General features: G+C 32.9%; 2 protein-coding genes and 1 non-coding gene across 4 annotated transcripts; 2 read left to right on the forward strand and 1 right to left on the reverse strand.

Moving 5' to 3' along the window:
• Positions 1-1,310: 1,310 nt before the first annotated feature.
• On the reverse strand, positions 1,311-4,813 carry LOC133205533 (linear primary-alkylsulfatase-like). Its single transcript, XM_061341365.1, is given in 5 exon segments — positions 1,311-2,555; positions 2,963-3,224; positions 4,159-4,315; positions 4,317-4,360; positions 4,615-4,813. Coding segments are annotated over 5 exon segments (1,764 nt in total). The 5' UTR covers positions 4,795-4,813; the 3' UTR covers positions 1,311-1,434.
• A 22,399-nt stretch (positions 4,814-27,212) lies between these two features.
• On the forward strand, positions 27,213-27,284 carry Trnap-ugg (transfer RNA proline (anticodon UGG)). The gene has a single exon. It is a non-coding gene; the product is annotated as a tRNA-Pro (tRNA).
• Positions 27,285-36,038: 8,754 nt separating this feature from the next.
• Positions 36,039-53,309, forward strand: LOC133172702 (epithelial splicing regulatory protein 1-like). 2 transcript variants are annotated; one of them, XM_061307650.1, is made up of 13 exons: positions 36,039-36,326; positions 36,947-37,090; positions 38,927-39,152; positions 43,568-43,657; positions 45,390-45,444; positions 45,798-45,908; positions 46,001-46,176; positions 46,479-46,573; positions 47,856-48,068; positions 48,212-48,466; positions 48,580-48,811; positions 48,907-49,229; positions 50,144-53,309. In XM_061307650.1, the coding sequence occupies exons 1-13, from the start codon at positions 36,201-36,203 to the stop codon at positions 50,300-50,302; spliced, it is 2,205 nt and encodes a 734-aa protein (XP_061163634.1). In that variant the 5' UTR covers positions 36,039-36,200; the 3' UTR covers positions 50,303-53,309. The 2 variants fall into 2 exon arrangements, with proteins under 2 accessions (XP_061163634.1, XP_061163635.1); XM_061307651.1 differs by having other exon boundaries at positions 36,042-36,326; positions 48,907-49,096; positions 50,144-50,283.
• The last annotated feature ends 18,780 nt before the right edge of the window (positions 53,310-72,089 follow it).

Here is a 72,089-nt window from a genome sequence, read left to right on the forward strand (position 1 = left end):
TTCTTCTCGAGAAACAATGGGCCAATTTTAACCAAAGTTGGTACAAAGCATTCCTGGGTAATGGGGATTCTAAATCAAGAAAAGGCAAAAATAGGGTGGAGTCCAAAAAATCTTATCAAGAACCACTGCGGGGCCAGAAAAGCTGAAACTTATGTGAAAGCTTTCTGAGGTACTGTAGATTCTAAATTGTTCAAAACATGGCCCTCAGCGATAAGGTGGGGCCACAATAGATAATCAAGGTTTTACATTGAAATATATAGGAAAAATCTTTAATATTCTTCTTCTCAAGAACCACTGTGTCAGAAAAGCTGAAACTTATGTGAAAGCATCCTGATGTAGTGTGGATTCTAAATTGTTCAAAACATGGCCCCCGGGTATTGGGTGGGGCCACAATACGGAATAAATTTAAAGTTTTACATTGATATGTAAAGAAAAAAATCTTTAAAAATATTCTTCTCAAGAACCACTGAGACAGAAAAGATGAACCTTATCTGAAGGCTTTCTGATGTAATGAAGATTCTAAATTGTTCAAATCATGGCCACCAGGGGTAGGGTGGGGCCACAATAGGGAATCAAAATTTAACCTTAAAACATAAAGGTAAAAAATCTTTAAATATCTTCTTCTCAAGAACCACTGAGCCAGAAAAGTTGAAACTTATCTCGAAGCTTCTTGAGGTAGGGTAGATTCTAAATTATTTAAATCATGTCCCTTGAGGTAGGGTGGGGCCACAAGAGAAATTAAAGTTTACCTTGAAATGTATATGAAAAATGTTTAAAAATCATTTTCTCAAGAACCACTAGACCAAAAAAGGTTTAATTTAGGTTGAAGCTTCCTGGGGTAGTATAGATTGTAAATTATTCAGACCATGATCCCCTGGGGAAAGGTAGGTGCCGTAGTAGGGAGACAGTGTTTTACGAAGAAATATATAGGAAAAATCTTTAACAACCTTCTTTTCAAGTACCGTTGAACCAGAAAAGCTGAAACTTAAGTGGAAGCTTCCCGAGGTAGTGTAGATTGTTAATTGTTCAGATCATGGTCCCTGTGAGGGTACATATTATTGTTTTGTACATATTGTCGTCGTCGACAATATGTACATACCCTCAAGGCACGTATTGTCGTCCATCGGTACATATTGTTGCCGGCTAAAAACCGAGCATTAACTAGCTGATCTGCACTTTGCCACCCCACATGTGTATATTGCTGGACATTTATTACACTTGGCTACAAAAAAATTATTAAAAATCAATGCTCATATCCTGCATTTATAATGCAACTAATACATGTAATATGCTATAAGTTATTCCACACAAATGCAGAAGTGAAAACTGAAAAAGTATACAACTATACAGACTGTAGAACATTTTACAAAAAACAATTAAGTGATGTGCATCTAACAAAAATATTTCAACAGTAACCACATGTAGATTCAAGATTCACTTATTCCAATCAGATTCAAAACAGGCCATAAAACTTCTAAACTTTTCCTCATTACCTTCAAGACTGAAATCACCCAAGTCTTTCAACTGTACATTTACAATTTTTTCTATCATCATTTTCTTCAAGGCTTTCTCGGACGCAATCACTTTTATGTCGTATTTCTTAGGTGTAATGTCACTTCTGACAATAGCAACATAGTTACGAAGCTGTATTGTATATTGTTGGTTTAAATCCTTGATTACAAATACCACAATATCGGAACGACCTCCGCATTCATCGTATTTGTACATAGAAGATACAAGTTCAAACAGTTCCCGAGGTCCTAGTGCTGTGATGATCTCCTGACGATGTTTGTTTTCCAGTTTTATTTGAACGTTTCCTGATGTTTCAAGAGCACTCGTCAAGTAGTAGTTACTGGCAATGGCATTGATGTTTCTAATTCCAAGAAGAGTGAGACAATCCACTTTGATTTTTCTTGCCTCAACATTTCGATCGTCAACAACTAGGATGTACGAGGCAAGCTCCAAGGCCCATTGGATATCATTATCATTCCACGCTTTGATTGCCGAGTTCAAGGTCTCTGACACACCACCAGCAAGCGCCACCACACGGCTTGCTTTGTCAGTATTGGATAGAGGAAAGAGGTCCACTGGATCACCACTAAACCAACCAAGATAAAGTTGAAACACCCCTTTTACTGACCAAGGTACTGTGCCGTAAAATTCTCTTAAGTGAGGATGCAAACGAAGTTTTTCAGGCATGACCACGTGCTTGACAACATCATCAGGTGAAAAACCCTTGTTGATGAACCTAACTGCTTGATCGTGGACAAATTGAATGCCATCTCTGTATACTTCCAGGACTCCTCGGACATTTTCCTTGCCTATTATTGGTTGTGTATGGCTTGGAACAAGATATTCTGGTTCTAAATCTAGCATTCTTTGCACTGAAGTATACCAGTCCACTGGATCTCTCGCAGGGGCTCCTCGTATGGTGTATATGTTCGGAAATGCCCTGTATACGTCATCTGCACACATAAAGGCCTGAAAAGATGGGATCCAAAGACCGATTTGATCACTTGTTTCTCCTGGTATTTTCAAAAGACGAACGTCTAATCCTGTAAAGAAATATACATGTACATGTATGTATTCTTTAAAATTTCATAATTTATTTATTTGTGAGATCTTTTTTGTTCACTAAAAAAAAGCCAACAATTTTAAAAATAGATGGTTTATATTTATTTCTATTTGTACTATTATAATTATTCATACAAAAATGTTTATTTACCTTTTCAGAGAGAAAAAACCTGGAGCTTTCCAATTTAAAGCGAATTTGCAAGAAAATTATACAGGAAATATTATTATAAATCTATTAGGCATTTACGCTAGAATTCAAAGCCCTGGGTTTTTTGTGACCCCCCCCCCCCCTCGTGTGACCTACATCCTATCTAAAAGAAAATCTTGAATCCGGCCGATTTATTTTTCGTTTACACAATTAATGTACATGTTATAGTCAATTTGATACCTGCAATATTAATGTCCATTTCCATATCCCTTAAAAGTTTATTTGGGAGGATAAGCCCCATGGAATCTTTGTCTTTCCCATAATTCAACTGGATTCCTATACCAGCATTCTGAAACTTGTCTTTGGTGACAAATGTTCCAAATTGACGCATGGATCGCTTGAACTTAGCTCCGTAAGCGGTAGTGTGGAACTTCCTAATCTCTTGCGGTAACTGTTCGTGTGCCCAAATGTCTGGCAAGTTGGAAGGATCCTCAATAAAACCCTGTGAAAATAGCAAGTTTTGACTGAAATTTTTCATCCTTGATTTTATTTCAAATATTTATATACATGTATATGTAGCATGAAGAAAGTTTGTGCGTAAAATTTTTTTTTTTTAAAATTAAAAAAAAAAAATCATTGGAGCTACTGACTAGATGCATGTTTATTGTCGGTTATGACCGGTAGTGAAGTTTCGCTGAAGACAGTCTTATACTATGCTTTTTAATTAACCCAAAAAGGAATAAGCCAACTTGCTTATCTAAATGAATGATTGAATTCGCAACACTTACTTGTTTAGTGTATACATGTAATAAAAAATTTTAAAATGCGTTCTAATTAGCTCTTATACCACAGATAATATTAAAACTAACTTTCGAACAATTACGACATACGAACAATGAAACAGAGAATGATATCCATATTGGAAAGGGGGGGGGGGCTTAATTTGATGAGTAAGCTCAAACATTTGAAAAGTGTACCTTATTAAAACCCCCCTTTTTTTTAATATCAAATCAAATAAAACACTTTTTAGATGCTTTAACAGCTTTGTATTGTTTCTACGAATCTGGAATGTTTAACGGAGAATAAATGGTAAAACAATTCAAAATATTTTTTTCTTTTTCAAATCACCTCTCTCCATCTTTTTAGTACGTAATACTTCTGCTTATTCCTTGTTCTGCTCAAAATTTGTAGTTTTTAGTATTTCGTTTATTACTATATAATAATAATAATAACTCACATATGCAGCTGTTTTTAAATGAATGTGTCCGGGAGTATTTCACAAAATCAAGATTATTAATTTTCTTTTCAGTCTCTGGGATATACAGAGTAAAAAGAATGCACGCACGGATATATAATTGAAAAATTATTTTCAAAAAGGATTTATTATTGAACAGAATAGGAAAATAAAAAGTAAGAATGCTAAAATGAGAACGTACCCCTACACCACCAATATGATCGGTGTGATGATGTGTGTAAATAATTGCTTTTATGGGCTTCTTTGTGATTTTTCGAAACTCCGTTAAAATCTCTTTGGCAGCTAGGCTACTTTCAGTGACGTCAACAATGATAAGTCCATCAGGGGCAATCACCATTATTGCCTAAGGCATACCCAATCCCCATGTAAATATTGTCCATAACCTGCCATAAACCAAGAGCTCAGTAACATAATACAATTTCTAGTATCTCAATCTTGCACACAAATACACATAATAGAGCCAAACATAAAACAGACAAGACTCCCCCCCCCTCCCAATAAAACAAGTTACATGTAGTTTTAAAGTCTTCAAAAGTATCAATATTAAAATCAAATGTTTCAAAATAACTTCTGTTGTGAAAAACAAACAAACAAAAAGAAACAACAAACAAACAATGAATAGAATCAGACGAAAAACCTTTTTAATTTCCTTTTTCTGAAATTCTTTGGAGTGTTTAACCAATTCCTGGTCTGGAGACATGTCACGGATAATTCTTGAGGTCATGTCTGGTTTGATAGTGGACAGACGGACCTGGTACCCTAGAAACGCAGCAAACGCCGCTACCACGACCACAAACACGAACTGAAGAGCGCTCATACTTGAAAGTGAGAATTACTGATGAAAACCTGAAAAAGGAGATATATGCGAATTGCATCATGATGGGTTGTTAAATCATTAAATGTAAAATCGGGATTTGTATAAACTGAAATTAAATATTTTAGCAATCATGAATCAATAGATTTTCTCCGTTTAAATTCTCTTCTATTACATGTACATATACATGTATACCGGTGACACAAAGGGGCTTTGTTACACTGAACGGACAGCAGGATCTATCGGAATCATGCTTAGATGCAAAAAGACATTTTGAATTCCATATAATGACTTTAACAGATTTTAAATAATCCATTATGGCCAAAGCACAGAAACATGTAGCAAATCAAAACTTTTTTGCATTTGAAAAAAAAACAACTGCCAGCCAAATGGTTTTCACAATTTCACTTTTCCATAAAAGTATACATAACCTCTTAAATAAATTGAATAGTGAACAGGTAAACAAATATGCATTGTTCAAAACTGACCGGTAATACCTCCAATGGTTTGCAGAGAAGGTAAATTTTATCCAGCATTAATTTATCTGTTATTGCTTATCAGTTATCATTTCAACTTACCTAATGACTGTACCTCTCGCACCTGCTGCACGTGCTCCAGCTACCTTGATTTCGGAGACTTCGGCCTTTAATAAAAACTGCCGGACGCGGTCAGTGACACAACATGAATATGGAAAGAAGAATCTGACATAAATAGTTATTTACGAAAATATATTTACATTTCCAAAGATTTTTCTTTAAGATTCTTTGCAAATTAGAAAAAAGTTCATGTTGTCATGAACTACCGTGGGATGAGTAAGAATATTTCCATTGTGATGTAATTGAAGTCAAACAATAGTGCAACTTTTTTTTCAAAAATGATCATTGAATGAAAAAAATATGTGGCAAGTCATCAGAAAAATAATGTAAGTATAAGATATGAATTTAATTTTTGAGAATTCATGAGGTACATGAACTACATGTACAACCCTTCAAGCCTGCATATTTATCATGAAGCGCTAAAGCACTTCATGAAATATACCGGCGTGAAGCGTCGTCGTTCATGTCCTCATGAATCTTCAAAAATTAAATTATTTAGTGTACTGAGTAACTTGAGTAATATCAAGGAGGGTTAAAGAGAGTCTTCATATGACATAAATGTATGACAAAAGAATGCACTATTACATACGAGAAAAGAATACATGTATAAGAAAACTTTCTGTTAACTTCAGCATATTATTTAGACAGTGTTAGCACAGGCACTTGGGGTATGGACCCCCCCCCCCTTTTCCATTGTTTTTTTTTTCTTTTTAAATATGGGGTCGAGTCACCTTTTTCCTATTTTTGTATTCTATTATGCACTATATGTTATCAATAATGTAACTCATTTGTTTCTATAATCTGTTTTTAAATATATCGTTTTCGACTGATACATAAAAAGAGTTTATCAGTCGAAAACGATATTTTAAGAACAGCTTTTAGAAACGATGCTATAATGCTATGAAGCCAGAAAAACTGGTTATCTTTGTTCTGAAAAAAAAATATCATTGAACACTAAATTATATCATTTCAAAGAGAGAGAGAGAGAGAGAGAGTGAGTGAGTGACGCATGTTTTCTAGAATAGATATTTTTACGTCCAGTACCTTTTGAATATAAACGCACATGTAGTTCAAAACAGCTTGATCGGCCTCAATCTTTGCTCATATTCCACTTGCTACAGACAGAGTCTCAAATATTTTCTTTACCTTCAGCAGCCCTGCTTTTCAGCCTTTCTATTTTTAAGTGAATGATAGAAAATAATTATTCTTATTTTAATATACGGTAAGTACATTGTAACATTTGATGTTCAATTTGATATCAGATTCCGGCGATCTTTAGCTATAAGTACTTAAAGGGGCACAGACACAATCGCATTGATATTTTGTTTAAAATTTTGAATTTCTAATTTTTATTTGAAAAATAGCTTCAGTTTAATGATTTAAACTTACACGAAAAATGTTACTTTGAAGGCAAAGTAACAATGTGTTTTGAGATATAATGCAAAAAAGAGATGACCTTCGTACTGAAGTTACTTTTAATCCTACGATCATGATAAAACGTTATATGAACTATTAAAGTGAAGGTTTCACCGAGTGCAGGCCATAGAAGCCCAAGAGACTGTGACTAATTGATAAACGTAAATTTGCACAACATATATCACACAATTTTGCCTGATTTTGTCTTTTCTGATCGGAATAACTTCCATGTGAAGAGGGTTTAAAAAGTTTAATTTGTACCTGTTACTGGAAGCCCGAGTTTTTATCATAATTAACTTTATGTACAACCTTTTATCAAGCTTAAACCTATTGAAATAGAATAAAGGTTAATTAACACGTCTCAAACTTGATGACGATTTTGAAAAAAGAGTGATAATTATAGACATATTTTTATGATTATTATGTAATAGTAAAAGACTCCGACTCACGTGTAATTTGCGACAAAAAGTATGCCAGACTTACCTCAATTTCGTGATAATATTTTACATTTCTTAATATTAAAGTGTTTTTAATGACAGAGAAAATTAAGAGGAAAATGGAATTTACCATAAATAATTTCTTATTTCTAAATTAAAGAATATTAATGTTTTATCTGTTCTTTCAGAACACACCTTTAAAAATCTCCAAGTGAAAATCACTTCGACATTTTATTAAATACCCCCTAAAAATAGCTAGTTTCTATATGATTGACCACTGAAAATGTCCTTTGCGAAAAGCTGAAATGCTTGTATTGGCACCTTCTCTAACTGTTTAATTCTCACTGCATCAATGTCAGACTCCTTCGGTCATGATATAATCACCAGCTTCCATAAGGCCAACTACACCAGAATTTTGAATAATGGATTTTTTTTTTTGCTGCAGCTCTTACATACATCTAATGCTTTGAATGCGTTTCGATGTTTAATGACTTCATGTTTCTGTTAAGATTTTAGAGCTGAAGGTATCTAGATAAAGGGGTATTTCAGAACATTCCAGTATTATTTGGGTGTGCTAAAAGATTCTGGCATTTAACCCTGTAGCAAAAAAAAAAAACAAAAAAAAAAAAAAAAAAAAAAACACACAAAAAAAACCCATGTTCTAATTCGAGGTATATAGAAAGCGTATCTCAACTTATGAAGATAAAGAAATATAAAAGTCCCAATTTTAAACGAAAATTGAAAATAATTCATTTTTAAGTCTTAATTTCCTTGACAAGGCTTTGTTTTTGTAAGTTGAAACAGAAGTTTCATTTCCCTTTCAGAAGGTTTTTCTCATGCTTTTGGTTCAAAATATGCAAATAAGGCGTTAAAAGTTCTTACATTTGGCCAACCTTTCATTATACATGTAAGTCCATGTTTTCAACACAAAACAGTTATTGTTGAAATATAATTTTTTTTAGAGAGGTATTTTACTTCTTCTTTAGTACGCTATTTTTAAAGCTTTTAATGTTTAAGCTAAACATTGATCAGATTTGGGTATGTGTATCTGCCCTTTAAATGTGTCCATTTGAATAGGTTGTGCCTGCAAATTTTGAATAAAATCTAAAAAATTATGCAAAAATAAGGCATTCTTTTATGAATAATCTACTGTCATTTAATGATACGTTATATGCATATAAGTGCATTTAATATTATGATTTTTCAAATTTAAGGAAGATTTTAATTCCCTTTAAATACTAATATGTACCCCGTTATATATAGTATACCATATACATATATATTACATGTATTTTAGTTTGGCAATTTACAAAATGTTGTATAAGGAGAAGACTATCTAAGTTTCAAAACTTGTGTCTGATTTTTTGTTTTTGTTTTACTTTTTGTCAATAAAATATGTTCAATACATAATTTATAAATACGCTCATCTTCATTCAAAGTTAACTTAGTACATGTAAGGTGATGATAAATTAAACATACGGCTCTCTCTTTAATTCAATGAAAAATAAGTGGGTTTTTTTACGCAATGAGAAAGAAATCAACAGGTAAAATCTTTTGAAAGTGAATTTATATTATTTTATGTAAAAAATAAGTAAATACTGTCTGCAAAATGTTTGCAAACCATTATATATCGTTACGTTATTCGTAATCCTAAATGCTTTGTTTGTATATGTTCAAATATATAAGAAAAATATCAATTCACTGCAGAATCATGTACTATATAATGTAATTAAAGCTTAATCATTCAAACCGAACACTGTATAAAGCGCAAAGTGTAATACACAACATTACCATAAGTCATAAGAAAGAGATATTCACCGTATTCTTTTTTTTCCCAATGATTTATAATTTCATTTGTATCTGATAGAACTACACAAAACATAACATTATCTGTCAATGTAATATATATAGTCGGGGAAAAAAACTCGGGGCTGGTAACTTTTGACGCTTTAGACGGAGAAGTCTGAATCTTGTCGAGAGATTTTTTTTCATACATATAATGCACAATAAATATACGTTTATAGGTTTTTATGTTATGCCTGTAAATTCAGTTAAATCAAAAAAGAAAAATTAAAAAAAAAAAAAAAAAAAGCAATCGTTAGTAAGCCGAGCACCCGATCGTGTGCTTCGTCAACTCGTTACTGACGACAAACAACAAAAAATCGCCAACAGTTTTCGGAACGCTAAATCTCTGAAGACTTTGAAATTGCTACTCTATCAATAAATTACCCGGATTCGATGAAATGTTTCAAAGCAGAAAGTTTGGGAAAAAATACTTCATTGAATAAAAATGTTTCTTAGAAGGCCAGGGATATAATGCAAAAAGAGATTACCTTGGTACCGCGGTCTGTAACTTTTAATACTACGATGATGATACTAAAATGGTATGTGAAATATATATATATATTTTTTCTTTTAAAGAAGTGAAGGTAGTGTTCGCAGAGACTCTGAATAAAAGATTAACGTAAAGCACAACATATATCACACATTTTTGCCTGGTTTCCTCTTCTCTGATCAGAATAGTTTTTATACATTTTGTTTTAAGTGAAGGTAATATAGTTTTGAAAGTTGAATATGTACTTCTTTACTGGAAGCCCAAGTATTTTTCATAATTAACTTTATGTAAAACCTTTTATCGAGCTTTAACCTATTTAAATAGAATAAAGGTTAATTAACACGTCTCAAACTTGATGAGGATTTTGAAAAAGAGTGATAATTATTGAAAAAGACTCAACTCACGTGTCATGCGCGACCAAAAAAAATATTCATGACAGATTTACGTAAATTTCTTGATAATCCCTTTACATCCCTTAAGGAGGCTAGGATCATTACACCAACAGTTTATTTCAGATTTCATTACTGCACCACTTATTATGAAGATTTCAAATATCCAAATGGAGGTTATGATACGATAAATACATTTTTTTAAAAATTAAATCTTTTTTCTGATTTTGGTTAAATGTTTTATTTCAAGTTTCTGATTGACAGTATTGCAGGAATATCAGTGTCAAGTGATGGATATCTTCTTCAGATATGTAAGCAATATAATAACACTTTAGAATATTCAATATCATTTTCATTAGAAAAAATAATTTTTTCCCAAAAAAGAATTAATGAATTAATGTGATTTTCTTCTTAATCTTTGCATGAATAATTAAGAAAATCAGTTATAAATAGACAAGGAATGTATATTAATGAATAACAAGTGAAAATTTTTTCACACGTCTTTCAGAACAAACCTGTATAAAATGTCCAAGTGAAAAATCACTTCGACGTTTAATTAAATATCCCCTAAAAATAGCTAGTTTTTATATGATTGACCACTGAAAATGTTCTTTGGGAAATGCTGGAATGTTTGTATTGGCATCTTCTCTAGCTGTTTAATACATGGGGACCTAACGAGCCGCCATTAATTCCTCGGTGCCTCTCTTCAAACTCTAACAAAATACCCATGAAAAAGTTTTGCCAGTCGAAAGGCAGAATGTTGTCCTTTATTGTCATAAATTGATCATTTACCTTACTTCATTAAAACTTTTAAAAAAATATTCGATCTGCCGAGAATTAGGTCGCCGTCGTTAACCCTACACCATTTTATCCATGCAATTTTCGTGCATTACCTTAATTTTTCCGCACTTGTCATCTGTTGCACTCTATCTTAGAGCAACGTTTAAAAATATAACTGCTTTTGGTCATCCTCACAATATTTGAGGGACCGTTGGTCGTCCGTCTCGAGAGATCAGCTCCATTTTCACCTTCGATTAGCCTCTGGGTTCAATCGGGTCAACCATATTGAATGAAATCCGCACTGAATGACTAAAGTTTAAACGGTGAAAGACGATTGGATAATATTACTAGTTGTTTACGGAATCAAATATGGCTGAACCGATTGAACTCTGAGGCTAATCGAAGTTGAATATGGAGCTAATCTCTCGAGAAAAATGATTTGTATGATCTTTCAACATGGAATTTCAATGATTCAGAAAGCATGAGTTTTAATTTTTTACATCACTTTCATTTTTAAGAAAAACACAGGGCAAGATTTGTATTGAAACCGTACCTTGTTCTTATATCATTTCAAATGAATATTTAGACAGAATGGGATCATTAAATTTGAAACAAACCAGTGCAACACAATTTATCCCAACTCATTTATGACAATATAGCAAAAAAATGTTTATCTATGTCATTGGCGGATCCAAAGGGGGGTGGTGGTTCCCGGGGTTGGAACACTCTTTATTTTTGCAGAGAGAGAGAGAGAGAGTTTGTGTGTGTGTGTGTGTGAGAGAGAGAGAGAATGACGCATGTTTTCTGGAATATATATTTTTACGTCCAGTACCTTTTGAATATAAACGTAGTTCAAAACAGCTTGATCGGCCTCAATCTCTGCTCATATTCCACTTGCTACAGATAGAGTCTCACATATTAAGTTTACCTTCACTATCACTCCATTTCAGCCTTTTTATGCCCCCGTATTGAAGATTCTGGGGTATATAGTTTTTGCCCTGTCCGTCCGTCTGTTTGTCTGTTTAACTGTTTGTCTGCAAAAACTTTACCCTTGCCCATAACTTTTGATTGGTTGGAGCTATGGCTTTCATATTTCACATGTGTATTCCTTGTGACAAGACCTTTGTTTGGGTACCACCATATTTAACCTTTTGACCTTGACCTTGGGGTTTGACCCAGTTTTGTAAAATTTTACCAATCATTAACTTTGGCCATAACTTTTGAACAATTGGTGCTAGGGCTTCTATATTTCACATGTGTAATCCTTGTGACAAGGCCTTCCTTTGGATACCAAAAACTTTGACCCTTTGACCTTGACCTTGGAGTTTGACTTACTTTTGGAAAACTTTATTCTTGGTCATAACTTTTGAACGATTGGTGCTTCGGCTTTCATATTTCACCTGTGTATTTCTTGGGAGAAGGCCTCTCCTAGGGCACCATTGATTTTGACCATTTGACCTTGACCTTGATGTTTGACATACTTTTGAAAAAACTTTAACCTTTTCCATATCTATTTAATAGTTGCTGCTAGGGCTTTCATATTTCACATGTTTATTCCTCGAGACAAGACCTTCCTTTGGGTACCAACATATTGGATTTGCATTTGATAAAGTTTAACCTTTGCTATAAGTTGCCATACGGGGGCATCAGTGTTTCACAAACACATCTTGTTATTTTGAAGTGAATTGTAGAAATTATTCTTCTTATTTTAATATACGATAAGTACATGTAACATGTTAAATTTGATATCAGATCTTTAGCTATACGTCATTAAAGGGGCACAGACACATTCGCATTGATATTTTGTTTACAATTTTGAGTTTTTAATTTTTATTTGAAAATAGCTTCAGTTTAATGATTTAAACTTACATGAAAAATGTTACTTTGAAGGCGAAGAAATAATGTGTTTTGAGATACATGTATAATGCAAAAAGAGATAACCTTCGAACTGAAGTCAGTATACAGTTAAAGTATATCATTGATGGAGTTAGCAAGATTGCAGTTCCCCAAGGCCAGGACTATTTCCCGAGGCGAAGCCGAGGGAAATAGTCCTGGTCGAGGGGAACTGCAATCTTGCTAACTCCATCAATGATATGCTTTTAAATGTTTTATTATACCGATAAAAACGTAAAATTTAGAGGATTCAGATAGCGTGATTTCGTAGCAGGGATTAGCTCACTGAACTAAAACATGGGGATTAGTCCATTCACATATCATACTAATGTAAAAGTAAAATCTAGAGGATTATGGATAACCGAGAATTAGCTTTTGATGCAGGGATTAACTCACTTGACTAACGCACGGGTATTAGTCCAGTCATAACGATTTCTAGGGAAATAATCACATTTATTATACCTCTACTGATTTTTCCCCTATATAACATTAGATCGTTAGATGTGACTAATTCCCTAGAAATTGTTATGAATTGACTAATCCCCGTGCGTTAGTCAAGTGAACTTATCCCTGCATCAGAAGCTAATTCCCGGTTATCCGTAATCCTCTAGATTTTACGTTTACATTGGTATGATATGTGAATGGACTAATCCCCTTGTTTTAGTTCAGTGAGCTCATCCCTCTATGAAATCACGCTATCGGAATCCTCTAGATTTTACGTTTGTATCGGTATAATAAAACATTTAAAAGTATATCATTGCGGGAGTTAGCAAGATTCCAGTTCCCCTAGACAAGGACTATATCCCTCGGCTTCGCCTCGGGAAATAGTCCTGGCCTTGGGGAACTGGAATCTTGCTAACTCCATCAATGATATACTTTAACTGTATAATATGAAATATTGAAGTGAAGGTTTCATTGACTGCGGGCCATAGAAGCCCTAGAGACTGTGACTATAATTGATAAACGTAAATTTGCACAACATATATCACACATTTTTGCCTGATTTTGTCTTTTCTGATCAGAATAGTTTTTGTACATTTTCTTCCATGTGAAGATAACATAGTTTTTAAAAGTTTAACTTGTACTTGTTACTGGAAGCCCGAGTTTTTTTTCATAATTAAGTTTATGTACAACCTTTTATCGAGCTTAAATCTATTAACACGTCTCAAACTTGATGAGGATTTTAAAAAAGAGTGATAATTAAAGAAATATTTTTATAATTATTATATTAATAGAAAAAGACTCCGACTCACGTGTAATGTACGACGAAAGGTATGACAGATTTACCTAAATTTCGTGAAATATTTTTACATCCCTAAATATTAAAGTGCTTTTAATGGCAGAAAAATTAAGGAGAAAATGGAATTTACCATAAATAATTTCTGTAAATTAAAAAATATTAATGTTTTATCTGTTCTTTCAGAACACACTTTTAAAAATGTCAAAGTGAAAATCACTTCGACATTTAATTAAATACCCCCTAAAAATAGCTAGTTTCTATATGTTTGACCACTGAAAATGTCCTTTGCAATATGCTGGAATGTTTGTACTGGCACCTCATCTAGCTGATTAATTCTCACTGCATCAATGTCAGACTCTTTCGGTCATGATATAATCACCAGCTTCCAAAAGGCCAACTACACCAGAATTTTGAATAATGGATTTTTTTTTGCTGCAGCTCTTACATACATCTAATGCTTTGTATGCGTTTCGATGTTTAATGACTTCATGTTTCTGTTAAGATTTTAGAGTTGAAGGTACAGTGTATCTAGATAAAAGGGTATTTCAGAACAGTCCAGTATTATTTGGGTGTGCTAAAAGAATCTGGCATTTAACTCTGTAACAAAAAACCATGTTCTAATTCGAGGTATATAAAAAGCGAATCTCAAATTATGGAGATAAAGAAATATAAAAGTCCTAATTTTAAACGAAAATGGAAAATAATTCATTTTTAAGTCTTAATATCCTAGACAAGAATTTGTTTTTGTGAGTTGAAACAGAAGTTTCATTTCCTTTTCAGAAGGTTTTTCTCATGCTTTTGGTTCAAAATATGCAAATAAGGCGTTAAAAATTCCTACATTTGCCCGACCTTTATCGAATTTATCGAACTGAACATCATTATAAGTCCATGTTTTCAACACAAAACATTTATTGTTGAAGTATAAATTTTCTTAAGAGAGGTATTTTACTTGTTCTTTAGTACCCTATTTTTAAAGCTTTTAAGGTTAAAGCTGAGCATTGATCATATTTAGGTATATGTATATGTCCTTTAAATGTGTCCATTTGAATAGGTTGTGCCTGCAAATTTTGAACAAAATCTAAAAATTATGCAAAAAGAAGGCATTTTTTATGAATAATCTACTGTCATTTAATGATACGTTATATGCATATAAGTGCATTTAATTCTCACGCTTAATGAACATTTCAAGATTATTCGAACTGTTCTAAATGAATGTGTTCGTTTTTCTAAAAAAAAAAAAATAATGAAAATTTAATTATTTTTTTTTTTTCAAATTTAAGGAAGATTTTAATTCCCTTTAAGTACTACTATGTACCCCGCTATATGTAGTAGACCATGTACATGTATATACATGTATTTTAGTTTGGCAATTTACAAAATGTTGTATAAGGAGAAGACTATCTTAGTTTCAAAACTTGTGTCTGATTTTGATTTTACTTCTTGTCAATAAAATATGTTCAATATACATAAATATGCCCATCTTCATTCAAAGTTAGTACATGCAATGTTATGATAAATTAAACTACGGCTTTTTCTTTAATTCAATGAAAAATGAGTGTTTTTTACGCCATGAGAAAGAAATCAACAGGTAAAATGTTTTAAATTTGAATTTATATAATTTCAGTTAAAAAATAAGTAAATATTGTCTGCAAAATGTTTGCAAACCGTTATATATCGTTACGTTATTCGTAATCCTAAATGTTTTGTTTGTATATGTTCAAATATATAAGAAAAATATCAATTCACTGCAGAATCACGCACTATATAATGTAATTAAAGCTTAATTATTCAAACAGAACACCGTATAAGGCGCAAAGTGTAATATACAATATTGCCATAAGTCATAAGAAAGAGATATTCACCGTATTTTTTTTTCAATGATTTATAATTTCATTTGTATCTGATATAACTACACAAAACGTAACATTATCTGTCAATGTAATATATAGTCGGGGAAAAAAAAAAAACTCGGAGCTGGTAACTTTTGACGCTTTAGACGGAGAAGTCTGAATCTTGTCGAGAGAATTTTTTTTCATACATATAATGCACAATAAATATACGTTTATGATGGTGTGCTTCGTCAACTCGTTACTGACGACAAACAACAAAAAATCACCAACAGAAAGATGGATCCCTTAGTAAAGTGTTGGTCATTTTCGTAACGCTATTTAAATCTCTGAAGACTTCGAAATTGCTACTCTATCAATAAATTACCCGGACTCGATGAAATGTTTCCATGCAGAAAGTTTGGGAAAAAATACTTCATTGAATAAAAATGTTTCTTAGAAAGCCAGGGATATAATGCAAAAAGAGATTACCTTGGTACCGCGGTCTGTAACTTTTAATACTACGATGATAAAATGTTATGTGAAATACATGTATATATATATATATTTTTCTTTTAAAGAAGTGAAGGTAGTGGTCCCAGAGATTCTGAATAAATGATTAACGTAAAGCACAACATATATCACACATTTTTGCCTGATTTCATCTTATCTGATCAGAATAGTTTTTATACATTTTGTTTTAAGTGAAGGTAATATAGTTTCGAAAGTTGAATATGTACTTCTTTACTGGAAACCCAAGTTTTTTCATAATTAACTTTATGTAAAACCTTTTATCGAGCTTTAACCTATTTAAATAGAATAAAGGTTAATTAACGCGTCTCAAACTTGATGAAGAGTTTGAAAAAGAGTGATAATTATTGAAAAAGACTCGACTCACGTGTCATGCGCGACCAAAAAAAAGTATGACAGATTTACGTAAATTTCGTGATAATCCTTTTACATCCCTTAAGGTGGCTAGGATCATTACACCAACAGTTTATTTTAGATTTCATTACAGCAACACTTATTATGAAGATTTCAAATATCCAAATGGAGGTTATGATACGATAAATATTTTTTTTTTTTTAAATGAAATCTTTTTTTCTGATTTTGGTTAAATGTTTTATTTCAAGTTTCTGATTGATAGTATTGCAGGAATATCAGTGTCAAGTGATGGATTTCTTCAAATATGTAAGCAATATAATAACACTTCATGATATTCAATATCATTTTCATTAGAAAAAATAATTTTCTCCCAAAAAAGAATTAATGAATTAATGTGATTTTCTTCTTAATCTTTGCATGAATAATTAAGAAAATCAGTTATAAATAGACAAGGAATGTATATTAATGAATAACAAGTGAAAATTTTTTCAGACGTCTTTCAGAACAAACCTTTATAAAATGTCCAAGTGAAAAACCACTTCGACATTTAATTAAATATTCCCTAAAAATAGCTAGCTTTTATATGATTGACCACTGAAAATGTCCTTTGGGAAATGCTGGAATGTTTGTATTGGCATCTTCTCTAGCTGTTTAATACATAGGGACTTGAGACAATCTTAGCTAAATCGGGTATATAGTATAAAAGTGGAGAAGGGACCTAACGAGCCGCCATTAATTCCTCGGTACCTCGCTTCAAACTCTAAATAGTTCAATTATTATTCAAAATACCCATGGAAAAAGTTTTGCCAGTCGAAAGGCAGAATGTTGTCCTTTATTGTCATGAATTGATCATTTACCTTACTTCATTAAAACATAGAAAAAAATATTCGATCTGCCGAGAATTAGGTCGCCGTCGTTAACCCTACACCATTTTATCCATGCAATTTTCGTGCATTACCTTGATTTTTCCGCACTTGTCATCTGTTGCACTCTATCTTAGAGCAACGTTTAAAAATATAACTGCTTTTGGTCATCCTCGCAATATTTGATGGACCGTTGATCGTCCGTCTCGAGAGATCAGCTCCATTTTCACCTTCGATTAGCCTCTGGGTTCAATCGGGTCAACCATATTGAATGAAATCCGCACTGAATGACTAAAGTTTAAACGGTGAAAGACGATTGGATAAATTATACTAGTTGTTTACGGAATCAAATATGGCTGAACCGATTGAACTCTGAGGCTAATCGAAGTTGAAAATGAAGCTGATCTCTCGAGAAAAATGATTTGTATGTTCTTTCAACATGGAATTTCAATGATTCAGAAAGCATGAGTTTTAATTTTTCACATCACTTTCATTTTTAAGGAAAACACAGGGCAAGATTTGTACTGAAACCGTTCCTTGTTCTTATATCATTTCAAATGCATATTAGACAGAATGGGATCATTAAATTTGAAACAAACCAGTGCAACACAATTTATCCCAACTCATTTATGACAATATAGCAAAAAAATGTTTATCTATGTCATTGGCGGATCCAAAAGAGGGGGTGGTGGTTCCCGGGGTTGGAACACGCTTTATTTTTGGAGAGAGAGAGAGAGTGTGTGTGTGTGAGAGAGAGAGAATGAAGCATGTTTTCTGGAATAGATATTTTTACGTCCAGTACCTTTTGAATATAAACGTAGTTCAAAACAGCTTGATCCGCCTCAATCTCTGCTCATATTCCACTTGCTACAGATAGAGTCTCACATATTAAGTTTACCTTCACTATCACTCCATTTCAGCCTTTTTATGCCCCCGTATTGAAGATTCTGGGGTATATAGTTTTTGCCCTGTCCGTCCGTCTGTTTGTCTGTTTAACAGTCTGTCTGCTTGTCCGCAAAAACTTTACCCTTGCCCATAACTTTTGATTGGTTGGAGCTATGGCTTTCATATTTCACATGTGTATTCCTTGTGACAAGACCTTTGTTTGGGTACCACCATATTTAACCTTTTGACCTTGACCTTGGAGTTTGACCCAGTTTTGCAAAATTTTACCAAACATTAACTTTGGCCATAACTTTTGAACAATTGGGGCTAGGGCTTCTATACCTCACATGTGTAATCCTTGTGACAAGGCCTTCCTTTGGATACCAAAAACTTTGACCCTTTGACCTTGACCTTGGAGTTTGACTTACTTTTGGAAAACTTTAACCTTGGTCATAACTTTTGAACGATTGGTGCTTCGGCTTTCATATTTCACCTGTGTATTTCTTGGGAGAAGGCCTTTCCTAGGGCACCATTAATTTTGACCATTTGACCTTGACTTTGATGTTTGACATACTTTTGAAAAAACTTTAACCTTTTCCATATCTATTTAATAGTTGCTGCTAGGGCTTTCATATTTCACATGTTTATTCCTCGAGACAAGACCTTCCTTTGGGTACCAACATATTGGATTTGCATTTGATAAAGTTTAACCTTTGCTATAAGTTGCCATACGGGGGCATCAGTGTTTCACAAACACTTGTTATTTTGAAGTGAATTGTAGAAAATATTCTTCTTATTTTAATATACGATAAGTACATGTAACGTGTTAAATTTGATATCAGATCTTTAGCTATACGTCATTAAAGGGGCACAGACACATTCGCATTGATATTTTGTTTACAATTTTGAGTTTTTAATTTTTATTTGAAAATAGCTTCAGTTTAATGATTTAGACTTACATGAAAAATGTTACTTTGAAGGCGAAGAAATAATGTGTTTTGAGATACATGTATAATGCAAAAAGAGATAACCTTCGAACTGAAGTCAGTATACAGTTAAAGTATATCATTGAGGGAGTTAGCAAGATTCCAGTTTCCCAAGGCCAGGACTATTTCCCGAGGCGAAGCCGAGGGAAATAGTCCTGGTCGAGGGGAACTGGAATCTTGCTAACTCCCGCAATGATATACTTTTAAATGTTTTATTATACCGATACAAACGTAAAATTTAGAGGATTCAGAAAGCGTGATTTGTAGTAGGGATTAGCTCACTGAACTAACACCTGGGGATTAGTCCATTCACATATCATACCAATGTAAAAGTAAAATCTAGAGGATTACGGATAACCGAGAATTAGCTTTTAATGCAGGGATTAGCTCACTTGACTAACGCAAGGGTATTAGTCCAGTCATAACGATTTCTAGGGAATTAATCACATTTATTATACCTCTACTGATTTTTCCCCTATATAACATTAGATCGTTAGATGTGACTTATTCCCTAGAAATTGTTATGAATTGACTAATCCCCGTGCGTTAGTCAAGTGAGCTAATCCCTGCATCAGAAGCTAATTCCCGGTTATCCGTAATCCTCTATATTTTACGTTTACATTTGTATGATATGTGAATGGACTAATCCCCTTGTTTTAGTTCAGTGAGCTCATCCCTCTATGAAATCACGCTATCTGAATCCTCTAGATTTTACGTTTGTATCGGTAAAATAAAACATTTAAAAGTATAACATTGCGGGAATTAGCAATATTCCAGTTCCCCTCGACAAGGACTATATCCCTCGGCTTCGCCTCGGGAAATAGTCCTGGCCTTGGGGAACTGGAATCTTGTTAACTCCCTCAATGATATAAACTTTAACTGTATAATATGAAATATTGAAGTAAGGTTTCACTGAGTGCGGGCCATAGAAGCCCTAGAGACTGTGACTATAATTGATAAACGTAAATTTGCACAACATATATCACACATTTTTGCCTGATTTTGTCTTTTCTGATCAGAATAGTTTTTGAACATTTTCTTCCATGTGAAGATAACATAGTTTTAAAAGTTTAACTTGTACTTGTTACTGGAAGCCCGAGTTTTTTTTTTCATAATTAACTTTATGTACAAACTTTTATCGAGCTTAAATCTATTAACACGTCTCAAACTTGACGAGGATTTTGAAAAAGAGTGATAATTAAAGAAATATTTCTATAATTATTATATTAATAGAAAAAGACTCCGACTCACGTGTAATGTACGACGAAAAGTATGACAGATTTACCTAAATTTCGTGATAATATTTTTAAATCCCTTAATATTAAAGTGCTTTTAATGGCAGAAAAATTAAGGGAGAAATGGAATTTACCATAAATAATTTCTGTAAATTAAAGAATATTAATGTTTTATCTGTTCTTTCAGAAGACACCTTTAAAATGTCCAAGTGAAAATCACTTCGACATTGAATTAAATACCCCCTAAAAATGACTAGTTTCTATATGTTTTGACCACTGAAAATGTCCTTTGCTCATCTAGCTGGTTAATTCTCACTGCATCAATGTCAGACTCTTTCGGTCATGATATAATCACCAGCTTCCATAAGGCCAACTACACAAGAATTTTGAATAATTGATTTTTTTTTGCTGCAGCTCTTACATACATCTAATGCTTTGTATGCGTGTATGCTGTGTATCGTTACGTTATTCGTAATCCTAATGTTTTGTTTGTATATGTTCAAATATATAAGAAAAATATCAGTTCACTGCAGAATCACGCGCTATATAATGTAATTAAAGCTTAATCATTCAAACCGAACACTGTATAAGCCGCAAAGTGTAATATACAATATTACCATAAGTCATAAGAAAGAGATATTCACTGTATTCTTTTTTCAATGATTTATAATTAAATTTGTATATAATATAACTACACAAAACATAACATTATCTGTCAATGTAATATATTGTCGGGAAAAAAACTCGGGGCTGGTAACTTTTGACGCTTTAGACGGAGAAGTCTGAACCTTGTCGAGAGAATTTTTTTTCATACATAAAATGCACAATAAATAGAGATCTATACGTTTATTTTCCATTGACACAGGGAATTCAAAATGTCTGCACATTCAGTTAAATCAAAAATTAAAGGTTTAAATCAAAAAACAATCGTTAGTAAGCCGAGTATCCGATCGTGTGCTTTGTCAACTCGTTACTGACGACAAACAAAAAAAAAATCACCAACAGGAACATGGATCCCTTAGTAAAGTCTCGGTCATTTTTGTAACGCTAAATCTCTGAAGACTTTGAAATTGCTACTCTATCAATTTACCCGGACTCGATGAAATCAAAGCAGAAAGTTTGGGGGAAAATACTTCATTGAATAAAAATGTTTCTAAGAAGGCCAGGGATATAATGCAAAAAGAGATTACCTTGGTACTGCGGTTTTAACTTTTAATACTACGATGATAAAATGGTATGTGAAAAATATATTATTTCTTATAAAAAAGTGAAGTAAGTGTTCCCAGAGACTCTGACTAAATGATTAACGTAAAGCACAACATATATCACAATTTTTTGCCTGATTTCGTCTTTTCTGATCAGAATAGTTTTTATACATTTTGTTTCAAGTGAAGGTAACAAGCTTTTGAAAGTTGAATATGTACTTCTTTACTGGAAACCCAAGTTTTTTTCATGATTAACTTTTTGTACAATCTATTATCGAGCTTTAACCAATTTAAATAGAATAAAGGTTAATTAACACGTATCATACTTGATGAGGATTTTGAAAAAGAGTGATAATTATTGAAAAAGACTCGACTCACGTGTCATGCGCGACCAAAAAAGTATGACAGATTTACGTAGATTTAGTGACAATCCTTTTACATCCCTTAAGGGGGCTCATTACACCAACAGTTTATTTTAGATTTCATTACAGCACCACTTATTATGAAGATTTCAAATATCCAAATGGAGGTTATGATACGATAAATTATATTAAAAAAAAATTAAATCTTTTTTTTCTGATTTTGGTTAAATGTTTTATTTCAAGTTTCTGATTGATAGTATTGCAGGAATATCGGTGTCAAGTGATGGATATCTTCTTCAGATATGTAAGCAATATAATAACACTTCAGAATATTCAATATTATTTTTATTAGAAAAAATAATTTTCTCTCAAAAAAGAATTAATGTGATTTTATTCTTAATCTTTGCATGAATAATTTGGAAAATCAGTTATGAATAGACAAGGAATGTATATTAATGAATAACAAGTGACAAATTGAATGAAAAATGTTTTAAGGAAATCAAAATTACAATTAATTGGAATAAAAAATCCACTTGCAAGAGTTATCTTTCCCCTGACTCAAAACACTCAGGAACGGTAATCTTGGTGGAGATTCGGCTGGGATAGATATTTGGGCTGACGCCCACCGAATCTTGGGACAGTCCTTCATAATTCACGTCTGGAGATTCAGTCCCAACTTCGGCCGGCTATATCAAGAATTATTCACATAGGCGACACTGTCGTTCGCTTCAATTAAGTCATTTAGTTGTTTAATTAACTCTCTGTCACTATTATTTTCACATTGCTTACCGTCTAGGCATGTAAATCCCAACATAAAAACATTCACTAAAATCTCAGTTCAAAATATGGCTCCCCTGACGTTATTATTTATCTCCTCGCACTAAAGAGTTCCTCTATGGTCTGTTTTCATTTCTATGAAAAATACTTAAAAGCCACAGTAGAGGTTCAGTATCACATAAAAGAGAACAGACTGTAGGAACTCTTAAGTGCAAATAGATAAACAATTACTGTACGTCAGGGGGGCCATATTTTTCATCGGGTGCCTGTGATATATTTTCCCTATAATTTGTTCTTATTTACTCAAATATGCTATGAAATACGGCTAGAAAAATCATTTGGTACAAAATGTAACATTTTTAATCATTTTTTTAAATATAGAACTATATCTGGGTCATCTCTCCACAAATGTAAAACGATGTTATTTTGTGCATTTTAAATCAACAAGACGAACAGCAATTGAGAGAAGAGCCAGAGTCCATGAAAATTAATTTTAAAACAAGATGTGTTTGTGAAACACTAATGCCCCGGTATGGCAACTTATAGCGAAGGTTAAACTTTCTCAAATGCAAATCAAATACGATGGTACCGCACCCAAAGTGTACTTGTACCGAGGAATATACCTGTGTAATATGAGCAACCATTGAAAAGATATGGAAAAGGTTAAAGTTTTTTTTTTCCAAAAGTAGTTCAAACTCCAAGGTCAAAGGGTCAAAGTTGTTGGTATCCAAAGGAAGGTCTTGTCACAAGGATTACACATGTGAAGTTTGAAAGCCCTAGCACCAACCGTTCAAAAGTTATATATAGCCAATGTAAAAAGTTTTCAAAAGTAGGTCAAACTCCAAGGTCAAGGTCAAAGGGTCAAAGTTGTTGGTATCCAAAGAAAGGTCCTGTCACAAGGATTAAACATGTGAAGTATAAAAACCCTTCAAAACCGTTCAAAAGTTATAGCCAATGTTAAAGTTTTTCAAAAGTAGGTCAAACTCCAAGGTCAAGATCAAAGGGTCAAAGTTGTTGGTATCCAAAGGAAGGACTTGTCACAAGAATTACTCTAACTATAACTATACTATAAACCTCCGAATCTTCGATACGGGGGCATAAAATATCATTGCGTAAAGGCACTGCACATAGAGTTTAAAACTTACGTTATTCATATGATGGTACAGTGGTTTGTTTCCAGTCTCTGTCGGTGATGAATGGATAATTTTGAGTTTGTTCATCACAAGGAGCTTTTTTATGCCCCTGTATCGAAGAATCGGGGGTATATAGTTCTTGACCTGTCTGTCCGTCTGTCTGTCTGTTTGTCCGCAAAAACTTTAACATTGCCCATAACTTTTGATTGGTTGGAACTATGGCTTTCATATTTTACATGTGTATTTCTTGTGACAAGCCCTTTCTTTGGGTACCACCATATTTGACCTTTTGACCTTGACCTTGGAGTTTGACCCAGTTTTGCAAAAATTTACCCAACTTTAACCTTGGCCATAACTTTTGAACAATTAGAGCTAGGGCTTTCATAGTTCACATGTGTAATCCTTGTGACAAGACCTTCCTTGGGATACCAACAACTTTGACCCTTTGACCTTGACCTTGGAGATTGGCCTACTTTTGAAAAAACTTTAACATTGGCCATAACTATTTAACCTTTGATGCTAGGGATTTTATACATCACATATGTATGCAATTCCTGTGACAAGAACTTTCTCTGGATACCATCAACTTTGACCATTTGACCTTGACCTTGGAGTTAGACCTACTTTTGAAAAACTTAAACCTTGGCCGTAACTATTGAACCGTTGGTGCTAGGGCTTTCATACTTCATATATGTAATACTTGTGACAAGACCTTCCTTTGGATACCCACTACTTTGACCTTTTGACCTTGACCTTGGAATTTGACCTACTTTTGGAAAACATTGGTAATAACTTTTGAACCGTTGGTGCTAGGGCTTTCATACTTCACATATGTAATCCTTGTGACAAGACCTTCCTTTGGATACCAACAATTGTAATCCATTGACCTTGACCTTGGAGTTTGACCTACTTTTGAAAAACTTAAACCTTGGTCATAACTTTCGAACGATTGGTGCTTCAGCTTTCATATTTCACCAGTATATTTCTTGTGAGAAGGCCTTTCCTTAGACACAATTCATTTCGACCATTTGACCTTGACCTAAATATATATATATATATATATATATATATATATATATATATATATATATATATATATATATATATATATATATATATATAATTTTGGAAAGTAATGACTTTATTAATATTAATAAAATAAAGTTGCTGGCATCTTGACTGGCAAAGAAAAGATAATTCACATTGTAATTGTAATTAAATCACTTAGAGATTATTTTAAAACTCTAAGATTTATGCAAATTACTGTTAAGGAGGGATTCTTGTCTGGTTTCTGACTAGATGAAAAGTTCAAAGTATATTTGTTTATATGTTTTATATAGTTAGATGTAAGATATTTAAAAGATAATATTTTTCTTTCCTCATCACGATTGTACAACTTTAAATAGAAATGGTAATGTGAGTTTGAAATCTAGCAGGGACTATATTTTTGGCGGAATGGCGGTGTATGAAAATATCTTCTTTTCTGCCTCTCGAAATAATTATAGAACAATGAATTTAGTTATAATTTTTACACAATCAAAGACTTGGAGAAATTTTTTTTTAGTTTTAAAATATATCAAATAAATATGATTTTCCAAACAAACTACAATTATGTTAGCTTTTAAAAGCTTCCAATCTAAGTTCAGATTTGAGCCAAAAATCCGTAAAAAGTGTTTTTTTCTCTCTTAGTAAACGGTCAAAACTTTTTGTTTTTATATCATTTTATATGACAACTTTACCATATGTGAAAATAAGAAAAATTTAATTATATGAAGCATATAAAAATAACTTAAATATCTTAAAATTTTAGGAAAGATAGAGAAAATTCGGATTAGCCAATATCCATTTTAGTTAAATTATTTATGTCAATTTGGTAATATCATCTTATAGACCCTTTATGTTAATATCTCTTTATGCAAAAAGAAAAACATTTAATTCATTGAAATAGAGGTAGGCATCGCATAATTGGCAACAGCAACAGTAATTTTTTATGCTTAATGTCCAGGGAAAAGGTAATGACCTTGACCTGACCTTGCCTCTAATATAAAACGGTCAAATTTAATCTAAATGATACCATCACTTAGTGATATTGTCTTCTTGATTCTGTGAAAATTTCATTGATTTTTAAATATAAGAAATAAGTGTTCTTATGAGAAGAATCCCTCCTTAACGTAATATACATTCTCTATTTAGAGTTGTCGTTCCTGCTACACTCTCGCAGATTATAAAGATTTCTGGACAAGTTGTAAACGGTGAAATTTGCATTTAAAATTTCATTCTCTGACTATCCAGGAAAAAGCATCAGAAGCCCCCAAGTTTTAAGCTTTTAAAAACAGTTTTATGAGTTATTTTAGTTATGTTTTATGTGTTTAAAAGCAAAAGGATTTATATTCATCTTTACTATATTTTGGACCAAAAAATAATAATAATAGTAATAAATAAATATTTTTTTTAAAATCAAAATTAAAAAAAGGCAGTAATACAATATATTACATGTATATGTGTAACATTTATCATGTAATTATTCATGTTTTGTATCTACATGTATCACTGACTCTTTAATTAAAACATTTATTATGCAAAGTTTTTGAGAACTACTGAGTATTATGCGAATGACACAAAAAATATAAACTTCGAATAAATTGTTTGGCCAATTTTACACAATCGGTCGGGAGAGGGGAAACAAACAAGCTTTTAAAGATGACCTTGAATAAGAAAAGAAAATATAAGCACTGTACTGTGTACATACACTGTACATTGTCATTTTCTCAAGACCTAGAGTTTGTTATCCCTTTTCCCACGATGATAGAAATAAAAATAAATTAAAAAAAACAAAGCAAAATAAAACCCAGAGAATCAGATATCATGAATTAATATTTGCTCTATCCAAGAAACTTCTGAAACATGTATCTTGCTTCATCTTCTTGCAACCCGACTATATATTTCAAACACAAGTTGTCTCTCTTTCTTCAATTACATGTATTGTTGATTGTAATCAAGATAGAAAAAAACCCAGTCACATTACGATAAATAGTTAAATGAAGTTAAATAAACAAGTAATCATGAAAAATAAGCTAACAGCGTAATGCACATGATAAAATTACATGTAATGAAAAACTTCGAAATGTACATGTATATCAAAGTTCTTAAATGTTATTATTTTAATCTTTGTAACAGCGGCTCGTTGGTCTAGGGGTATGATTCTCGCTTTGGGTGCGAGAGGTCCCGGGTTCAAATCCCGGACGAGCCCGTAACTTTTTTCTTTTCTTTTTCTTTTTTTTTTTTTTACTTTCTTTTACTTATTTAAAAAATAATTTGTTGAACTGCAAAAGGAACATACTATGCATTTAACTTTATGATCAAATGTATATAATGTAGATGTATCTTTTGAAATAATTTAGCGTAAAGCAAATGCAAATGGAAGAGTAAAACTTATAAAATATATACATTTTACAATGTAGCATTTACAAAGGATATCACTCCGATCTTACATAACATGTTTATGAATAGTTTTAATCTCGGTATACATGTACTTTCACCCCTTCCCTTTTTTTTTAATGATTTTGTCGATTTATCAGTGTCGCTTTTTTTTCGAGAAGTTTATGAATCAGCTGATTCGTCTTTTGAAAAATCCCTGCAGACAACAGCTATGTACCTTATATAGGACGGTGATATATATTTTCCCCATGCAGTTACAGTACGAGTTATTGAGCAAATTAAATAACACTTGAGTCACGGCCGCTTCCCGTTACTTTTTCTCTGTTATATCGAAAATTGCTTAAAATTCTGTTTTAAGTTTTAAAATTTTTCATAAGAAAAAAAATTTATTCTTGGTGCAAAATTAAATATCCCTGCAATCAATTTTCTATATATTGATCATGAAAAAAATGATTAATTTCTGTGGTTATTTCTTTTCATTTACCTTTTACGAGTACCAATTCTTGGATACTAGTATAAAGGTGGATTTATGATTACTTGGTCAGTTTGGTATATTGGGTATTAAAAAAATTCTCATTTATAGACGATTTGCCAAAAAAGGAAGACAAAAAGCTAACTAATTTAAAGAAATGTCAGAATACTTCCTTTCTTAAGTTTGAGGCTTACGCCCTTAGGTAAAAATCATAAATTGAAATCTTATATTTCCTTTATAAAATTGTCAAATTAAAAGCTCATTCCTGTCAAAGTTTTGACCGCAAGGTATGTTGAAATTGTTTGCATTTCAATTATTATTTAGATTCCTTTTGGAAAATCATAAGCGTTCAAGAAAAATTTATATGAGTGCAGGCCCGTAGGAAGCAATTACAGTTTTTTTTTTGTTGTTGTTGTTTTTTTTTGGGGGGGGGGGCACAGCCATACATTTTCAGTTGAGGGGGCACTATCAACTACATTGTGTCAAAAATTTCTTGACAAGCCAAAAAAAAAAAAAAAAAAAGAAGATTATCAGACGTTTTTATTGAGGGGACACAAGCATATAGTATCTATGTTTTCTATAGTACTCTATATATCGGCAAAATTTTGGGAGGCACGCCCCCCGTCCCCCCCCCCCCTGGTTTCTACGGCCATGGAGTGAGCAGATGGACCATGGAGTGAGCTAGAAGACTGTCGAAATTTTGTGCGAAAGTATTGTATACCAATACATTCTTTATCCGAAATTTTCCTTTTTTTCTTTCTTTCTTTCTTTTCTTTTTTTTTTTATTCAAAATGTTCAAAAGTTTAAGTTAACGGTGAAGGGAGATTTCAGCTTTTTTTTTAAATTTTAATTTTTTTTAATTATTCTTTTTTAACCTGGAAATTGAAATTTTCGGATTTATTCTAATCTTCAAAACATTGTATGTCTCTCCCAGAAGAGTGGTGATCAGTATAGACGAAAATAACTTACACAGTGAAAGGTACATGTATAGTAGTGATATTAGAAATAATTACACAATAGTATGTATCAGATCAAACACAAAATCAAAAGACGTCATATTTAATTAATTACAAAAATTAAAATAGTATTTTTATAGTACACAATCTATTTTATTGAACTATTTTTTGACAGCATCTGTCGTCTGTAAAATGATAAAAGTACATAATAAAAACAAGCAACAAATACACCAAAATGTTTAGATCCGCCTCTGTACATCGCCAGTGGTCAGCCACACTTAAAGCGGTGACCTTTGACCCTAGAAGATGGAGAAAGTCAGAACACGTGTGTATCATGTTGCAAAAACTCAGCTCCTTGTTCTGAAAAAGGGAAACTAACAGATAAATATGGTAAGACCTTTAAAGTATATACATTGCAAAATTTACTATCTTTCTAAATGTTTTATGTCATACCCATATGTTGCTTAACTTTCATGCAAAAACCACAAACTATGCGGATTTCACTCTGTGCACGTACACAGACTGGACAGATTTGACATGCATGAATTAATACAGGATTCTGAACAAACACCATTAGTTTCTCTCTAGTATATACCTCTCAGAGGCAAGGAAATAACACTCAATGTAATCTACTGAAGTTAATAAATTATAATGTTAAATTCAAGAATTAATTATCATTTTTTTTTTAATTAATTGACCATATATTGTATAGCACAGCTATTCATTATAACCTTTAAATGCTATTTAAGTAGTGTATCTTTACCTTTTTTTTTAATCATCTAAAACCCACGGCCTGAACTCAATTAATTTCCACTTACAAATCACCTTAAAAGATCGACCGGTATCCACTGAGAAGTGTCATCCCTGGGGACATTCAACATGTTGAAGTAGATGTAAAAACAACAAAATGAAATAAAAAAATAAGCAAAAAATAAAAGAAAAAATTTGGAGAAAAAAAAAAAAAAAAAAAAAAAAAAAAAAATATATATATATATATATATATATATATATATATATATATATATATATATATATATATATATATATATATATATATATTCCACCGAATCCGTCCACCGATTCAAGTACACTAGCTATATTTACTAGACAGGAATGGTAACGCTGATCATTAAAGTCTTTTTCGATTTTTTGATGTACTGCTGTACTTGTGCACAGCTTTATTGATTCAAGATCTTTATATATATTGTTTTTTATTCTTTGTCCTGTTTAAAAAGAATGTGGATCAAAATCAGATATTTTAGTTTACCTGGTGATGTGTTAATTTTTCTTTATTTTTCAAAATCAAATAATGATTTTACTCGTGGTCGTACATATATCTGCAAGTTTAGTTTTGTAACCCCCCCCCCATGTTATTCGTAGCCAGTCAATTTTTTGAAATCGAAAAAAAAATGTTATTGGAGGATTTCTATTTTAAAAGTACTATTTAATTCATCAGAACATTTAGCATAAACAGATTGTTGAAGCACCAACAGTCTTGTCGAACTAGTTATAATAGGTCTATTTATTTTCAGGCGGGGCATCAGAAAAATATACCAAATATACCTGAAGAAAAAACTTTGAAAAAAGAGGGGCGTGTCTCAAAACGCGAAAACAAAAAAAATTGGGAAGGTGGGGTGGTTTAGTTTCCAATTTTCGCTTTTTGATGAAAACATTTTACATACTTATACATGATGTGCGTATAGGTCCTGCTTACAAAACACCCTTTCAATGGAAACTTCTATTTTTAGTTAACAACAAAAGATTAATCCCTGAAAATGTGCCCCTCACCATCCAACCCCATGGATGCTTCGTGCTTGATACTTTCAGAATCGAAACTTCAAAGTTCATGTTCATATACTTACACGTGTATGTAATCTTATGACTGTCCTCCCAGCACAATCACTGCGTGTCTTGTCTTATATATCATACCTCATTTCAGGTTTCAAGGCATAAACTGAATACAGACGTAGGTCAAAATTCTTATTTACATGAAGTATAACTTAAAATAAGTAAAAATTTCATAATATTATATCAAAAACCTTTGACTTCATTAAACTGTAAAAAATGTTTTAAAAACAATCATTTGGGCTGCGTTGAAGATTGTTTGACAAGCAGCAAAGAATAGTTTCATCAGCATTTAAAAATATTGATGCAGGAGTACATCATGGGTCTATGCTATGTCCATTTTAATTTTTATCGTACAGGAATAATGTTTTTAAGGTGTAATATTTCTATCCCCTTATTTGCAGAGGATGCATCATTGTTTGCTGCTGTATATGGATACCGATTTTGTAATGGTTACTCCTACATTCTCTCTCACAAAAGATCTTGGTGAATAAAATAGTCAAAAATTTGGGCTGATACATGTAGCTGTAATGTTGAAAATAAAAGTTTACGTTAATTTAACAAGAAAGCAAAGTATTTTCCGAGATATTCACCTAATATTATGAGATTGCAGATGAACACACTCTTTAGAAACTCTCTAATAAAGATTTTGTAGTGTTAAAGAATATGTGCATGTTGTATGGGCTTATCTTTTTCAGGAAAATGCGAAATTAAACTGTATGAAAATGTTCAAGAATTGGTTCTATAGACATTTTTCTTCTAGACCCATTTGATAAATGAATTTGGTTGGAACAATTATATCAGAATAGAATGAATCATAAACTTATGAATTATTGCTGCCTTTTCTTTCAGTACAGCATTGGATATAACTTTTTCATGAAATTGTGTAGAAAAGTGTCCTTACTGCAATAGTTTTACTGTAATTGCATGCAGCACTTTACTGGGCTATATTTAGTCATATGGCAATATAGAAAAAGCATGTAGTACAAACCTAAGTCGACATGAAGTGCTTTCGATTCATTACTTCTATTGCATTTTACGATAATATGCAGCATACCAGTGCATTGTGATTTTTTTGTACTGTTGCAACAGTGCGATTTACAAAACTTTCGTCCAATTACATTTTTGAATACTATATGTAAAATAGCCTCTGTTATCATTGGAAATAGATTAAAAACTTTGGATATGAAACTATTCATCCTTGATCAAACTGGTTTCATTGAAAACAGGTTAATAGGGAAAATACTCGGCTAATTTTTGATAGAATGCAGTATACTGAAGAGGGAGACATTCCTGGTCTTCTACGGTGTACTAGTTATTGAATTCGAGAAAGCCTTTTATATTTTCACAGAATTTTATGGAAAAAAATGCTGTAACTTACTAAGTTTGCACCTGATATTCATAAGTGGGTGAAATTATATTATCATAACATTACTTCTATTAATCAAGGTGGTAATCTCTCGGCATCCTTTAATATCCAAAGAGGCCGTAGACAAGGTGATCCTTTATCACCTTATATATTTCTACTTTGTGCAAAAATTTTAGCTTCACAAATAAGAGAAAATAAAAGTATTAAAGGAATTACTGTTTGAAATAATAAAATCTCACAAGTATACGTACTAGCTGATGAAAAAAATATCTCACAACTAGCTGATGATACATCAATTATCATTGAAGGTAACAAAGAATCTCTTTTAGGAACGATAAAGTATCATAGCATTTCTCTGAAATGTCAGGACTAAGAGTTAACTTTTCAAAAACCAATACGGGTATGGATTGGGTCCAAAAAATATAGTCAGGATATCCTTTCCAGAGATTTTAATCTGTAAAGAGGGGACTAACAAATTTACTTCAATTAAATTCGATGTAGAGAGTCACGAAATATGTCTAAACTGAATTATCAGCCACAGTTAAGTAGATTAGAATCAATCTGCCATTAATGGAAGAATAAACACTTAACACCTTGAGGAAAAATTAGTTCTATCAAAACTTGGGCTTTGTCTATTTTAAATCATATCTTTATACATGTTACATGTATATATAATTCCATATCATGATAACGAATTTTATAAAGAATTCGATAAAGTATTCTTTTATTTTTGTGGAACCACTCTCAACATGGAATAAATAGGGTGTAATGGTTAAAAAATGACGAGGGGTGGGGGTGTTAAAGATGATAAATATAAAGGCTTTTATAATTTCTTAAAATTATTTGGAATGAGGCAACTATTTTCAAAAAGAGGTCTGCATAATTTTATACCAAATTAAGATCATAAAAAGTTACAACCTGTGGAATTGAATATATAAAAAATACAAAGAAATCCCAGAAAGACAAATTTTGGGTTGACGTATTTGATTCATGAATCGAGGTTCAGTATAAACAAAACCTAACTATAGGAACAACTGATAATATACTCCATTATTTTACAACTCTACTATCCTTGTTGGGGAAAAAGTAAATCCATGTTTAACTCCAATATCAGACACCTTTATGATCTTATTAGTGAAAAGGGTTTGTTCCTGACTTATGGATATTTTTGTGATATGAAAATTAATTTTTTGAATTCATGATTGTTATAACTGCTCATAAAGCATGGATGAAAAAAAGTCAACTTTGAAGAAAATGCAGCTAAATTACAAAACCCCTTGGTCATGTCGAATATGTATATATATCCTTCTACGATGCAGAAGATCAAGGCAGTTTTATAACCTTATCAATCATAACTGCACAGAACCTACTGGTAAAAGATGGTGAAATATTTGATTTGAAATATATAGAATGGAAAATGATTTTTAGATTGCCTTTTAAAGTTACAAATAATTACAAAACTGCAATGAATTCAATATAGAATTCTGAGCAAAATTTTAGCTTCCAACTTATATTTATTCAAAATTAAAATTATAGATGGTAAGAACGGTACATGTACATTTTGTTAGATTGAAGAAACAATCGAACATTTGCTTCGGGAGTGTGATAGTGTACAGTATTTTTAAAGAGAATTTGAAGATTACATTAAAAATAAAACTAATCTTCAAATATCAACGAAAAATATTCATTTTTGGGTTCTTGGGTGAAAAGGAAAATATACAAAATAACCTTGTTCTATGACTAAAATATTATATCTACACTATGAGATGGGAAGACAATGTAGTTGCTGCAATATCGTTTATGAATACATTTTACGAAAAAAAAAAGAAATATACGGTATTGCTTATATAGAAATGGCGAAAAGGATATACTTGACACCTTCTGGAACCATTAGAATCATTTTAATTATTTTTTTTTAAATGTAAATATTCATAAATTAAAACTGCATGTAACCCTATAATCTCTCTCTCTCTCTAAAATAAAAATTAAACCCTCTGTAGCTCTTTCAAATATATTTTGTATGATTTTGCAGAGTGATGTTTAAAAATATATAAAAAATTATCCTCCCCCCTCTCCTCACCAAAATGAAAAGACTACTGCATTGTCTATGCTCATGTATTTTTTCTGCAATGCTGGAAAAATGAAAGAATTTTGCTGTTCTTTGCTCATGCTTTCTTTCTTGGATGGAAAGAAAGCATGGACTTATTCCAGGGACCTATGGTCCCTGCTTATTCTTGAATATTTAGATTTTTTGGCTAGAATATGGTTAAATATAGAGTACCTTTTAATCCAAGTCGTTCTGTACCCAACGAGTTTGGAGTACATGTGATTTCTGAAATGTTTTTCTCCGAAATTTGTTGTTGTTGTTGTTTTTTTTTTTTTAAATCTCTAACCACTTTTATCTAAGGGGTTTTGAATTCTTTATTCATATGTCTCCGAATGATATACTTGGAAATATCAAAGTTGTTATAATAAAATGCATCTGTTTTGAAAAAAGAAGAAGCAAATGCTAGAAAACACTGTTGTGGGGACATTACGGAGAAAATACATAATAGACGTTAACAGGCGACTACATATTATGACGATGCTATAAATAGGAAAATTCATCTCTTGTGCAAAAGAACAAATTCTGCATTCGTCCACAGTCCAAATACCTTGTTTTCTTTCCTCATCTATAGTACACATGTCGTAGTTTAGTAGTTCGGGGACTTCTCTAAAATAGTTTGACGCACGATACTTTTCAGGAGAGGACCAGTTTGCAAAATTAATTTTTATTAGAGCATATATATTATTCAATGAATATATGTATATGACAACAGGTTAATCCCTGTATTTATTAAGTGGGATATCGTAGCAAATACATTGCAATTATATATTCCATATTTTTACCAGTCTTTCTATTGTAGTAGTGAACGGTGGTGAGTAATGACAGTTATATCAAACCCTAAATAAGTCGACAGGCAGTAAATTATCCCAATAAACCATACGGTGGGTCTATTGTGGAAAATATTGCAATTGTAACAATAAGCCAAAACTGGAGATTACTCATAATTATTCTTAATGATTTTTATCTAATTTTATCACGAGCCGCTAGGCGGAAAATTGTCCGCTGTTACTATCCCGAGGTTTGTGGCCGGAATTTTCACACCTGTTGCGATAACCAGTCGAATCTGATAACACAGGTAATTTAGAAGTCGACCCCGGGGGCTAGGACTAAGGCATTATATCTGTTGTCGGATTAAAAGATTTACAGATTATTATATGTCCTAGTCATAGAGGCTCTTTCAAATTTATGCCAGGCGTGGATGTATATTAAAGTGTGCTGGGAATTTTGAGATTGTTGAAACTTCGGTAAGTTGACTGGAGTATTATCATTTTAATATAAGACACTTAAGCATTTTTTTAATTTAGGGGTCAAAGTTTTAAGAGTCACTTAGATGATCACGTATTCCTTTTTGAAATAATTCTATTGCTTTGATTAATATTTCTGAAAAGACCTAAGGATCCGTCATTTTAATTATTTCTGAGACCCCTGTTGCTTATATTTGAGAACTGTACCTACCGACGGATTTGCTAAGACAATACGACACAGTGTTAGTTATAGGTTTTGTGTTGTTTTATGCAATTGTTGTTAGATTAGCGTTCATGATAAGTTGTCATCTACTTTAAACAATGCACATTGCCCATCAGAGCAGTAATGACAGCGGGAGCTTTTGTCAGTTTTGTTGACAATTCAACGCGGAGATTTAAAGCATTCAATCACAGGTCTTAAGTCGTCAAAATTTCGATCTAGACTATTGATTGGGGGGTTTCTTTTGTCATGAACGAATTTTCAGAAGGTAACAGCTTGTTTTAAGGTAATTTTATATTTTTCAGAAGCAGTGTGCAATATATAAGAGAATTTGCGCACGCAGGCGAGGCGGTATTTTCGTTCGAGTGCCACGTAAATAAGAGAATACAGGACCAATAAGATTGCCCTAGGATAAAAAGTCCCGCGACGACGCACATGGGTGATCGCAGTGACAAAACATTTCATTTGCATTAAAGAGTTCATAACGCAGGTATTCTGGACACAGGTAGCACGATATGGCTACCTCTCATCTAGTAGTGACTTTCTGTGCCACTGCTGGCAAGAATGGGGAAGATTTAGGAGTGGACGAGGAACAAATTGTGCTCTTTGTGTATCTATTATTCGACGTGCTAAACTGCAAGGTGAGAGGAAACTTTTATCTAAACTTCTACACGTAACCCACTTCAAAACACACACATACATACACACACGGCCATCCGGTTTCATTCACCTGTGTTGAACACGCGGTTTTGTGTACACTTTATCTTACTTTTAAAACTTAGTAACTTTTTTTTTTCTCACTGAGATAAGTTTTAGGTATGACATTTCTATACTATTAATCATTCGATACATTACACACGACCTCACTGAATAGACATACCAGAAGTATGTAAACACAAGAACGACAGACCCTTCTTAGCTAAAAATAATCACGTTTACTCTGGCCTATTTTTACCTGTCCATAGGTGTGTAGTGTTTATTTCACTTTGTACATTTCATGACATTTTGACTAAAACTTTCAAAAACTTAATTCTGCATTAAACACTCGCCATATGGTGTCTTTAAATGTGTCAGTGTACGTAAGTGATTTCACAGCAGGTTGAAATTGGAAGTGTTCACACGATTATTAATGTACCATGTAAAAGCAAAACCGGCTTTTATTTAAAGACACAACAAATGACTCATCTTGACAACTTTTTTAAAGACATTATTTCCTCTTAAGGTTTTATTTTTTTTAACCATTCTATTCCTGATTCCGTAGGTAGTTGCTGTTCAACAACATTATGTTAAGCCTCAACCATCAGAGACAACAGAAACTGTGCTTACAGAAGAATGTAAGACAGAGACCGGCCTTAACGAAGAAGCAGTCAAGCATTCTCAGCCTCTAGAACACATCCTGGATGAGGTGAGATCATTGTTTACATTTCTTACATCCCCCTCCCATTAAAGTTTACATCCCGGTGTATATTTCTTATCAATCCCCTCATGAGCTATCTATTTGACAACCATCGAAAAACCACTTACTGCTATTTATTCCATACTTAATGCCCTTTTATGTTAATATTTACCACCCAGTTATAGATACACGCGTACGAATATCCACGCGACTTTATGAGTGTATATTTCATTTTTGTTTACTCCCCCAATTCAGAAGTGAACATTGTTGTGTGCCTGTACACCCTTAAGCAAACAACATCAGCTGTTGATTGACAAACAGTCAACGGAGCTAAATAATAATGCAACAATGGGTTCACCATTCATATATATAAACATCTGCATTTAAATTCCTTATGTTCGTTCAAATTGCCTTCAGAATTCGACCCTCGGAGTAAAACCACTGTAAGTGAAATTGTGTCATTCTGTCTCCGGATAACATTTTCTCGCCTGACTTGCATGATAAATGATTGTGTTAGCGTCAAGAGAAATTTTTTGTATAATTAGATACATGGCGAGGACAAATATGACATATACTGTATATCTAATTTTTTCCAAAAACTTGAGGGACACTTATGGTTTGTGAATAATTTATTGCTGCTTTAATTACCGAATGTCTCGACAAAAGAATCTAATAATCAAATTAATCGCTGTAATTTATATTGGTGAATATTTAATAAATGACCACTTGCTCTGGCACTCTTAGAGTGTCCTTTTTCTTATTCTTTCCAATCGCAACCTGTTGTCAACTCTTTCCAATCGATGACGTATGTTTGAGCCCATGCATTTGAAAATCGTGCTGGTAACATCTTGTCGAACAATTCTTGCCAAGAGGAGAAGTACTGATGACGAAAAGCTGTGCCAGCTGGTCAGATAGAATATTTTAATTTCGATCGTCTATATATGGTGTACTCAACAAGTTAGATGCTTTTTGACTTTTCCACTAAAATAACGATTGTAGCATATTGCCGACTATCTCCGGTTGACGAGGATGACACAAATAGCGAAAATGTACAATTATATATGATACCGATATAAATTGTCCAATTTTGTGAATTACTTATAAATGTCATGTATATAATACAGACTTGGGACCTAAACAGCTGACTGTTGCTAATTTCAAGAGAAAAAAATAAGGTCATGGGTATTTTTTTTTACTCACGACATCTTCAAGAGGGGGATAAATAGCCAAGGGGATTGTTGTCCTTTTTAGAGTTATATAACGGAATACACCTGTTTAGATTAGCAAGTACTCAGAAGATATCTATAGGCACCTGACTACTTTCAACGTTATCGTAATTCTTCATGTCATGGGAAAAATGAAACCTGTCCCAAAATCTAACAGCAGACGACAACTTGTACTGCTACAGACGACAGAAAAACCGTCTAGAAAAAAACCCAGCATGTTGTAAACTTTTGCACCAAATACAACTGCAGTTAAGTGTAAATGAAATAAATCATTCAAAATATTAACTCTCTGAAAGGAAGAAAGAAGACCAATGCATGTGTTGATTGAAGGTCAAGATGGTTTTATCCGTAAACTCTTTAAAATTACAGACTAGACAGTCTGGTTTGGTAATGTCATCATATATTTCTATCCATATTTGTATATCTGCTCCATATATATTTTACCCAATATCCTACCTCATTAAAAACAATTAAATAGGCATCTGTTGGTATTTTCTGACGTTATTAGGAATTGCAAGAGCACCAAGTCCTAAATAAAACAAAACGTATTGAGACGTTTGTGTCATATTTGGTGCAATGACAATATATTTATTTACGTGTATATTTTTTTTATTCACAGTTCGACAGATTTTTGTCTTCCAAAGGAGTTCACCCGGAACACGGAGGGAAATCATTCTGTGTCTTAACAGATGGACAGTTACATCTTCGCCAATGTCTCCACCCGGAGACCACCAACAAAAACATTTCATTGCCCTCATATTTTTTCAAGTTTTACGACTTGCGGAAAGAATTCAAGAAGTTCTACAAAACAGATAATATACCCAATATAAAATCTATGCTGGACTGTATCCTTTTTCTTTAATGCAAAATTTACACCAAGGAGAAATCTTGCGATGGAATGTGTGAGTATCATAAACAAAACAAATTGTCTAACTTACTTTACAATTTATATGACACGTCTAAATTAATGGGTAACTCTCTAATCAATTTTGAGCCTCCATATTTCATTAAAAAAAAATTCGTATCGCGTATCATCTCTACATATATATTTAAAAATATGTTACGGTTGTGCCTTTTGAAAATTTCTCCCAGTAGAGTAATTATTAAACACCCATATTGCATAGTTATTCTAACCTGACGGTTTAATTGTAGCTCTTAAGAAAGAGAGAGAAAAAAGTTTGATATTGCTTGTTCAGTGTAATTCACACTCATTTTCAAAAGTCGTGAAATACTCTAATAGTTTTCAAGCTATTGTCAAACATTTCTCGTTAACATTTCTGTAAAAAAAAAAGTTGGTCTCAGTATGTCGATAAGTATAGCTGGATTACTCTTGGCTGAGTAAACGAAAAGTTGGCGTTATACATAACTAAAAGAATTAAATATATTCATGAAGGCACCAGACAAAGGAACAAAATTAATAAGAAAAACAAACATACGGAATTAGGAGTAACAGGATTAATCGGGGAAAGAATGGAAAGTATCATTTAAAGTCCCCAAAATGAAAGTACAATCCGTTGATGTTTAGTCAGGTTGGATTAGGTTTAACACGGGTAGATCGGGGGTCTGCTATCCTTTGGGAGAAAAATAGGTTTACAGATTATATGTCGAACCAGTGTTTATTTAGCCGATTACCTCAAAAACCTGTCGTAATCATTTGTGGAATGGCTACTACCGATTACTATTGTAGCCTATGCGCCGATCCTTGTCCGAATACACACAATTTTTTATGGAGTTTTCTTGATCATCGATCATTTCTCGTATTGACATTCTCCAAAAATGATTTTTTTTTTTTTATCAATGCGGAGTTTCTAGTCATATGCTGGGGAAAAGGGGGGGGGGTTAGGTTAAATTTATGATAGAAACATAGGTTGCAGCTGATCATGCAGAATTTTGGATAAATTGATCCATGCATTTGTCTTTCTCATATCACAAGAAACACGAAAAACATTGGTAAACAAATTATTAAGCAACCTTAGCTGTTTATGCGTATACATGCAAAGGTTTTAAGAACATAAGCCACTACAAGTAGTTTTGCAAATCTTCGTCATAGCGATGTTGATGGTTTCTTTGTTTGCCGGCAGGGCCCAAGTTGGATAAATGAGTCCTCATCCGTGTTTGCCATAGCTGTGATGTCTAGTGATAACTTACCATTGTTTGTATCACACCGGGTAGTTGTACCCGACCCCTTCCTGATTTTAAATTTTCTTATCAGTATCTGAATGCAGTGAAACAACCTCTTCAGTGAGTGGATTGTTCACGCAACCGAGCTTTCTTATATAATGAAGCCCCCTAAAAGTTTTTTTTTTTAAGATTTCATTTTGCTACCATAGATAGTATAATGATTTTCTCCTATGTCAATATTGCTTTGATTCTTGATAGCATTACACATACATGTATATACACATTGAAAATGGAGGTGAATTTGATTTTGCACAAGCGTCCAATTTGTTTTTGTTTCTCCCTTGTTCGCCATGAAAGGCAAAATTGTGTGGTTTGTGGCAATATAACAAGTTATGTGTCATAAAAGAACTGGAAATGGGGCCTTTTATTTTCGTTGCTATACATTTCATTAGGGTTTGGCTCGGCGATATCTGTCACATCTGAAGGTTCAGTTTGACCATCACCAGAAATATGCCATCCTGTCCCAAGGACAAAAGCTAAAATTCTTTATCAAAACATACACCCCTGGCTCCATCCTTTTATATAGCCAACATTGACTTCCTAGATCTTTCTGATTGCTGGCCCGAGGTTGATATACAGCAACATTTATATGGTCATATACACCTCGGACTGAAGTAACACAAACTGCGAAAATACGATATTTACATGCGAAAGACAGTAGAGAGATTTATGCAAGTTGATGAACAATTTATGCTAATTAATGTAAAAATAATCACAGCTTTAAGTCAATTTCTTCGTGCATTAACCTCGGAGGAATTGATAAAAAACCCAGAAGTGTTCAGTTTTTAATTTTAATGCAGCTCATATGTATAAAATAAAACTTAAGTGCATTATGGAGAAAGATATAACGATTTCCTGCACTAAGACAGAGATTAAAGATTTCTTAGCAAGATGCTCATCTCTGTTTTCGTGGGACGGAGATCTCTTTGCCCCAGGACATATGTTGGTGACAGCACAATGATTGATTGTATTCAAGCTATCCTGGTAAAAAAAAAGTCATGGTTTGTGAATTTACACCGCCTGAGGCTTTCCTAAACATTCAGAAGCTTATACATACTAAAACTTTATTTTTATAAATGTAAATATAGTTACTGATTTCTTTTTTCTCATTTGGTAAACCGACATTTGTAAATATTGTGGGATAAGATGCAATTACGTTTTTGTGAAAAATGCTTAGACTACAAGTATTTTCTTTCTGAAAATGAATAAATACGGTTGTATGATTATAATATGATTTTAAGTTGCACACACTACATATTTTGGCATTTCACCTCTTTTGTTTCTTATGTTTTGCTGATCAAATAGCGGTTGTGTGATAGTACGTTCAAACTTGCTCACAGAACTTTCTCATTTTCGTTTTGACGACAATTTACCATTCTAACTCCTTTGTCTTGCTCTGACCCAGGCGAAGTTCGATGTCACTTGCTGCTTTGTTTTTTGACATTGGTAGATGAGTCGGTACTATTGTTGTAGAAGGTATCCTAGTTTCAATTTCTGCGATTCCTTATCTCTCCTTATTAAGCGTAAATCTTCGAAGTTCCACACAATGGCTGTTATCAGAAAGGCCATCTTCTATTGTCATACAGACCTTCAAACTAACACAAAAACTGAAAGTTTTGGTACCAGATCATATACAATGCAATCTATCAGATCAAAGAAAAGCTAACCTCAAAAATATTTCTTTTTTAATTTAATGACTTTGGTGAAGAATATATTGGCGTACAGTATTCAAACTTGTGGTCATGGATTTTTTTTATGGGGAAAATGCAAGATGCGTAAGACAGGAATTTTAAAGACAAGGGTATCGATATCTGCAAGGGCACAAAAGCTGTAAGGATTGATTTTCTGTAGATCGAAGCTTTCCAAGTTTTGGGAGAGGGATTTGTAAAAACTTGAGTAATACCGCTTCTTAGCCGAGAAACGTGAAGTCGTCAAAGACTTTAGGCTTATCGTTCGAGGAAAATGCTCGAGACTCTTAAAATCTTTAACAAAGTCTCTTTCTTCTGCAATTTATTTTGTTAAAAGTGATCATGTGTCATTGCTCTAACGATTAAAAATCTTGGCGGTGATCTGTCAGATTGCACCGTAACTTACATAGAGACTATCATACTAAACATAACTCATTTACGTAGGTATTAAACAACTTGAAGAATCGATCATCTACAAGGTACATGAATTTCAGGGGGGAAAACATGTCTTACACTTATTTTAAGAAGACAACAAAAACATTCAACAAGTTGTATTCTTCCATGAGCAAAATTTTTTGTATGTTGTCAAAATATCTTTACAAGAGAATAGATCTTTATATTTTGTTTGTACAGCTTACAACTAAATCCTTCGTAAATGCCCTTTAGGAGAAACTTAACTTATTCTGTACATACTGATAAAACAAAACATTCCCTTGTCAGAACAGTTTTATTCGGTGATTACTCAAGTTTTTCGCCCCAGGGATACACAGAAAACACCTTCTATCCATCCATTCCGAACCGAATAAATCACCTCGTCCACAATCCCACTAGCTGTTCTTTGCTCTAAAAAGTTAACATGCATGCATTTGTTTTATCTAAACACTGACATCGAAACAATCTTTAAAAATAATCTCCAGTTGACTATAATACAAAGGAAAATCGCCTGGGCGAATAAGTAAAGGATGTTCATGGCTCCATTTTTCTTTTTCTGTCGTCTGTTTTTCAAATGATATGTTTCTCACAAAAAGCGTGGTTCTTTTATATTGTTAACACACTGCACTGCGTTCATTTCTTCTAAAAACCCCATGTCTTTTAAAAGTGTAACTTGACATAACTATTTAATAGATGTGTAAATATAGCCTTGATAATCATCGTTCGCATTTCTTCTTTTGATTCATTTGAAGTTAGCGCAAACATTTTTTTTCGCAGGGAAGCTTTTTAAATATCTTAACTACTACATTACATTGGAAGTTTATCATTACATTATAATTTGTTTGAAGTATTACACCCATACGGTGTATAAAAAAGGATAATAATGAAATATAAAAGATCTTTCAATTACTAATAGAATTGTGAATGGGTTAGTACTTTTCCTTGACTCACTCCATTAGATTTAGGATTACAAGAGGACAACTCTGTGGAATATGGAATTCGACAATGTCAAGAAATGGCGAATGTTCTTCACAGATTAATCAACGATGGTAAATATAACATTATTTACTCTGATGTTAAACTTTACCCCCCCCCCCCTCCGATTTTAGAGAGCCCGTTGTTGTGTAGGATAAATATACTGTAGCATGATTTTATTCTTCTGCTTATGAAGTAACAATTTAAGGGGGTAAAAAGAGGACTATAGTCTTTCTTTTTTTTTATGTTCCCCAAACGAAGTTTGGGAACATATTGTTTTTACTCTGTTTCTTATTATTATTATTATTATTATTATTATTATTCTTTTTTTCTACTTTCTTCTCCGGTACTTTTTTGTCCGGGAGTGTTTTCATAGAACCACTCATCCGATTGACATGAAACCTTTTTAGGGTTAATAGGCATGTTGTGTAGGTGTTCGGAACGAAGGTCATTTTGCGCGCACATGCATGCACGTGCGCGCGCGTGCAATGAGTGAAATGACTGATATACTTGATGAAGCCGTAACTTTTATATTTCTTGATGAAACGCTTTGAAACTCAAAACATAAAGATACATTAGTAGTCTAGAATAGATAACATGGTCAAATTAGCGTGAACTCACGCGCATGCACGTGCGCTCTTCTCTGATTGGCTGATACAAAAATCTCAATAATTTCCTTGTTTTTTGACAAAATACTTTGAAATTTAGAATATATAAGTATATATTATAAGGTGCTACAACATGTTATATCGGAAATTTCTTGAAAACACGCGCATGCAGGTGTGCTGCAATCTGATTGGTTGAAACTTTAAATGTCTATAACTCCCTTGGTTTTCAACAAAACAGAATGAAATTTACGACATGGATAGGCACATAGAGCTCCTACATTATGATACTATCAAAATTGAATGCAAGGCCATGCATGCGCGTATGCTGAATTCTGATTGGCTAATACTTACAGGGTTACATCTCTCTTATTTTTCAATGAAATTCTTTAATATTTAACACAACTGTATGTATTGTGAGACACTATCAGAAAATTAAAGTGAAAAATGTAGAAAACATGTGCAAGCACATGCGCTGAAATTTGATTGGCTAATACCCATATGGCTATATCGGAGTAGTTTTCCAATGAAATACCCTTTAAAATAAAGTGTACATCTATATTACAAAAGTATTGTCTAATTTATTGAAGCTTGTAGGGAATGAGGCATCATTAGGGATTGGGGAGCCGTTTGGGGAACATCTGTAACGGTTCCCGTTACAATTAGCACTAGTTACATTTGAGTTCACACTCGTTTTTTTAAATGTCTTTGAAGTCGAAGTCTTTGTTTGCGGTTTTGTAACTTTGCTTATTGATATCCAAATGTCGTAGACATATCACCCAAGAAATAATCGTGTGTTGTAGTTTGAAAATGTGTTGAGACACAAACCAAGATTCATCTGCAATTTTTAGCAAATGACATGAACAATACGTTTTGGAAATACAAAATATATCTGTTAAAGTCTATTTGTTAAACTTTTCAGAAAATGTAAATCGTTATCATGGACAAAATTGATCTCTTAGGATAGATATTGAGATTTTGGAGATTTGTCTATAGCTTATAACAAGTTTTGATTTTAGACTGATAAATTCCATTGAAGGCTTTATTAAAACAAAACAGCAAGATACTGTCAACACGTAAGATAGCTGAACAAGATATTATGGCGGTCTCTATCCATAGAAGTATTGTATATTTCCCGATCTTCATCTACCACATGCGAAGCGACACAATGTGTTTCTATGTGCTCTTCTTTTAATTGTAGGACACGTGTTTGGGGAACCAGAGATAATAAACGAACGCTTAGAACCCGGTATATGGTAAGCGCCATATCACGATATTTTGCGACATCTGTCTTCTTTACTGTAGCTGTGACTGCTGCTTTGGTAACATGTTGAACGCTGGAGCAGTAAATCAATATTTAGTAATTTTGTTAAATAAATAAAAATAAGATCATTGGATTAGTTCATAGATTTGCCCAGCTGTCCACATTCAATTATAGACGTTAAGCCATGTAAAGTTATTATTAATTTTGTAATTAAGTAAAAATGATACCATTTTCAAATACATAATTCATGCATATACTTGTATATATAAGTAATTTTTTTCTCATTTAGAAAATCAACCAAAATGACTTTTCATGTATCTAAAAATGATTTTTATACCATTGCAGCAGTAAATCGGACATTGTAGATGACAATCATGTTGTTCGGGCTCGCGGTCTTCCATGGCAGTCTTCCGACCAAGACATCGCTCGATTCTTCAAAGGATTGAACATTGCAAAGTACGTTTTTCGAACAAGGATTAATAATTTCCCCAGATGAAATATTTTTTATTGAAGTATAACATTCTAAAATACCCCATTTTCTTTAATAGAGGTGGCGTAGCTCTTTGCTTAAGTCCGCAGGGTAGGAGGAATGGGGAGGCATTGGTGAGATTAGAAAATGAAGAAAATAGGGACCTAGCACTGAAAAGGCATAAACATCATATTGGTCAAAGATACATAGAGGTGTATAAAGCCACTGGAAAGGATTTCGTCAATGTTGCCGGTGGTAGGTTGTCATTCAGATTGCATGTAATTATATTGTGAGATTCTGATTTAACCGAACTCTGAGGACGCTTTATTTTTGCGAGATATTTTATTCATAAGTTGGAGAAAACTTTCTCGATTTCTGGTTATTGTCATAATATATAATCTTAAGTAATACTACATGTACTATAAGCGAGAATAAAATTTCGCGACCCATTGTATTTACGCAAAAATAAAGTTCTCGCGGGTCAAAAGTTCTCATAGAATTTCAATTTTAACTTGTCTATTAAATCTGATGTCTCACGAAGGACAACTTGCTTTCAGGTAGTAATTCAGAAGCACAAGCATTTCTTTCAAGAGGTGGACAAGTCATTATACGCATGCGTGGTTTGCCATTTACAGCCACAGCGCAACAGGTGGTAAGTATAAAAACTGCCTACGTGCAGAAACAACTTTGCATATCCAGGCTTTTATTATTTAGGAATTAAGCGTACACAGAGTCCTTCATTTACTCTGCAAAACTTTGCATATTTATAACTACTTAGTATGAACTCAGATTACCAATGCATGATGTATGTTCAAAATTTGCTTAACATGATACATTTTTCAGCATGCGGTTTTAGCAAAATTGCTAAAACATTTTCTGAGCTGAATACAGGTAAGTTGAGGACCCCAATAAGTAATATTCATAAAAGGGAATGCGTGTGGACGCTAAGGGAGGTTACGGTTATAGGGGAGATAATTCGTGTTTTGTCGCCATATTGGATATGGAAATTTTGGTGCCAGTGATGAACCAATTGTATTGCAAGTTTTCCGACGGTGCGGGGCAGTTAAGGGTTGGTTGCAGGCTACAACTATAATTACTCAGATATCTTCACCTTAGGAGTGAAGCGGGGTATTCGTAGTAACATACGATTTACAAATAAAATTAATTCTTGGTAAATAGGTTATATATTCATTCATTCTATCAGGTCGGAGGTGTTTCTAAGACTACTTGAGGTGGCATTCCAAATATATCTTTGAAAATAATTATTTTTGAAAGCTTTTAGCAATTTAATGTTCTACGTGACATAAAGTTTATAATTTGATTTTTAGAAAGAGATGGTTCTTTATATTTGACATCTTCTAGATCATTTTTAGCTTGTGAAGTTTTTTTTTCTAAAGGAGGTATAGTTATCTCACTGTAGTGGAAGGGCGCAGTGCATGTTCACAAGAAAAGAAGGGGGTCATTGTGTCTTTGTGCAGAACCATTCTCTTTCTAACATTCCAAAAATTCACTTCGAGCTGAGTTGCTTTGAAACACCTCTGTTGATACTGAAAACGTTCTGATATTGGTATCTGCAGGACTTTGGAGGGCTCTCATCCCGTATTGTTGTGTTGGTATATATCATATGGGGTTTTTCATTAATCACTAATAAACAAAGTTGTGCTTAACAATTTAGTAGTAACAAGTACCACTGGGAAGGACAATAATATACTACAGGCTTTCAGGTATAATTATATGTGATACTTGCCAAAAAAAATCATAACACATGAAGCCGTTTTATCATTGAAAAGTTTTTGGTCAATCTTTGCCATCGACTTCCCCAGAAGGATGATGGCACAGCCTGCAGATACTAATTTACACCAGCTTATGATATTGGTGCATGATAAAAGCATTGTCAAAGTTGTCGTTGCTATTATCTGTCTTTGCGCTTACAGCTAGAGTTCTTTGCTCGAGAGCCATCCGTTTCGGTGTTGGATGGAGAAGAAGGGATTCTCTTCGTTCACTATCCTGATGGAAGATCCACTGGTGATGCTTTTGTACTTCTTGCCTCAGAAGAAGACGCTGTGTCAGCCTTGAAGAAACACAGGGAGATAATGGGAACACGCTACATTGAACTCTTTAAAAGCACTACAGCTGAAGTTCAACAGGTACCTATCAGTTATGAAGAACAGACTCAGTTAAATATTTGTTGACTTCAGAACAAGAGGAAACAGAGTAAAGGCCCATATATATTATCGTTCTGATTGAAAATGTTTCCAATGGTTGACGTATAGTTTATTTCTGAAAACAGGTTCTCAACAGAAGTATGGACCCACGAAACCCAGAACCCCAAGAAACCCCTCTTCCAGCAATAATCACTCAACTAACTCCGCAAAGCCAGCTTCCTTACATTCCTCAAAGCCTCATTACCAGCGGCACGCGTCGCGATTGCATCCGGTTACGCAACATTCCAGGTGGCGCTCAGGTTACAGATATTCTTAACTTCCTGGGCGAGTTCTCTCAATTCATAATCTTCCAGGGCGTTCACATGGTTTATACAGCACAGGTACAAATAAAATAATTTCATTATTTCTAGATTTGATTATTCTGAAAACACGAAGAAAACTTGAGACCAATACCTGAAAAAAATTGTTAAATGTGAAATTTGCGTTTTTACAGGGGGAACCTTCAGGTGAAGCATTCATACAGATGGATTCTGAGGAGTCAGCACAGCTGACAACAATAAACAGAAATAAGAGACACATGGTGTTTGCCCAAAAGAAAAGAATAATTGATGTTATACAGTGCTCTGGGGAGGATATGAATCTCGTTTTGACTAATGGTATTCCCACAACGTCTATACCTTCACCACCACAAATACCTTTTATACAGAGACCCATTCTATCACAAGGTATGCACTTCTATTTCATTGAAAGTTAAACTGATATAATATATTTTCCCATTAAAGGATCTTTGAGTCTGATAGTGTACTCCATTGTATTTCAGGATTGTCTTCTTTTCCCTCCCCAACAACGCCCACACTCATTCCAACGTCTTTGCCATCACTGCAGCCGGCATCATTGCCTATTGCCCACTTGCCACAGCATCTCCAGACGGCCGCATTCCCGCCAACTATGATGTCTGCCCCCCTTGCAGCAGCTCCACGACCAGCCTACTTCCCCCAGATTGTTTACTGGTACCCTAGCCCTCCTATTTCTCCACAAACCTATGTCACACATACAGGGCCTCCGACGCTTGTCGTATTGAGAGGCCTACCCATCAATGCACAAGTTCAAGACATACTGAACTTCTTTCAAGGTTTTCCAGAGGTATGTTTAGGTCCATATTCCAAATTAAGAAATCATTTGAAGTACTTATCATTTGAGCTCTTGAAAATTATAAATCACAAACATCGTGATTTGATACCTGAAAACAATACAGAGAAATTATTTTGAACATTGCTAAAGGAAAACCTAGTCTATTTGAAACAGGAAAATGTGTGTGGATATTCGAATAGGATGGAGCCCTGTATGTTTGAAGTGTGCATTTGAATTTTAGCTTTTGTATTGCTTCTAGAGTGTATCCATAGTTACCCATAGTTTCTGCTAACCGATCATCAGTATTCTTTCAATATTTCACTAACACATTTTATAAAAGTATGGACAATATATTGCTGTAACTTGTGCACAAGCAGATGTAAGCTCATCGCAATTGATATAAGGCATCAATAAAAAGCTTAAACTTTAAATACAATTACGTTGAGCTTAATAGTAGTTAAAGCTATATTGCACAGCACCTCAGAAATTGTGATTAAGAAACCATGTAATTGACTTTCTGTGTGTTTCATGTACATCTGTACATGGTGGAAGTTTCAACTAATGTGTGAATCATTTACTTTTAAATAACCTGACTCAGATCAATATTATAATTTCACAGCCTTCTACTCACAATATCATATGACCCTTCTATATCTTTCTGTTGTAGCACTTTATATCATATTTATCATAATTTTGTTCAATTCTAAAAATTGGCATGTTTAACTGTAAATGTTTCTTTTCATTTTAAATATAAATATTTAGTAAAGACATCATAAGGAAAGTGGCGTGGAAATGTGAATGAAATATGACATCAAAATTATATCTAACGTCATCACTATTCAAATTTCTGTATGAACAGAAATACCTTAAGTGGACTTCCTTGATGAATGGCTTAAATTATATCTTATTATATATTTTTTGTGTAGGTAACCCCAGAGAACATTCAGATCCAGATTTTACCCGACGGAAGACTTACAGGGGACGCATTGATTTCCTTCATGACACGGTCGGAAGCAGAGCGTGCAATAGCTCAGAGAAGCAAACATACAATAGGACAGTGTGTTATAGAGCTGTTTCTAGCCTAAATTGACATGGGTAAAGTACGCAGTGTGAAAAAAAATAATATAAAAAGAAAGAAAATTACACAATGTGTTCAGACATTCCAGGGTCCAAATAGATATGTTTATTTTAGCAATTTTATGATGTTTATTGTATTATAATTGTAAAGATATATATATATAAGCTAATCTCATTTTTCTTGAAAAGATCTTGTATTTCAGCTAAAAAATAGATCTGAACACACATGGCAAAATCTAGCAATATTATTTTTATATATAATTTCCAGTCAAAGTCTTGCCTGTCTCACTTCCGTTTCTGACTATTTTGCCATGTTTGTATTTTAAGAGTTGTTAGTACATGGTGTATGTTACTCTATAGAACAGATTACTGCAAAAGAATACGTTGCTAATTATTGGCGTTATTAGTGCTGCGAGAAATTGACATTTGTTTAATTTCATGAAAAAAAGAATATTTCAAAGTAATTATATAACATTGATATGCATATATAAGTGCCTAATTTGAGTATTGAATCAAGTATTGTTATGCCGTTATACACGTTACGAAATGATTGTGAGTACGCATTGTTTATTTTGTTTTTTTGTTTTTATTGTTGTTTATGTTTATATCAAAACATATCACTCCATGACAGCCGTTGATATTTTTGTATTTTTTAACCTTGTTTGAATATAAGACTTTTTTTAATATCTCGAAGTGAAGATTTTTATGATAATTTGACACCAGTCAAAACTTTATAGAAAAAAAACAGTTCTATACACCAAAATCAACGCATAACTCTTATAAATATGCAAGAAAAATTCTATGCAATATCAAGAAATCAAACTGAAATTTGAATGTTCTAGTCATATTTGTTGTTTAGAATTTATTACATGTAATATACTAAATAATACTAGTAATCTCATATTTAGCAAGCGCTTCATACTTTGATTATTTGAGGTTGTGATTCTGAATTGTTGTACATAAGCCATGACAGCTATTTTCAACCATAGGGATTGTCCTCATTTGCTTCGCTTAAATTATGAATACAAAGGTATAGATATTACGATTGTGCAATATCTAAGAGAAGAATTGCTTTAATTTTTTTTCATCTGTTTTTTTTTTTCTAAATTATCTTGTTCATTTCCTTTTCACCAGAAATTTGAAAAACCTAGAAAAGTGTTAGAAAATCACATTTTGATTTGTTTAGTTCTATAATTTTTTTTTTCTTCATGAAGACAGATTTTTTTTAATGTCAGATAAATAAATAATAGATCTACTATAAATATACATCATTTAAATGTTACCATGTCTAGATATACTGATATTTGTTATTATATGATCATTCCTACGCATAATTGTACATTTTTGTAAAAAAAAAAAACTGCTGATGTATGACTTTTCCCACGATTTTTTGACGTGTGTTGTAGATATGATTGTAGCAATGTTAGATTTAGACTTTATATACATTATAACATCAAGTATAAATATTTCCATAAAAATGGCAATAAACAACTTAGAATTGCAGTGGTGGTGGTGCCGTATTTGTTTTGGTGTTGGTGGTGGCTTTTTTGCTTGAATTTATTCTCCATTATTCATGTGGAATTGCGCAATACACTCAGTTATTTTATGCCATAGCACGTGTGATTTCACGACGAAGGAAACTAGCACTAATATCATAAGAGCATTTTATGGTGGCAGTGTATTTATACATATCATTTTTAGAGTTATTTGCTCTTGATATTTTTGTGCGGGACGGGCGTTTTTAATGGGGGACTGCACAACAGAGTGCAAGTACTCACACAATTTTGCCAGGAATACCTTTGCCAGTGATTACATATTATTTATAACACAAATGTATTTTGACACGTGTTTAATTGTGCAATAAGGATTATGGACAATGTTTTTCAAATGGTTGAGGTATTAAAATTAGTTGGGTTCTAATTTTTGGGGATGATTTGGTGCACATTTGCTTTCTGTGATATATTTATTTTTAAGTTTTTAACACCTTTTTACAGAATTTTATCAAATATATATTTATTAAAACTTTTAAAATGTATACAAAATATGTCCATGTCTTTATTGACAATTAAACCGGAAATGGTATAAAATGTGTGGGTATTGTGCGCAACTTCCCTTTTTGTGATGTGGATCTGGTTCGGTTGCTCGTGGAGCCGGTGAAGGTGAACTTAGTTTCTCTTTGTGCTAAAAAAACCCAGGAAAACTAAACGGAATGAATTTACTCTTGTGGAGTCTTTGGTGCGTCAGGGTTAAAAAAGTGGTACTTCAGGCTTTTACTAAAGGTGGCCAGTCCTTTTACACGAGTGCTGCAAACCTTAAAATATTTAACACGTTATTAGCTTGGGAAGGCAAGATGTCATGCAGTTGCAAAGTGCCATACCTTTTTTTTTTAATTTAAACAGAAATACTCATATCAGTTTCAAAATACTTCTGAAAAATAGCATATCAAACACACTTATTATTTTGTCTCAACAATTATGTCATCTTGCTGCTGGTTTTATACCTGTGCAATACAAACCTCTAGCTGACCTCGATCTAATCAGAGTCAAAACGGAGCATGCGGTGACTAGTCAATGGAATAATGTTGCATGATTTTACTATTTATTATTCCTACATATCACTTTGTCGTTTGTTTTATTCACCCTTTTTTACATATAGATTGTAGAAAGTGTCTTTTAATTATACATAATCTTTATTTTTAACGCGCCAAGCTTATTTCATACGCAATACACATATTAAGTGACTAGAAAAACTAGTCGATATTGCTTATTCATCACTGCTCAATGTGATGATGCCAAGTTCACTGAGCAATGGTCAGCATACTTCATTTGTGTTTGTAAGCTTGGAAAGTGGTAAAGATTTCTGTATGTGTTCAGAAATATATATATATATATATTTACATATTCTATGGGCAAGTGAAATATTCTTGTTCCAAATGTTAATGTATTACGTTGCATTTACAGTTTTTATTATTTTATGAAATGTCGCATTATTAAGAATAAAATATAGTTAAGTTGATCAATGCATTCTCATGGTTGGGGGTAGATCTTGAAATATGGATAACGAAATATATAGCATTATCTAAATTTGCTAAGTTCTTGCAGCGTATTAAAGTACCTTAATTGGCTGTTTGAAAATTAGTTGTTCAAGAGGACTTGGTAATCTCTTTTACTATTTCCATTTGTTTTACTGTAAGGAATCAAACATGTGAACGAACATGTTTAAAAAATCAGTCTACATTCATCGTGTTCAGAGTTTGTTTCGCAGATATTACCGGCATTGTTACCAGACAAAAGGGTTTTCTTGTATGTTTTAAATACTGTCGGACTATCTTCTATCATTTGCTATCTTAGGTGCAAAAGTTCTGCGACTTGATAGCATTTGGCTTTGTTGAATACCTTGTGTTACTAGTGGCTGATCGTTCAACACAATCAAATGATTGGATCTTATCATTGTTTATGCGCACCAACACCTCTCTGTGAGTATATCAGCACGGACTTGTTTTACTCTGTTGATACCCCATGTTTTCGAGAAATAGAGCTGTTTTGAGTTCCTTCAGTTTGAATTTATACCGGGATCGATATTTTTTTCTTTTTTTGGAGGAGATGCTCCACTTTGCGATGCCCATCTTATGTGAGATTTACATGTTCTTAAGTGACTTATTCTCTACAATTAAAACAAGATATAGATTGTACTACTTAGCGAGAGGTCTATTGACAATAGGGATCTGCTGAATCATAAGTTTCGTTTTTGCTAGATAACGATTTGTTCATTATCACAATCCATGAAGGTTGCAACATATTCAAGTTCAATGATGCATTTTCAATACCTGACACACTTAACAGAAACAGTAATCCGTAGTTGATACTCTCAGTCTTAGTCTTACAGTTATCTCTTTATCATTGAAAAAAGCTGCGAAGCAGAGAAAAATTGTATGACTGATCATAATGAGAGAGAGGAAGAATAGTATTGATACATGGACCTACTTGAAACAGTAAAGTTACAAAAGCATTCAAAGTACATCTTAAACAGATCTAATTAAATGATTCATAACTAATTTAAAGCATATCTAAACGCTTCAGATTGAAATTATGTTGCCTTTTATTATATACATAGTTTCTACAAGGCATGAAGGCACAACATGTCAAGATTTCTTTTATCTATTTTAATCTGTCAGCTTTTTATCACTTTGTCATTAGTCTCTACATGATGTATCTTTTCGTTCTAAAAGTCATTTAAAATATCCTGGTTATGTCTGCCGTGTTGCTAATTCAATGAAATATATGGAGATAACGAACAGTATTCAAGCTCAAACGTCCATGAAACAATACAAATTTTGGAGTAGAGCAATCACGGACCTCTAAAACATCAGAGGTGGGATCAGGTGCAATGGAGGAGTGAGCATCCCCTGACGACCGGTCACACCCGCTGTGTGCTCCTTGTCATGATCGGGTAATAACGGAAAAATCTGTCGACAATTCAGTGTGTAAATAATGGCCTAAAATTAGTATGAAAAACGTCAGTCAGCATTTGACTTAAAGGCTGACAAGGTCATTGTATCGACCATAGAACTTACGAAATGACGACTTTAAACGGGAATGCTGATATTCTTGTTTCATCAACTTGTTTGTCAATAATTTACCTCGTTTTAGGAATTGTTCATACGTAGAGCATGCTCTTGCGTATCGAGTCAACTGCATGAGAGAAATAAACCCCTTATACAGGTGATGAAGGTATATTGCTGTATAAGTAAGGGAAGTTGACAATTGAAAAGTTAAAGTCATCACGTTTATCATAAAGCTTGGTTGTTAGATAACCATTAACGTCTTTTTCGAGTAAAATATCCAAATATGAAACAGACTCTGTGATATCTTTTATTTCAAGCTCACCGGGATATGTCGTATCGACATAAGAATGGAAATAACCATTGTTAATTGACAATACGTCGACGATATATCTAAATGTCGAGTTGAAGGCCACAGCAATTGCTTTCTTCTTTTCATGTATAAGATTTTGAAGAAAGCTCAAATAGTATGATCTACATAGAATAAGTACTATAATTTAGTTTCATAATAAACAACGCAAGACGTTTAGCAAGACATTTTAAAAGTGCGTCATATAGAACACATTTTCAGTATATGATTATCTTTTCCCAATCCTGGGTGCTTAAACTCTGGACCGAGGGAATATGAATTTATAATTTTAGAAAGGACACCTTCTTTGTCATCGTATATGAAGTTTCCAGACAAATGTTCAGAAGTGAAGAAAAAGATTTCCAAAGATATATTGTAAAATTTTAAATTTATGATTCTCCTAGTCTCCCCCGAGGCCTGAACGTTGATCCCAGGGAATATTTAATGCAATCCTAAAAACAGAGTGCCTATATGTTCAGGAAAAATAATGCATTTTCAATATATGACTCTTTTATAGGGATTGTAATGTAAATCTTATTTTACTTTCGGACAGTCTGGTCTTACAAGTACCTCCTCTGTAAACATAAATTAGTTATCGTGAAACAAACTGCAACGCATGAAAAATTGTAAAATTGACTGTCACAGTGAGAAAGAGGAAGAGAAAGATCTGACCACTGCTTGAAAGTAAAACAGTATTGAGAGATGGGCCTTATTTGAGACAGTAAGAAACGTTACAAAGCAATCGTAAAAATACATTATCAGCAGATTAGACAATTCTTTACCAATGTTAAGCATATTTGAATGCCTTTAAAATGAAATGATATTGCTACAAATATTTGTAAGAGTCTAAGAGGCGTGGCGTAAAAAAAGAAAACGTGTTGAGAAAAGGTCCTCGGAGCGCACAAAACTTTGTGAGGAATATACATGTAAACATGGTTTTGTTACATTTTGCAAGAGCACAACAATTCATTCGGTTTTATTGAATTTACAGCTTTTTATAAGTTTGTCGTTTGTCTAAGTACTAAAATATCTTTTTCCTCCTAAAAATATACATTTTATGTCCACCGTATTGCTGATGTCATAACATATAAACTATATCACGTAAAATAGTACCATTCAGTTTGGTCATGGAAACAAAAGACAGTTAGCAAGAGATATATTAAAGTAAACCATGTAGAACACATTTTTAGTATATAATGATTTTTTTCCAGTCCTAAGAGACCTGAACCGAGGAAACATTAATTTATAATTTTAGTAAGGACACCTTCATTGACCTCATGTATTATGTTTTTCCGACTAAATGTTCATAAGAGAAGAAAAAAATTCAAAGATATGATGTATATTTTTTTAAATACAAGATCATCTTAGTCTCATTCTGAGGCCTGAACACGGGCCCCAGGGATAATCTTTTAAAATATTTGTAGAGTTTTTCTGCATAATACATTGTGGAATCATTTTAATTCCTGGGAGTCAATGTTCTTGGGGAATAAAAAAAAATACTGCTTCATGGGGAAGTAATTGTATGGGTAACTCGTATATTAATGAAGATTCAATGAACTGATACACCGAGAAAGAACTTTCGTGGGGATTAAATTCGTGAGTAGAATCATCCACGAAAGATAGAAAAGTGAAATACTTTCTCAGCTGATCTGATTAAACAAAATACCAATTTAAAATTTATCTAAATTCTTTTAAAACTGAAATATTGTTGCTACATGTATTTTTATACATAAATTCAGTGCGTCTTAAGATTCGTTGCGTCTAAAAGGTCCAGACCGGTGAAAAAAACTGAGTGTTGAGAAAAGGTGCTTTAGTTCACTAAGCTTCTTTGGGAGTTTTCGTATGGTTTTTATAATTATCAATATTTGGCAACACAAGCACAACATTTCATTTATTTTGAAACATCAGCTTTTTTATCAGCTTCTCATTAAACTTAATACCTTTCCTTCCCTAAGACATAATTTTATATACACCGCATGTGTTCAAATTTGATAATTCAAAACAAGCAAAACAGTAAGCAAAAAAGGGGACAAGGACACTCTCGAAAAAAACAAATATCGAAGTATTTTCTGATTGTGCTGACGTATGAGAGATAACTCCAAAAAGTTATAGGTTAAAAGTCTATGATAATAAATCATGCATCAACAAAAACAGAAAAAAGGGCCAAAATATACAGGTTTATTACAACTGCTTGATACAAATAATTTGTCCAAGCAAATTTTAATAACAAATTAAATAAAAACGTACCATGATATCCTTTCTAATGATTTATACAACAATAAAGTGGCAATTACATAAGAACTGATATTAAAGTTCTTATTTTGAAATTAAATTGATTCAGCATGGAAAATATATTATCCATATTATCCAACATGTCCATCTGTATTCTGAGTAAAAGTTGGTCCATCAGCTACATGTATATTATCATTTCAACATTACTCGTTTCTATGAGTATATGTGTAGGATCAAAAGTTTAAATCTAAGTTAATCTAGTTTAGATTAAGATTCTTAACTTTTGTGTAACATGAATATCCGTGCGGAAGTATTGATTCTTATTTTATGAGAGTTTTCAAATTAATCCAATTACTAACCAGTAGTGATGTTGATAATCTTTTTAAACATAGGGATATTTTTGAAAGCTGTCACATTGTTGAGATAAAAAATACACTGAAGTATAAGATTTTCCCCATTTATACATCTCTCTCTCTCTCTCTCTCTCTCTCTCTCTCTGTGTGTGTGTGTGTGTGTATGTATGTGTGTGTGTTCGTTTTTTAATTTATATAAAAAAAGTTTGATTTGCCATTCTGATGAGCAAGTTGGCTTTAAGTAAATAAAAGACATTTGAAATTCTATCTGACAAGAGAAGCAAATCTCGCATCTATCCAAACCGGAAATTTACATGTAAAATGGACATGTTTGTTGTAAAAAAAATTTCCAGGCATGCAGCTTAATTGAGAACATTTTATATGAAGATGTCATGATGAGGTTCAGGGAATCCTACCAAAGCCCCGCTCAACTTGAAAGAAAGAAAGAAGAAATATGCAAAATTCGATCTCTGCAATGCACGTTTTTGATTTTCAACAGTTTGGTAATAGATATAATCATATTTTGTAGTAATTTTGATTTGAATTTAATTTTTTTTTACAAGTATGTACAGTACTATTTTGGTTTAGATATTTATCCTCTCTCGATCAGTCCTTGGCGTACAGGAACCTAGCTAGCAACATTTCTGTTTAAATTTTCTCGTAGGCGAGTTTATAATTCATCTATGTTCAAGAAAACTTTTTGTTACATGTATTTTGAAATGCTTATTTTTCCTACAAAAAGCAATGTTAAAATCTCCTTTCAAATGTTACTTCGTTTCAGAATATTCGAAGTATTGTGCTTCAATTTCTAGTCGATATTCCTATTCATACGAAGTTATAAAAAGCTGTTGGTACACGTAAGAACTTTCTGCAAGCTGAGTTTCTGAAAATACTCAAAGTATGCAGCAAATTCTATTGCATGGTCAATAAAACAGTGCTAAAAAGTGCTAGCAAGAAAACAATTTTTTTCTTCTTTTTTTTTTTTTTTTTTTTTTTTTTTTTTTTTTTTACACATATTATATACGTCTAGAATATGTATTCAAAAGTATGAAGAAAGAATTTTTTGAAGGTTTCAGCTGCCAATAAGAGATATTTTACTGTATATACTGTACTACTATCTAAATATATTTTGGTGATTCATAGATAGGATCAAATCAAACATCAGTAGATATACGTCAAGTACTGAATCAACATAAAATAAGTTATTATGTACAAAGATATAAAAGAAAACTTTATTTGATTACTTCATTTGTATCAAGGCATATAACACTTGACTGTCGTTGTATATTGAATTCCATAAATACATGTATTTCTTTTCTAGAAATTATTAATAAATGTTTCTTGAAAAATTTAACGGTAGATTGAGAAAAAAAACAAATATTTTTTTTTTTTTTTTTTTTTTTTTTGGCTATTTATCAAAAAATTATCTAAAAACCTTGAAAACTAAAAACTGAAATTTCTACCCGATTCTTCTTAACATGTTTTATTAAATTTTTATATTATACATTAATTAACAGAAAATCTTAAGCTCCAACGTGCCTTCTTTGCAACCAAACACATTTTTCGGAAATAATAATAAAAGAAACTAGTGCTAATTGTAACGGGAACCGTTACAGATGTTCCCCAAACGGCTCCCCAATCCCTTATGATGCCCCATTCCCTACAAGCTTCAATAAATTTGACAATACTTTTGTAATATAGATGGACACTTTATTTCGAAGGGTATTTCATTGGAAACTACTCCGATATAGCCATATGGGTATTAGCCAATCAAATTTCAGCGCATATGCTTGCACATGTTTTCTACATTTTTCACATTAATTTTCTTAAAGTGTCTCACAATACATACATTTGTGTTAAATATTAAAGAATCTCATTAAAAAATAAGAGAGATGTAACCCTTTAAGTATTAACCAATCAGAATTCAGCATACGCAAATGCATGGCCTTGCATTCGATTTTGATAGTATCATAATGTAGGAGCTCTAAGTGCCTATCCATGTCGTAAATTTAATCCTGTTTTGTTGAAAACCAAGGGAGTTATAGACATTTAAAGTTTCAACCAATCAGATTGCAGCACACCTGCATGCGCGCGTTTTCAAGATATTTCCTATACAACTTGTTGTAGCACCTTATAATATATACTTATGTTCTGAATTTCAAAGTATTTTGTCAAAAAACAAAGAAATTATTGAGATTTTTGTATCAGCCAATCAGAGAAGAGCGCACGTGCATGCGCGTGAGTTCATGCTAATTTGACCATGTTATCTTATCTAGACTCCTAATATATCTTTTTATTTTGAGTTTCAAAGCAATTCATCAAGAAATGTAAAAGTTACGGCTTCATCAAGTATATCAGTCATTTCACTCATTGCACGCGCGCGCACGTGCATGCATGTGCGCGCAAAATGACCTTCGTTCCGAACACCTACACAACATGCCTATTAACCCTAAAAAGGTTTCATGTCAATCGGATGAGTGGTTCTATGAGAACACTCCCGGACAAAAAAGTACCGGAGAAGAAAGTAGAAAAAAAGAATAATAATAATAACTAGAAACTCATTACTAGTAATGAGAAGGTCTTCCGTTATACTACTTCCTGTTTGCATCAACATGTCTTTTCCAACGTCGGTATTAGCCTAAAATTTATGTAGAAACAAAATAACTTAAAAAATTACTTTTTTGCTTCGTTTTCTGTCACGACCGGAAGTAATGACGACACAAGATCTTTACAAATGAACTGATGACTGACTATAAGTCCTGAAAGTTTTAGACTTCAGTCTATTATTGTTGCCGAACAAATATGAAAACAAATTCTAATTTTGAGGACAGGAAAACACACAACCGGAAGTGAACTGAATAAAAATCTCTGAATTTTCTCTTCATTTTTGCAGCATCTACAACATATGTAAAAAACATTTCAAATACTTATATATAAGTGATATTTATAAGAAAGTTAAACCACGAAATAACGTAGTTTATCTCTTAAAACCGGAAGTTTAAAGTTTTTGTTTCCGATAGAATCTAACATATTTTAAAACAGCGAAAGAGAAGCAATAAAGTGATGCAAGTTTTAATTTTAAAAAGAAAAGTTGAAAATTTTGATTTCTTTGATCACTTCCTGTGACGACCGGAAGTGACGGCTTACGCGTTTAACCCTATATGTTTTGCCTACTCACCAAGGTTTATTACTCCTTTAAGTTTAGTGTCTTAATTTTATGTCGTTTCCGAGATCTTTCTGAAATAAGTTTTCATTTTGAGGACAAGAAAACAAGCGACCGGAAGTGAATTTTACTAAAATATTTCACGTCACTTTAGACATCTGCAGTCTCAATAACATATATAAAAATCATTTAAAGAACTCTATCTATAGGCGATATGTATGGGAAAATTAAATACCCTTTTATGTAGTTTTTCTCTTATAACCGGAAGTTGTCGTTTTTTGTTTCCGGTGGGACCAACACATATCGTAACTGTGAAAAAGATACAATTATATGATGCAAGTCTTATTCCAAAAGAGAAAAGTTGAATTTTTTTTATTTCTTTGATCACTTCCAGTGACGACCGGAAGTGACGACTGACGCTCTTAACCCAAATGGTTTTGTCTACTCCTCAAGGTCTAATACTCCTATAAGATTGGTGTCTTAATCCCTTAGCGTTGCTGAGATCTCACTCGGACAAGTTCTCATTTTGCGGACATTCAAACGCGCGACCGGAAGTGAATTTTACAAAGATATTTGACGTTACTCTAGACATTTGCAGTCTTGATAACATATTCAAAAATCAGTTCAAATACATTATCTATAAAAAACATTTATGGGAAAGTAAAATACTCATTTCATGCAGTTTTTTGCTTATAGCCGGAAGTTGACGTTTTTGTTTCCGGTGGGACCAACATATTTCGAATCTACAAATAAGATGCAACAATGTGATGAAAGAAAAAAATCAAAAAAGAAAAGTTGAAAATTTCGATTTCTTTGATCACTTCCTGTGACGACCGGAAGTGACGGCTGACGCTCTTAACCCAAATGGTTTTGCCTACTCCTCAAGATCTATTAACCCTATAAGTTTGGTGTCTTAATTTCTTACCGTTTCTGAGATATGACTGGGACAAAATATTTTTGAAAAAAACGGAAATCGGACATATCTGACGACCGGAAGTGAATTTTGAGAAAATGAAAAAAACGCTTGGGGATATTTTCATTGTCTGTCATCCCTGAAAATTTCAAGAAAATCCGTCCAGCCATCTCTGAGAAATCGCCCAGAAAAGAAAAGGGGGAAAAAAAAATAATAATAAAAAGAAGAAACAGTAGAATCACTGTAAGGTCTTCCGTCTAAAACAGAAGACCTTAATTACAGAATGCCGTGTAAGGTTCACGTCAAAACATGGCTGACGCAAAACAATTCCTGAATTTTCCCCTTCAATTTGAGCATTTCTGCATTGGACAGGGCTGATGGTTGTTTATGAGATGAAAAACTATGTGTAAACTTTCTTAGTTTAGCGGAATCATGAACATTTTCGGCGTGATGAATAATTTGTTTACAGTAGTGATGAGGCTTTCGCGCACCTGCAGGAGCGGATCCAAGGATTTACAAATGAATAAAATTTAAGAGAAATGAAGTTTTAATACTTTTAAATATTATTTAATGAAATGATTAATATGCAAGTAATAGATATACAAGAAAACGCGAAATGCTAATGAATGCAGCTGACAACCACTACTTTCTAATGATAAATTAATTCTAAATAAAATAATTATAAATTCTATAGACAAAACAGAAGAAGAATGAATGGTAGCAAAATATCAAATCACATCAGGGGAACTGAATTTTATTAATGAAACTCTTAAGAAGTTCCTTATAAGTTGTGAATTTTATATCTGTGTATTCTACCTGGTTGCTTCGAGGAAGGAGGGGGGGGGGGGGTCTTGAACATAAACATGTAAATTACCATTATTTTGTAGAAAGAATTAAGCTTTATCATTTTGAAAACTTCAAGAAGAGTTGCTTGTGATATGCAAGTCAAGGTCATTTTATTAAGAATCGTTAACATAAAAGCGAAAAAGAGAAAAGGTGTGTGTGTGGGTGGGTGTGTGGGTGGGGGGTCAGTAAAGATGGCAATGTCTTCTACAGTTGACAAAAAAGAGGGGCGAATAAAATGCACACACATATCATATAGAACCGTTTTTATTGAATAAAAACTCGTTTCCATGGCAACAGGAAGGTTTTTCTGGCCTATCCCAATCACCAGGTAGAAGTTAACTCTACACCTCTTCCTACGTGAATGAGCACTGAGCAGTCCCCGCAAACTATATATACGGGGGGAAAATCAATATTTTGTAGTGTTTAAGAAACGTTGGTCCTACGTTTTCGGAAATTCTAAGATATTTAAAGATATTTAATTCCTTCTTAATCCTATCAAGAAACTGGTAATACGTAAAATCTTCAAAGAGGGGCCTTTACATACCCTATGAATATTACAGAAAAAAGAAGTTAGAAAGACGAAGAAATTGAAAAAATCGACTTTTTAATCCAATTTCTGTGACAACCGGAAGTATTGACGACGGAAAGAATATTTATGGTGACATCTACAAGTCATTATCTATGATATCTGACAGAGTTAACTTTCATATCTTAAGCTGTTCTGGAGAAATGGAGCGGACAAAGTCCTTTACAAAATTTCGTCTATACAATAATATTAAGAATACTAGAAACTCATTACTAGTAATGAGAAGGTCTTCCGTTATACTACTTCCTGTTTGCATCAACATATCTTTTCCAAAGTCGGTATTAGCCTAAAAATTATTTAGAAACCAAATAACTTAAAATAATACTTTTTTGCCTCGTTTCCTGTCACGACCGGAAGTAATGACGACACACAATCTTTACACGATGCAAATGAACTGATGACTGACTATAAGTCCTGAAAGTTTTAGACCTCAGTCTATTATTGTTGCCGAACAAATGTGAGAACAAATTCTAATTTTGAGGACAGGAAAACACACGACCAGAAGTGAACTGAATAAAAATCTCTGAATTTTCTCTTGACTTTTGCAGTATCTACAACATATGTAAAAAAAAAACATTTCAAATACTTATATATAAGTGATATTTATGAGAAAGTTAAACCACGAAATAACGTAGTTTATCTCTTAAGACCGGAAGTTTAAAGTTTTTGTTTCCGATAGAATCTAACATATTTCAAAACAGCGAAAGAGAAGCAATAAAGTGATAAAAGTTTTAATTTTAAAAAGAAAAGTTGAAATTTTTGATTTCTTTGATCACTTCCTGTGACGACACAGGCTAACGCGTTTAACCCTATATGTTTGCCTACTCACCAAGGTATATTACTCCTATAAGTTTAATGTCTTAATCTCAAGTCGTTTTCGAGATCTTTCTGAAATAAGTTTTCATTTTGAGGACAAGAAAACAAGCGACCGGAAGTGAATTTTACTAAGATATTTCACGTCACTCTAGACATCTGCAATCTCAATAACATATATAAAAATCATTTAAAGGACTCTATCTATAGGCGATATGTATGGGAAAATTAAATACCCTTTTATGTAGTTTTTCTCTTATAACCGGAAGTTGTTTTTTGTTTCCGGTAGAACCAACACATATCGTGAAAAAGATACAATTATATGATGCAAGTCTTATTCCAAAAGAGAAAAGTTGAAATTTTTGATTTCTTTGATCACTTCCTGTGACGACCGGAAGTGACGACTGACGCTCTTAATCCAAATGCTTTTGTCTACTCCTCAAGGTCTAATACTCCTATAAGTTTGGTGTCTAAATCTCTTACCGTTTTTGAGATATCACTCGGACAAGTTCTCATTTTGCGGACATTTGAACGCGCGACCGGAAGTGAATTTTACCAAGATATTTGACGTTACTCTAGACATTTGCAGTCTTGATAACATATTCAAAAATCAGTTCAAATACATTGTCTATAAAAAATATTTATGGGAAAGTAAAATACTCAAATTATGCAGTTTTTCGCTTATAGCCGGAAGTTGACGTTTTTGTTTCCGGTGGGACTAACGTATTTCGAAACTACAAATAAGATGCAATAATGTGATGCCAAAAAAAATTCAAAAAAGAAAAGTTGAAATTTTCGATTTCTTTGATCACTTCCTGTGACGACCGGAAGTGACGGCTGACGCTCTTAACCCAAATGGATTTGCCTACTCCTCAAGATCTATCACTCAAATAAGTTTGGTGTCTTAATATCTTACCGTTTCTGAGATATGACTCGGACAAAATATTTCTGAAAAAAACGGAAATCGGACATATCTGACGACCGGAAGTGAATTTTGAAAAAAATGAAAGATACATTTGTAGGTATTTTTATTCTCTGTTATCCCTGAAAATTTCAAGAAAATCCGTCCAGCCATCTCTGAGAAATCGTCCGAAAAGAAAAGGGGAAAATAATAATAATAATAATAACTAGAAACTCATTACTAGTAATGAGAAGGTCTTCCGTTATACGACTTCCTGTTTGCATGAACATGTCTTTTCCAACGTCGGTATTAGCCTAAAACTTATGTAGAAACCAAATAACTTAAAATATACTTTTTTGCTTCGTTTCCTCTCACGACCGGAAGTAATGACGACACACGATTTTTACACCAAGCAAATGAACTGATGACTGACTATAAGTCCTGAAAGTTTTAGAGTTCAGTCTTTTACTGTTGCCGAACAATTGTGAGAACAAATTCTAATTTTGAGGACAAGAAAACACACGACCGGAAGTGAACTGAATAAAAATCTCTGAATTTTCTCTTGACTTTTGCAGTATCTACAGCATATGTAAAAAAAAAAAAAAAAAAAAAAAAAAAAAAACATTTCAATTACTTATCTATAAGTGATATTTATGAGAAAGCTAAACCACGAAATAACGTAGTTTATCTTTTAAAACCGGAAGTTTAAAGTTTTTTTCCGGTGGAATTTAACATATTTTAAAACAGCGAAAGGGAAGCAATAAAGTGATGAAAATTTTAATTTTAAAAAGAAAAGTTGAAATTTTCGATTTCTTCGATCACTTCCTGTGATGACCGGAAATGACGGCTGACGCTTTTAACCCTATGTGTTTTGCCTTCTCACCAAGTTTTATTACTCCTACAAGTTTGGTGTTTTACTTTCATGCCGTTTCCGAGATCTCGCTGAAATAACTTTTCATTTTGTGGACAAGAAAACACGCGACCGGAAGTGAATTTTATTAAGATATTTCATGTCAATCTAGACAACTGCAGTCTCAATAACATATATAAAAATCATTTAAAGAACTCTATCTATAAGCGATATGTTGGGGGAAATTCAAAACCCCTATTATGTAGTTTTTCTCTTAAAACCGAAAGTTGTCGTTTTTTGTTTCCGGTGGAACCAAGACATCTCGTAACTGTGAAAAAGATACAATTATATGATGCAAGTCTTATTTCAAAAGAGAAAATTTGAAATTTTCGATTTCTTTGATCACTTCCTGTGACGACCGGAAGTGACGACTGACGCTCTTAAGCCAAATTGTTTTGTCTACTTCTCAAGGTTTAATACTCTTATCAGTTTGGTGTCTAAATCTCTTACCGTTTCTGAGATCTCACTCGGACAAGTTCTCATTTTGCGGACATTTAAACGCGCGACCGGAAGTGAATTTTACAAAGATATTTGACGTTACTCTAGACATTTGCAGTCTTGATAACATATTCAAAAATCAGTTCAAATACATTATGTATAAAAAATATTTATGGGAAAGTAAAATACTCAAATTATGCAGTTTTTCACTTATAGCCGGAAGTTGACGTTTTTGGTTCCGGTAAGACTAACATATTTCGAATCTACAAATAAGATGCAACAATGTAATGAAAGAAAAAAATCAAAAAAGAAAAGTTGAAAATTTCGATTTCTTTGATCACTTCCTGTGACGACCGGAAGTGACGGCTGACGCTCTTAACCCAAATGGTTTTGCCTACTCCTCAAGATCTATTAACCGTATAGGTTTGGTGTCTTAATCTCTTACCTTTTCTGAGATATGACTGGGACAAAATATTTTTGAAAAAAACGGAAATCGGACATATCTGACGACCGGAAGTGAATTTTGAAAAAATAAAAAAAACACCTAGGGGTATTTTCATTCTCTATCATCCCTGAAAATTTCAAGAAAATCCGTCCAGCCATCTCTGAGAAAACGCTCCGACAAGAAAAGGGGAAAAAAAAAATAATAATAAAAAGAAACAGTAGAATCACTATAAGGTCTTCCGTCTGAAACGGAAGACCTTAACTAGAAACTCATTGCGAGCAATGAGAGGTCTTCCGTCCCATTCTGAAAATAAAAACGAAAAATTGAAGCTGAAAAGTGATAAAAGAAATTCAGACACTCTGGAGATTTAACCCTGGTCTTCAGCGTGAAAATCCAACGTGCTAACTATTAACCATTCACTTTTTTGCATCACTTCCTGTCACGACCGGAAGTAACGGGACACACGATTTTCATACGATGCAAATAAACTGAAGACGGACTATCAGTCCTGAAAGTTTCAGAATTCAGTTGTTTATTGTTGCCGAGCAGTTGTGAGAACAAATTCTAATTTTGAGGACAGGAAAACACACAACCGGAAGTAAATTTTATTAAAAAAAATATCTGACATGTCTCGAGACATTTGCAGTATCTACAACATGTATAAAACATTTCAATACTTTTTCTATAAGCGATATTCATGAGAAAGTTAAATATCGAAATAACGTATTTTATCTTCTAAAACCGGAAGTTGACGTTTTTGTTTCCGGTGGAGTCTAACATATTTCAAAACAGCGAAAGAGATGCAATAAAGTGATGAAAGTTGAAAAGTAAAAAGTTGAAATTTTTGATTTCTTTGATCACTTCCTGTGACGACCGGAAGTGACGGCTGACAGTTTAACCCAAATGGTTCTGCTTACTCTTCAAGGTCTATCACTCATAAAAGTCTGGTGTCTTAATCTCTTACCGTTTCTGAGATCTCGCTCAGATATTTTCTCATTTTGAGGACAGAACATACATGTAACTAACACTAACACATCCGGAGAATTGGATTGTATTGAAGAAATAATATCGCTAGTTTGTAGTCACTAGTGATACCGAAAATAATTAATACGAGTGTTTTATACTAAGATGAAGTAATCGTAGATAAGATGTTTTACACACACGCAACAGAAAAAGCATCACGGCAGCGGAATATAACTCATATAGTAGGAAACTTGATTTACAAAATGTAAATTTTATATTTCTTAAAATAAGGTAGCAATGCTCAATAAATGTATAACTTGTATAATTATACTGTAAAAAGAAAGAAATATCGTTTTCTTATAATTTCATAAAGTATTATCTGGTAATTGGATTTAAAAAATACATTGCATCATATCATGAAATTGACATAAAAAAATATCAAATGGAAATTTGAATTTCTGTTTCTAAATAGACATTTCATTTTTTCATCACTAAAGCAATACCCATTAGCTAAGCTTGGACAACCATCAACTCTTTCAGTCCTTTCAGTACTTTGATTAAAAGAAACTTCTTATAGCATACAATGGTCACGAGACCGCGACCTTTCTTAAATCATCTGGGGCCCGTTTTACAAAAGAACTTACGACTAAGATCAAAAACTTAAGTTGATTGTAAAATTGATGATTCTCTTTAAAATTGCTAGCGTAAAAATATCTTACTATATTCCTTTTAAAAAGATTAAAATCATTTTAATACAATGTAAATTTAAAAAGTTACAAGCAGAATTAAATTTTGGTCTTAGTCGTAAGTTCTTTTGTAAAACGGGCCCCTGTTCCTTATCTGGCGTCAGCGACAAAATTTGACAAAATAAAATATCTCATGCACAACTAGGGTTGGTGATTTTTATCTCTGTAAAGTTTCATGAAGATTTTGAAAGCCATCTACGAGAACGCTCGAGTACAAATCTAAGGTGAACCAAAATACGACTTCGTTCCGGTGGCTGAAGTGATGGACCTGCTAAATATGATTCAGTAGAAGGAATAATCCTTTAAAGTCTCCAAAAGATTGCTTGCGTAGTTACTGAGAAAAATAGAAATGAAAGAATTTTCACTTTTCGTCCGTTTCCATGGCAACGATAGGAATTTAGAAAAATTTGAATGTTGACTGCACACCTAGAGTTTCTAATTATAATTTCTGTAAAGTTTCATCAAAATCGTCCAAGCCACCTCTGAGAACATGTATGAGCATAATAACTTTTTATCTGTTTTGTTTCTATGGTAACTGTGTGCGGCCAATTCCAGTTTTTTTAAAAAATAGAAATCACTTTGACACAATGCAAGGAATCATCCATTAGAGTTTCAAAGTGATTGCTTGAGCAGTTACTGAGAAAATCGAAGTTAAAGAATTTTCACTTTTCCTCTGTTTCCATGACAACAATGGACAATTTGAAAATTTTCTATGCGAATCGCACAACTATAATTACTGATCATTATTTCTATAAAGTTTCAAGGAGGATAAAAGTTTGTTTTTTGTACTTGTTACTTCAAGCATTGATACAAAGTAAAAATCGATGATGGATATATATACCGAGAAATTACCGAGGACCGGAAGTGAATTTTTGAACGCTATTTAAGGTTACTCTAGACATTTGCACTCTGAATAACATATCTAAAACTCATTCCAAATACTTAATCTATAAAGAATATTTATGGGAAAGTAAAATATTCAATTTATTTAGTTTTTCTCTTATAACCGGAAGTTGTCGTTTTTGTTTCCAGTGGGACCAACATCTTTCGAATCTGCGAAAAAGATGCAATAAAGTGATGCAATTTTTAATTAAAAAAAGAAAAGTTGAAATTTTCGATTTCTTTGATCACTTCCTGTGACGACCGGAAGAGACGGCTGACGCTCTGAACTCAAATGGTTTTGTCTAAATCTTAAGGTCTGTTGCTCATATAAGTTTGGTGTCTTAATCTCTTACTGTGTTCGAGATCTTTCTCAGACAACTGACAATGTGATATTCTTTGCATGTAAAATTATATTTATATATGCTTGTAGTAAAGACGCCTAAAATATTACATGGGTCTTTCAAAATGCAAGGATATTAAAGATTTCTGTTAAAAAATGAGAATAGCGCAGAGTTCGCAAAGAAAAAAAACGCTCAATGTCATTTATAAAGATGAAAACGTAAATTAAAACTAAGAAATGAGAAAGAAAATTCAGACATAATTGGGAATAAACCCAGATCGCTTGCTTCAAAATTCGATATGGAAACCACGACACCAGCGCAATTTTACCATCCATCATCGATTTTTACTTTGAATCAATGCTTGAAGTAACAAGCGTCAAGGAGGATAAAAGCTCTTTTTTTTTTTATATACGGCGGAATTATAGAATGCGAACTAGTTAGCCAAATTTTGTGCAAGCAGATTAACATCGGAATTCGTTAATTGAGTTTAATTAAACAATAACTGTTAGCAGAAGAAATAATCTATTACTGATGAACTGATGATACTGTTTACTTCTTTTATTCTTATACATATATATTCAACTTTTTATTCCATGCAATTCCATATACATGTATTTCATGTCCATGTTATCTTTTTCTGCTCTTCTGTATCGGACCATTTGTCTACTATGAAAAGGGAGGGGTGTTACAATACATTATTTCGCGCCAAACGTCACGAGCAAATCTTCCCGCTTTTCTTTAAAATGATTGATCTATTGAATGGTCTCCATCATCATATATATTATTGTGTGTACCGTACAAATTACTAATTTTATTGCATTTGGAGGTCAGAGTATTTATGTTTTCAAAGACAGATTATCCATTTCCAAAATCTGCCAGATCCAATAATTCCTGTACATTTCGTTGATCCTTATGCTAGTTTCATTCAACAAGACGTTCGGCTGTCTCCGTAAACTCCGACCAGCTCGTCGGAGTTTACGGAGACGGCCGCCATTTTGACCCGCTTCAAATTTTAAAATGCAAATATCTAGAGTTTGAATTTATCAATTTTAAAACAAAATATATATTAAGTATTTTTAGAAGTGTTTCTATTAACCATAATAATATCAAAGAAAAATTTTGAAAAACAAAAAAGTTGAAAAAATCCATTTTTGAAATTCGCTTCCGGTGGTGACCGGAAGCATCGACGACGCACAAAAAATTGGTCAGAACATCTACAAGTCATGCTCTATCATCTTTGACATATCTCCAGTTCATATCTTTAGCTGTTCTAGAGGAGATAGAAAGACAAAAATCCAATTCAAAATCAGAAAATTGGCCATTACATGGAACCGAAAGAGATTTTTTGAATTTTCTCCTCAAATGCACAAAGATCATAATAATGTCCATTATCCCTGAAAAAATCACTGAAAACCACTGAATACTTTTTGAGAAAACGCGTGCACAAAATATGGGAGGAAAAATAAGAATAACAATAATAATAATAAGAAACAGTAGAATCACTATAAGGTCTTCCGTGAAAACAGAAGACCTTAATAATAACTAGAAACTCATTACTAGTAATGAGAAGGTCTTCCGTTATACTTCTTCCTGTTTGCATGAACATGTCTTTTCCAATGTCGGTATTAGCCTAAAACTTATGTAGAAACAAAATAACTTAAAAAATACTTTTCTGCTTCGTTTCCTGTCACGACCGGAAGTAATGACGACACACGATTTTTACACGATGCAAATGAACTGATGACTGACTATAAGTGCTGAAAGTTTTAGACTTCAGTCTTTTACTGTTGCCGAACAATTGTGAGAACAAATTCTAATTTTGAGTACAGGAAAACACACGACCGGAAGTGAAATGAATAAAAATCTCTGAATTTTCTCTTGACTTTTGCAATATCTACAACATATGTAAAAAAAAACATTTCAAATACTTATATATAAGTGATATTTATGAGAAAGTTAAACCACGAAATAACGTAGTTTATCTCTTAAAACCGGAATGTTAAAGTTTTTGTTTCCAGTAGAATCTAACATATTTCAAAACAGCGAAAGAGAAACAATAAAGTGATGCAAGTTTTAATTTTAAGAATAAAAGTTAAATTTTTGATTTCTTTGATCACTTCCTGTGACGACCGGAAGTGACGGCTTACGTGTTTAACCCTATATGTTTTGCCTACTCACCAAGGTTTATTACTCCTATAAGTTTAGTGTCTTAATCTCATGCTGTTTCCGAGATCTCTCTGAAATAAGTTTTCATTTTGAGGACAAGAAAACACGCGACCGGAAGTGAATTTTACTAAGATATTTCACGTCACTCTAGACATCTGCAGTCTCAATAACATATATTAAAATCATT

Source organism: Saccostrea echinata, unplaced genomic scaffold (assembly GCF_033153115.1).
Source record: "Saccostrea echinata isolate AGI-Se365-2 ecotype Australia unplaced genomic scaffold, CSIRO_AGI_Sech_v1 ptg000054l, whole genome shotgun sequence".
NCBI classification, from domain to species: domain Eukaryota; kingdom Metazoa; phylum Mollusca; class Bivalvia; order Ostreida; family Ostreidae; genus Saccostrea; species Saccostrea echinata.

Excerpts from the sequence above, each read along its gene's own strand:
- LOC133172702 (XM_061307650.1), top strand. The coding sequence starts at position 36,201 with ATGGCTACCTCTCATCTAGTAGTGACTTTCTGTGCCACTGCTGGCAAG. Across the intron at positions 39,153-43,567 it reads TATAAAATCTATGCTGGACT|ATTTAGGATTACAAGAGGAC; the intron begins GTATCCTTTTTC and ends TCACTCCATTAG. Across the intron at positions 48,467-48,579 it reads ACATGGTTTATACAGCACAG|GGGGAACCTTCAGGTGAAGC; the intron begins GTACAAATAAAA and ends GCGTTTTTACAG.